This window comes from Pinus tabuliformis, chromosome 1_2 (genome assembly GCF_031772625.1).
Source record: "Pinus tabuliformis cultivar Carrire ecotype Pingquan chromosome 1_2, CPIR1, whole genome shotgun sequence".
NCBI lineage: Eukaryota > Viridiplantae > Streptophyta > Pinopsida > Pinales > Pinaceae > Pinus > Pinus tabuliformis.
In genome coordinates this window covers 174,670,794-174,742,882 of record NC_142298.1, presented here as the reverse complement: position 1 = coordinate 174,742,882, position 72,089 = coordinate 174,670,794, and positions in this window count along the sequence as shown.

Here is a 72,089-nt window from a genome sequence, read left to right as displayed (position 1 = left end):
CTCATCCACATATTATAGCCATGTTGCTTGGTTCCCGTCATACAATTCCCTCATACATGTCTTTAGTGGTCCCATTGTGTAGGCTCAAACATTGTACGATGCCCTCGCACAACTTTGCCCATCATATAAACCATCCATCACACAAATTTGGTTTTTTTCCACTTGGGTTCGCCTTCATGCCTATTCAAGCCCAAAGACATTGCAATATGGAATCTCTTGGGGAGGGTTAATATATCTATATAACATTCCATCGATCCCATCCATGGATTGATTAAGCTCATTGTTAGTCAAATATTTATTCCCCCTCATATGTATGTACCATTATTTGGGGATATTCTATCATTCATGCATATTCATAAGCCATAGGTATAGAAAGATTCTAAAATGGTTTGTCAAGTGGAAGTAGAGTACGACACTTGTGCATGCAAATAATAGTGAGATACATGGATGCATTCCTTCCATCTTAGGATGAGACAGAGGAAAGCGTGTGAAAAGATTTGCTTGAATGAGTCATATTGAAGTGGTAATCAATCTTGTCTTGGAGAAGGGAGACCGCCTTATTTATTATACATTCATAGTTATTTATACTACATATCCCTTCAATTGTACTCTTCAACAGATATGAGAAAACACCCACAATAATTCTATTTCCATAATCAAACCATAGACAAGGAATTGAAGGGATATCCATTGATAAATTGAAATACACCCATACAATAGAGTTAGATTGATAGGAAGTTATATCATCTTCAACTCATGGGAGAGGGAAGGAAAATGAGTGAGTGGTTATTCATATCAAATATCCTTCCTTGTCACAATCTTCCCTCTAAATAAATAGGAAGAAATATCATAGACCAATTCATCCTCATACTTATATTGGTCTTGGTCTTATTCAATAAAGGGTTATCACTTACCTGGTTGAGGGGCCAAAAAAAAGCTAATAAAATCATTGAAATAGTAATAGATGAGTCACTTATGTTATGTGAAAAGTTATTCCTTTTCCTTTTCCCTTTCCCATTCTTTCATATTGTTATATGATGTAGTAGGAGTACGTCAAACATAATTGTTTTGACTTTTCAAGTCTATTCTTTCCTATGCCACTATGGCTATGTTTCTTATCTTTTTGGAACTATCTCTTGTATTTCTTAACTTTTTATGTATATTTGGCCCAATTTTTCTTTTCAACAAATTTAGTGGCATCTCATTAGGGTATTTTTGAGGTTTAAAATGGGCCTCCTAAGAAAAACAATAAAATAATAGTTAAATTAATAATAGAATAGTTATGGATTTTTAAAGGAAAAAATAAAAACTACATTTTTTATTTTATTTTTAGCTTACCTCCTTACAGGTTTACTCAAATGACAAGTGTAGACACTCTTTGGATGCAAAATAAAATTCTACATTTTCCAAGCACCCACTTTGCATACTTCTAAGTAGATCTACATTAGAAAAAAAATGAAAATACATGAAAAAAACATGTTGAACACAATTTTTCACGCATTTTCAATTTTTTTGGATGTGTATCTACTTATGAGTATGTCAAGTGGATAATTATTGGATGTGGAATTTAATTTCACAACAAACAGGTGTCTACACTTGACATTTGAGTAAACCTATAAGGATATAAACCAAAAATACAATTAAAAAAAGTGGTTTTCTTCTTTTCCCTACAAAATATTATCACCTCAGGATGACATCATCATATTGAATCCTATTGGTTGTTTTAAAGTTATTTTTGTTAGTACATTTTTTGTTTTGAAGCCCATTTCTTGCCTCGAAATTTCTCTAATGTGTCTACCTGCTAGGGGTGGGGCATGGTAATAGTTGAGAATAAAGTGGCGAATGGGTGCATGGATAAATCGATGACAGAGGGAGGAGATGATAGCTTAACCATCATTTAAATTTAACACAATTGGATGAAACCTATTGAATGAACATATCTATCTTTTCCTTTATAGTATTAAGATTTTTCCTTTTTTCCTCTCAGGCCCATTTTAAGTGCATGTGAGTGCCTTGGTAGTTGATCTCTCTGGTTATAAAGAGTATTAGGTTAAGCTTTCCTTCAAATTTAGTATATTATTTACCCATAAGGGATGGGAGCTTCTTTTTCCCACCATTTTATTTGGTCGTTACCCGACTTAGGTGGGCGTGATAAATAGGAAATATCCTCTAGATCCATATTAATTCTAGATAGCATGAGATTTTTTTATAATGACTCAACCTACCCTAATATTGACTCTTCCAAACTAATGTATTTTTTCTCTTAAAGAAACTATTTAAAAATCTAGTTGCTCATTTCCAACCAAGCATTAGGTACATTATTTTACTTTAGAAAAATCCTCCACTCTGTGAAAATTCTAGATGGACCACCTAGTACCTTCAACCATCTAGATATGGATATGTTGAGATGAACCTATTTATAAACTCATCATGACCCAGATATCAAAGGAATCATTAATGAATAACAATACTGAGTAGAATTACCAACTATTCTACCAATCTACATGTTGAAGTATTTTATCATCCTACAAATGGAGTTGTATCTTCTTTCTAATGAACTTAGATAATTGGTTGGTTATTGAAATCATACATGTAATTAATTCAATCAATTTTATACTTCATAAATTCAAAGTTATTTTGAAAATTCTTTCTTGCCTGGGTTATCCCTATGCCTATTATTATTATTTGCTCAATAGCATTGGTAGTTTGAGTGGATCCTCCCCTTCCTTGTCTGGACCCACCAAAAAGAACAAGGAGTTGGCCTATAAATCATCAAGGTGGTAAATTTTAGAGTGAAAAGGTGCATATGAAGGGCAAGGAGATGATTCCATATATTATTTCTTGATTTTATATACGTAATAAGACACTTTTATTATTTCTATCTAGTTATAGAAAGTGCTTGATTTATTCCTTTCAAAGAGAGGTAGATACATGTGTAAGTGAGAACCTAACACCTTAGCAAGCAAGCAAATAAATGTGTGATAACCTTGAGCTACAAGGGAGGGAGGTTGGTTCATAGAATGTGATATCATCTCTATATTTGTCTTTTAATATTATGTGGAAATTCATTGCTTTATTGGATTAGGGCATTCATAGGATCATATCATGGAAAGGGAAGGTCTAATAGGAAGTTAATAAGGAAATCCCTTGGTTGGAATAAACTAGGCATTGATGATAACCCAAGTAGTTCATGAGGCAAGCCCCTTTATTAGGACATCAACCCACAATATTGTAAACACAAGTTGGCACCCACCATTAGTTGTTCATGAGGGGTAGGTAACAAAAGGTTTATAAGCCTTATTACATAAGGGAATAGGGGGGGATACCATTCATTATTCTCATGTTATTACACTATATGGATATTGGTTAAAACCTCTGCAATAGAAGAATGTAATGTTTTGTGCTTTACCATGTTAGGTTGGTGATCTAGTTTGAAAGACTCTCTATTGTAGTGCATTGTGCACTTTCTAGTAATGAATTAATGGAAAATGAATGGATTTCCCCATATAGTTTCTCATGAATGTGTGTATTGTTTTATTGTTACTCTCATTTGAATCTAGAAAATATTAACATAGAATTCTATAATGACTTGCGCAACATGGGAGGCTGGCATGATTGTTGTGTTCCTATTGTGTTACTATCATGGACATCAAATAACAATTCAAGAAGTTAGAACATAGTTCTGTAAAACCTTGTGTGGAATAGGAGTTTAGCATGTTTGTTATACTTCTATTTTGTTATATAACGTGAATTATGCATAAGTATTTAATTAGAAAAACATAGCACTAGAAATTATCCAACTAGCTAACCACCTATGAACTGGAGAAGTTAGGCCTTGTTATCATTCCTCAATGATTCCTCTATCATCATGCCTCTAACACTTGTCTAATTTATCCAATCTCCACATCGGTTTAACAACCCTTACATTTTCTGACATCCTTCCCCAACTATCTCACTCTCTCAAACTAACAATTGGTCCTAGATCGGAATAGCTTCTAACGGTATTTCCTCCACTCCACCAAATTTCCTCCTCCTGCAAATATATCCCATGGACATCATCATGACGATCCTTCCCACCTTCTCCATATGCCTTCATATCTTAATTGCCAAAATCTACCTTGCACACATCCTTGCCTAGTTAGCACTGTGTTAAATTGCACGTAGTGCTTTTGTGTGCTACATCTTCTTGTCTTGCGCCATCCTCTCTATTGCACATTAGTTACCCCACTTCCACATCATTCTCCTTTATGAACACCCTCTCATACTACTACAAAATTTCAAAAAAAATCCCTTAAACATGCCCCCAACCAAAAATTGTTGCTCGTCCTGAGCCACTTAGTCCTTCTCTTATCTCCATTGGTTTCGGAATATTATGTTCAATGAGGTTAAGTTAATCTTAGTTATAGAACATATTTTAGAGGTGGAAAAATTTTCAAGTTTTCTTTGAATTCCATCTCCACGTAAAAGAGGGTGTCACGCTCCTCTTCTTACTACTCCTCACAAGGGGCAGAGAGTGTGGTACTCCACTACTGCTCCAAACTGGAGTTGTTCTGCTGCCTCTCCCCTATGATTTTTTTGTGTTGCTCCTTTTTCTCTTTCCTTGGTAGTATTTCCAATAGATTGTAATATGCCTTGAATTGATATGTATCCAATTGATACCTAGAGGGTGTGTACATGGTCATTTAGCTAGACATACATCGCTCAATACTCCATTTATTTAGGGGGTCTCAGTATATGTCAATTCCTATATAGCTACCAAGGTAGGGGCCTTCGTTAGGTCCTTTCATGCCACCCCTCAGATGCATGAGAACCAATCATCGATTTGTTGTTGCAACCCCCATTACAAGGGTTCCCCATAGACTAGCATGTTGGATATGTGCATAGTGTCCTCCCATAAACAGTGCTAGGTTAAATCAACTGGTGCAACTATGACTTGAAATTTAAAACATCTCTATGGGTGGTTGGGGCCTTCCCCCCTTAAATCCAACTGATGAGATAGAAGCACTATCCATACATTGGATGCTCTATCTTTTGTTCTCCATCTCTTCATGTTGTGATGTTGTCTAAACTTCCATCAATGCTTGGTGTTGTATTGACCTAGGATGCAGTCTCTTCGATGTGTTTCCTCATGTTCCCTGGATTTCTTACCCTCACTTTTCTAGGCATGACAACAATACATTCAAGTATAGTCACAAGATAGAATGGTGCACCCCCTCCAACTCTCTCAACTTAATTTTTGACCTTCAAAAACCTAGCAATAAGACCCACTAGGAATTGAGGCCTAGCCTTTGAGATTCACGAGACAAACTTCTTTCCCTCAGCTAACTTTCCACGATCCTCAATCTGAGATAAAAATAGTTGACCTTACCTTTGAATTTAGGATTTGAACAGGGAACCTTTTTTCTTGACATGTTTGTCACAATTTACCTTCTTTTAGGATCAACTTTTTGAAACCATGATGGTTGATTCCTTCATGTAAGGAACAAACTCCTTGGTTCTTGCAACTTGAGAATTAGTCGCCATCTCCATCAACCATGCCTAAAATATTCATGACAAGGGGTATAGATGCTCGACTATAATACAAACTCTATAAGAGCCCCACAAATGAGAAGAAGCCTATGAAAACATAGAAGAAACCACTAGACCAATGGGGAGTCAATCGCCATTAAGAGTCTAACCATAATACTTTTTGTTAACCACTAGGAACCTAACAAATTTATAGACAATAAGTTAATGATTTTGCATTCTTCCTGAAGCTACGGGTCTACCAGACCCACACCCTTTGTCTGACCACAAGTTCTTCCACATGGGCTTCTCTCCACCATGGCTACCACCCAACTAGAGAGGTGGAAAAGCCATTTCCCGACTGGTGAAATTGTTAGAAAATTCTTTGGCTAAGAGAGACAAAAAAATAAAAAACAAAAACCACAGAATATAACCTAGAAAAAATAAAATATATATATATATATATATATATATATATATATATATATATATATATATATATATATATATATATATATATATATATATATATATATATAGATATATATATATAGATATATATATATCTATATATGTATATATATATCTATATATGTATATATATATAAACACACACACACACACAAAACTACTACAACTTGAAAAATTGTTAACAGGAATCTTGATTCTCTTTCAATAACATAAACACAATTACATAATATCCTGGCCTTCCCTACCATGGCAGTAGGGAGGCAACGTTGCCTCCAAAACTCTTCTCAGGCACTAAAACCTTCATATGAAAAACTTCAAAAATATACAAACTCAAATGCCCCCCACCAGGAAACCTGAAGCCAAAATTAATAATAATAAATGAGAGGACGTGGGAATATTTTAAAATAAATCCCCACCCACTTTTCCCTCCATTACAAATTCACCTCATTTACATATCATTTAAATTTCATTTTCTTTACATGTTCATTTAACTATAGTTTACACTTAATATTCTAACTAAACCCAAGTACACCCACATGCACCTCAAGTCCCACTCAAGTCCCAATGGTCCCCTGACATAAATCGTTGGCTCATCCCTTAGTCATGTATAGTCAAATGTCCATGCTCACATATGCATCCACTACACAATCCAAATCTACCTCTGAATGTTAAACTGTATGTTTCTCCCTAATATCTACTCTAATTTTTTCTCCCTCCTAGTGAAACTCCTCCTTTTTCTATGGGTGTCCCACCCTCTTTCTTGTAAGACCCCATATATCCTCTTCTCCCATGGGAATCCCAACCTCTGCTCACAAGACCCCACAACTTCTTGTCAATTCGCCATTAACTAATGCAACCCACATTCAACTTTTCATTATTCTCCCTTCTTCCACTTCCTATGTTTTTTGTACCTACTTAGATTCTTTGCTTTCTATCACCTACTGGTGCTACTAGACTTATTTGTTTCTGTGGGGTTGGAGTCTTTGACTGAAAAACTTTTCCTCTCCCTTTTCACCTTTTGCTACTTTGGGACATATGAGATGTGGTGCACTAACTAGTTTGTGAAAAACTAGCTACAGACAGCTATGGGGGTCTTAAGGAAGACTTCCCCTATGTTTTACCCCACATTTCATTTATGATCTACATGTGTTCTTTATGATCTTACTTGTGTTACAATAGAAAAATATAAAAATAAAAATAAAACAACATTAACATAGGTGGTTGCAACCTAGTTGCACTAATGGTCCTACCATTTCAAAGCTTAGCCCTGCATTGGTATGTTTTGGGGTTGTCGCCAACTCCTCTACTTTTGGAAATGCAACTTCCTCCTGTGGATCTTCTACCTCGACCCTCCACCGGAAGAGAGGTCACTTTTTCTATGGTCTCTGCTCTCCTAGTGATCATCTATCCTTCCCCATTATTATGTAGTAGTCGCCCTTAGTTCCAACACCCCAAGCCCCATTATATCTACTTACTTGATTGCGTTCTCTGGTTCACAACCTTCCTTCAATTCGTGGTTCATATAAATCCCCAAATGTGTAGATGGGATTCATGCAAGTGGATTCCTACTCTTAAGCCTATCCTCATAATTACTCCATTTCCAACCATAATTTCAGCGTAGCGACACAATCCCAGGGAATCCAACACTTACCTTTTTATCCTTGCATCATGGGTGAACTATAAGAGCATGAATCCCAATTGCAATTATGCCCTAAATATGACAGTTTCCTTGACAATTAATTCCCCTCCTTGGTAATGGAATATTTTTCTTATCACTCAATGTTGGTACTCATTCTCTTGAACTATCTACTGGAAATTGTTGTCAATTTGTTTGTAGTTTTCTTTAAATATAGTTAGGATTTCTCATAATTTGTTTACAACCTCATTTATTTATGATTTGAATATCAACATGATACAGGATATTCATATGAACCTTCTGAATGAATAGAGTTTTGATTCCCTCTTAAATGAAGAACATTAATTTTTGTAATTGATTTATGACAAGTCTTTACATGGTTATAAGGGTTAAAAATGTTTAGAACCATGATTATGTTGAAGTAGTTAAATTGAATATATTTGCAAAGATTATACCTTGCATATGTAGTGCATTGAACTTCACAATTTTTCCAACCCGGATTGAAGCAATTGTCAATTTGTCCAAGTACATACAATTTGTTTAACAAAGCATCTTGTTCCAATCATTTACTTTCAAAAATTTACTTTTGGGAAATTGTCTTTGAATAATTTATTTCCAAGATTTTCTTTCAATAAATCATCTTCACTTGGAATATTTAATTTTGGAAAGTATTTGATATTTGGCACTAGTTTATTTCTGCTCCATCTTGTCAATTATTCAATATCTCTACTTGTGGATGGTTATTGCTATTATGATGCTTTGAATTTATTGGATGCAATTTATATATAATTGAGTTTGGATGTATATTTGATCATTAAATTAAAAAAAAAAAAAAAAAATTATTAATTAGATGTAGTTGTTTAGTGAAAAACAAAACCAAAAAGTATCAATTTTTTTAAACTCCAAAAGGCGTCAAATTTCTGATACATAATGGCCAGATTCCCCCCATCAAATGCACAATTGTGCCATTAGATATGGTTTCCCCCCATTCTATTTACAATGAAATTTATTCAAAAGTCTATTGTTGGATTTTCTACGTCTATTGAATCACCAACATCCCAATCGTCAAAGAGGTATTGTTGAAATTTAGTGCTCTCTCACAGATTGTCAACGACCTATTTATACAAATGTTAGATGGAATATTGTTAGCATGAACATTGGTTATCTTACACTTATCCCATCACATTGCATTGTGTATTCCATCAGCGATCTGACATCAATTCCATTCCATAACAACAATACGGTATTGAATATCCCACAAATTAATTGTTTCCTATCTATTAGTTATCTGACATCTATGGTGTCGAAAATTTGACCAAAGATTCATCCGATGTCCATCAATTAGCCAATGGACATGTTTACTTGTTAGATTGTTCAATTGAATATCACCGATGAACCTAGAAAGCAAGGTCCATCGGAGTTATGATAGAAGTTCATCTAATAATCGATGAAAGGCCATCAAATATTAGTGCACTATCTAGTAGCATGTGGTCTTCTGCATCAATAGGAAATGACTCACATGTTCTCTCCAACACATACCAAACATATGAGTGGTTTATTTTCATTCAAAAATCCACCTGAAATCAGTCCATCTTCCTTCAAAGATTCCTCCTTTCTTTTATCCTTCGTCTTCTTCTCACCTTTCTTTCACACTTCTAACTTTCCTACATGGTAATCTATAATCTTTTTTGTAGAAACAATGGATTCTCAAGAGTCTAAACCTTCTTCCTATTTACTTCAACCTATGCCCACATTCGTAACCCAGTCGCAAAGTTAAACAACCAGTCTCTCTCAGCCACATCAAGAAGTTCCAACATCAAATTTGAATAGTCTTGAAGTATGCTTGTATGTTTCTTTCCTTCTTGATGACATTCACCTTAGTCCTTGCACTCCAAGGTCTAAAGTTAGCTATAAAGGATTCCTTCGTCTTCTCCCATGTGGTGATTTCATTTACAATGTTTCCCATGGAAATCTACTCTACACATCTTCTCCACCTCATTTTCACATCATAATTCAAGAATGGCACAATAGTCCTTATCTTTTCTTAATTACAAGTCACCACCAATCGATCAAAGTACCGATCCACGTCCCCAACAAAGTTTCCAAGTATATTTGTGTTCGTTGCATAATTATACGATTATGGTTCTTTAATTTTCATATGGACTTTATTTCCAAATGAACACTTCCCAATTGCATTTTTAAAACTACAATGTCATTTGGAAAGGAGAATAGGTCCTTCACAGCCTCCTCCAACCTGCCCATTCATTCATACACATCCTCTTTGATTTGGTCCTGCCTGACCACATCAACAATGCTCTCAAACTCTCCTATTCGCTTCGTGTATACTTTACTCATTTTCCTAAAATTTTACTGAATTCATTCATCATCATTAGAAAGCACTTGAATGACCTCCTTTAAGTAAATGACCTGGTACTCAAAGTATTCCAACTTCCTTCTATCATGTCTTTGTGACCAACCTCCATAACTTCTTCAACATCTTCTATTACAAGCTTCTAGAATAGCCCTGATATGCTCTGGTAATCTCTTATACCATTTGTCATTCCCCCATGGCACACATATGACCGTGAGCTTCCCATGGCTATTGAAGTGTGTGGAAATGGTGGGTTTTATTCCTAATTTCTTGACCAAATTTAGACATACTATCACCTAAACTATGCCTCTAACCTATGCACCATGTATCTGAACTTGATAACTTACTTGTAGCATTAATACTTTATCTAAGTTCAGTATAGTATCCCTTCACAAATCCTTCAATACTTAGCTTCATAAAATTTTACTTGATTCGCCATAATTATTAATTAATATTTCTTCAACAATAACATTCACTCCAATAATAAATTTCACAATGTAACAAGAACATGAACATAAACAAAATGTACAAGTGCAACAATAAGATATAAATGGAAGTGTAACTCCCAAAAAAATCTTCCCCTTACTTCAATTAACTTCCAAGACTTTAGTTACATAGGAACTTTTAATTTACAAAGTTGTCTGGTCAAACCCCCAAAATTTCATTTCCTCGACACATACAGGATTCACACTTCATTCATGTATCCCCGTGGATCACACTCCCAATCGAATTAAAGAAAGAACTCTGTGAAAGGTTGTGCAACCTTTCGGCTCACCTACTTAACCAAAACCTAGAAACCAAATGGAATGTCCTTGAATCCTCCAAGTGAGCCACATATACATAGTTTGTCCTCTTTCTTCTACAACTCCCTCGCTCATTCCATTCTTTTGTAACTCTTTCTTGTGTGGTTCTTCGACTTTCTTTCTCCCCAATTCAGCTTGGTCAATATACATCTGACCAAACTCTTGAATGCCTGTGTCTACCTACTCAGGTTGACCTAGACTTGGGTGTGGTGCACCTCAACTCTTTAAATCGTCTATTCAATCCACATCACGTTCTCCATGTGACTTTCACGATACCTATCACACGTCATCTCATTCAGTGTACTTCATTCCACCATAGGCTTTTTCTCATCATATGACACCCACTACACCATCACACTATGCCTCTCATTCACACCTCATCCACATATTATAGCCATGTTGCTTGGTTCCCATCATACAATTCCCTCATACATGTCTCTAGTGGTCCCATCGTGTAGGCTCAAACATTGTACGATGCCCTCGCACAACTTTGCCCATCATATAAACCATCCATCACACAAATTTGGTTTTTTTCCACTTGGGTTCGCCTTCATGCCTATTCAAGCCCAAAGACATTGCAATATGGAATCTCTTGGGGAGGGTTAATATATCTATATAACATTCCATCGATCCCATCCATGGATTGATTAAGCTCATTGTTAGTCAAATATTTATTCCCCCTCATATGTATGTACCATTATTTGGGGATATTCTATCATTCATGCATATTCATAAGCCATAGGTATAGAAAGATTCTAAAATGGTTTGTCAAGTGGAAGTAGAGTACGACACTTGTGCATGAAAATAATAGTGAGATACATGGATGCATTCCTTCCATCTTAGGATGAGACAGAGGAAAGCGTGTGAAAAGATTTTCTTGAATGAGTCATATTGAAGAGGTAATCGATCTTGTCTTGGAGAAGGGAGACCGCCTTATTTATTATACATTCATAGTTATTTATACTACATATCCCTTCAATTGTACTCTTCAACGGATATGAGAAATCACCCACAATAATTCTATTTCCATAATCAAACCATAGACAAGGAATTGAAGGGATATCCATTGATAAATTGAAATACACCCATACAATAGAGTTAGATCGATAGGAAGTTATATCATCTTCAACTCATGGGAGAGGGAAGGAAAATGAGTGAGTGGTTATTCATATAAAATATCCTTCCTTGTCACAATCTTCCCTCTGAATAAATAGGAAGAAATATCATAGACCAATTCATCCTCATACTTATATTGGTCTTGGTCTTATTCAATAAAGGGTTATCACTTACCTGGTTGAGGGGCCAAAACAAAGCTAATAAAATCATTGAAATAGTAATAGATGAGTCACTTATGTTATGTGAAAAGTTATTCCTTTTCCTTTTCCCTTTCCCATTCTTTCATATTGTTATATGATGTAGTAGGAGTATGTCAAACATAATTGTTTTGACTTTTCAAGTCTATTCTTTCCTATGCCACTATGGCTATGTTTCTTATCTTTTTGGAACTATCTATTGTATTTCTTAACTTTTTATGTATATTTGGCCCAATTTTTCTTTTCAACAAATTTAGTGGCATCTCATTAGGGTATTTTTGAGGTTTAAAATGGGCCTCCTAAGAAAAAAAATAAAATAATAGTTAAATTAATAATAGAATAGTTATGGATTTTTAAAGGAAAAAATAAAAACTACATTTTTTATTTTATTTTTAGCTTACATCCTTACAGGTTTACTCAAATGACATGTGTAGACACTCTTTGGATGCAAAATAAAATTCCACATTTTCCAAGCACCCACTTTGCATACTTCTAAGTAGATCTACATTAGAAAAAAAATGAAAATACATGAAAAAAACATGTTGAACACAATTTTTCACGCATTTTCAATTTTTTTGGATGTGTATCTCCTTATAAGTATGTCAAGTGGATAATTATTGGATGTGGAATTTAATTTCACAACAAACAGGTGTCTACACTTGACATTTGAGTAAACCTATAAGGAGATAAACCAAAAATACAATTAAAAAAAGTGGTTTTCTTCTTTTCCCTACAAAATATTATCACCTCAGGATGACATCATCATATTGAATCCTATTGGTTGTTTTAAAGTTATTTTTGTTAGTACATTTTTTGTTTTGAAGCCCATTTTTTACCTCGAAATTTCTCTAATGTGTCTACCTGCTAGGGGTGGGGCATGGTAATAGTTGAGAATAAAGTGGCAAATGGGTGCATGGATAAATCGATGACAGAGGGAGGAGATGATAACTTAACCATCATTTAAATTTAACACAATTAGATGAAACCTATTAAATGAACATATCTATCTTTTCCTTTATAGTATTAAGATTTTTCCTTTTTGCCTCTGAGGCCCATTTTAAGTGCATGTGAGTGCCTTGGTAGTTGGTCTCTCTGGTTATAAAGAGTATTAGGTTAAGCTTTCCTTCAAATTTAGTATATTATTTACCCATAAGGGATGGGAGCTTCCTTTTCCCACCATTTTATTTGGTCGTTACCTGACTTAGGTGGGCGTGATAAATAGGAAATATCCTCTAGATCCATATTAATTCTAGATAGCATGAGATTTTTTTATAATGACTCGACCTACCCTAATATTGACTCTTCCAAACTAATGTATTTTTTCTCTTAAAGAAACTATTTAAAAATCTAGTTGCTCATTTCCAACCAAGCATTAGGTACATTATTTTACTTTAGAAAAATCCTCCACTCTGTGAAAATTCTAGATGGACCACCTAGTACCTTCAACCATCTAGATATGGATATGTTGAGATGAACCTATTTATAAACTCATCATGACCCAGATATCAAAGGAATCATTAATGAATAGCAATACTGAGTAGAATTACCAACTATTCTACCAATCTACATGTTGAAGTATTTTATCATCCTACAAATGGAGTTGTGTCTTCTTTCTAATGAACTTAGATAATTGGTTGGTTATTGAAATCATACATGTAATTAATTCAATCAATTTTATACTTCATAAATTCAAAGTTATTTTGAAAATTCTTTCTTGCCTGGGTTATCCCTATGCCTATTATTATTATTTGCTCAATAGCATTGGTAGTTTGAGTGGATCCTCCCCTTCCTTGTCTGGACCCACCAAAAAGAATAAGGAGTTGGCCTATAAATCATCAAGGTGGTAAATTTTAGAGTGAAAAGGTGCATATGAAGGGCAAGGAGATGATTCCATATATTATTTCTTGATTTTATATACGTAATAAGACACTTTTATTATTTCTATCTAGTTATAGAAAGTGCTTGATTTATTCCTTTCAAAGAGAGGTAGATACATGTGTAAGTGAGAACCTAACACCTTAGCAAGCAAGCAAATAAATGTGTGATAACTTTGAGCTACAAGGGAGGGAGGTTGGTTCATAGAATGTGATATCATCTCTATATTTGTCTTTTAATATTATGTGGAAATTCATTTCTTTATTGGATTAGGGCATTCATAGGATCATATCATGGAAAGGGAAGGTCTAATAGGAAGTTAATAAGGAAATCCCTTGGTTGGAATAAACTAGGCATTGATGATAACCCAAGTAGTTCATGAGGCAAGCCCCTTTATTAGGACATCAACCCACAATATTGTAAACACAAGTTGGCACCCACCATTAGTTGTTGATGAGGGGTAGGTAACAAAAGGTTTATAAGCCTTATTACATAAGGGAATAGAGGGGGATACCATTCATTATTCTCATGTTATTACACTATATGGATATTGGTTAAAACCATACAATAAATCACTTACAAAAATTGATCTAATTGTTATTCTCTATAGAGTTCATTTCTCTCTTTCCTTGGTTACTAAAATTTAGTGAGAGGCGCCCTAGTTATATTATTTCCTTATATCCATTTCTTTCATTCATGGATCCACTTGGCCGAACAACCCTTCATTTTTGGACTCAATCAGGTGTTGCAAAATGCTATGTTTCCCTTCATTGCTAGATAGGGATATTTTGATTATGGTCGTAGTTACTTTTCCTTGTAAAGTGTCAGGGCACTCTTTCTAGGATGAAATGGAGATAATCCCTCCATTGGGGCTGAGGTGGAGTACACTTTGTGAAAGAGGCTTTCTGAAATGAAAAACAAAATGTGTAACTCACATAGGTGTGAGCCGCCTTAACACTTAAATTCATTAATTAGGCACAAGACTTTTTCGTTGAAAGATAAGTGCTCCCTAGTATCACCAATACCTATAAATAAAATCAATCATGAAGTGGAAAAGTTGTCCTATGTAGCTAACAACCAATATTTCTCTTCTTCCATTTACCCACAACTTGTCTTTAACAAGCCATGTTTATAACTCAATACTTTCAAAACTATTTATGATACTAGCTCAAAACCTATATTTCTTCCTCGGGTTTTATCTTCCCTTACCTCCTCTTGCATGCTCTTTGTTTCCACTCTCCTCTTGACAAATATATATTCTTGCTAGTCATTATCTCTCTATTTATTCTTTGCAAATTGTCTAACTATGAAACTCTAGCTCGCTAGACACCTCTATCTCTACCATCCTCAACATTCATTTTTATCTACAACGTTATTCTATTACCACTCTCCTTCTTTACCACTACCTAGACATATATTTTTTTAACAACTTATCGCTGGTCCATTGGTGGAGTAATATTAGTTCTCGTATCATACCAAATTTCCTATCCCACAATCAAAGGTAGGGAACTAAAGAATAACTTATAGTTTTTACAGTTGGATGGCAATGCTCAGGCTATATAGGACAAATCAACTTGGTAAGAAGAAAATCCTTGCTAACCACTACTTCTATGGGGCTAGCCACTAACTCTATTTATTAGGCTTCTAACTCTTCCTCTTATATCTTTCTTAACTCCTTCTAATATTTTCATATACTCTACGATGGATGTATTTTAAGGCAAGCCACCTTCTAACTATTAAATTTACCACTTTTACCAATTTGATAATCCTCTATTTTCTATTACTTCCTTATGATTTTTCCCATTGTACGTGGGAATAGATATAATAGCAACAAAATAGAGTCTCCATATCCTCACATGCTTACTCACCCTCTCCCTCGCCCATATGATGGATGAGTGTAAAAACCCAACCATGAGATGTGTAAGTGACTACATTCCTCTATTTCCGGGCCCTACCCCTTCATAGAGTGTGCATCCCTACACTCCTCACCCTCACCTTTTCATCATGTAAGTGGATAAGAGATAAATCCCTCGACCTCCTCTATCTATCAAGTGATAAATTCCTCACCCATGTGATGAATGAGTGTTAAATCACTTTGGTCAAGTGAATTCTTTAGTTCCCTACTATCATTGGTTGAACATGCTTGTGCCTTTTTTCATTCCTTGACATCGTAGGAGAAATTATTCCTTGCCCCATTATATATTGGTTGAGAAAACAATAAAATCATCTTCCTTGAGCGATTTTTTCATTGTTTGGATGGTTATATTGATGCCATTTTAAAATAGAGAGGCCCCCAAATGAAGAAATTATGAGGAGTATGGTGTGGTTCCCTTTAGAATGATGCAACTTCAATGATCTATTCATCTTCTTTTAGATGATTCTACTAGAATTCCTATCAAATTAATGTTTTATAACCCTCTCTATTTATAAATGATAGGGATGGATGAGTTAGTATCTCAATCATTAAACTAGGGAGAGAGTTGTTGGTGACACCCCTAAAGTCATTTCCAAATGTTATTCCCTTTGGTATTCAATCTAGTTGGTTCCATTAGAGATGTGCCAGGTGGGAATTGAATGGAATATGAAAAGATTTTTTTTATTTCTTCTTTCTTAAGGAATTTAAAGGGGAATAATCATGTGTGATCTGGGCTAGAAACTATTATTATTTTGAGCATGTTTTCCCTCAAATACAATCGTTTAGCTGGAATTTCCTCTCAATCTATAATTGATGAAAATGGATTAGAATTCCCCCTCACTCATGCAATAGATTTCATGAGACTAAAAATCTCATCATTCACCTCTACTATTATAATACAGGGTATCAATTTCTTGCTTTCATAACAATGATTAACACCTTTGATGCTTCCACATACTAATAGGGATACTCACACGCTCACTCACACTCACTATGGGAACTAATATTCTAGATCATAAGCCCCAATCAACAACTTAAGAATGATAGAGTATCCACACTCACTTATGTGGGAGGCTTAGTAGCATATATACAACTTCTGCTTAGCTAGATTTGTTATGGTTTTCAAATGGATGGAAATCTCCCTCATCCTGAAATTCCATCATAGGTTGCCATAAGGATTGGATGGATATGCAGGTTGGATTCCTATCTCTATATTACCTCTGACTTCACTATATCTTGGTTTTCCCATATGAACCCCATTTATTGATCGATCCAATATTCATAAGAGTAGGGGTGTCATGCTACCTTGAAATCATATAACGCTATGTTTAATAATTGTTGGTGTTAAGATGGTTTGATTTTATGTTCATCTTTTGTTCCCCACTATTATTAAATGGCCTATTATTATTATTATAATTTATTTAAGTGATGGGATATAGATCAATCCAACCTTTCTGCCATTCTCACTTTTCTATCATCGTAATGGTGTAGAGAACCCCCAAAATTGATCTATAAAAAGGGGATAGGTGGATAGAGGTATTTATACATTTAGAGCTTAGGAGAGATCTTCTCCAATTTATTATTATTATTTAAGCTCACTGGTTTCATAATTTATCATGTCCTCAATCACTTTACTCCTTTCATGTTTGGACTCAGAAGCATCAACCAATGAGTTAGAAATACTGAAATAATGCAGAGTTAATAAGCTAAACATCTTGGTGATGGGGATGGAAGAGAGAGAATGTTATTAGTAAGTATTCCCTAGCTCTATGAAAATTTCACCTTCCATCTCTAATGATCTTATACCAATGCAAACCCATCTAAGAAATCCTTCATGTTATTTAACAAGGGCTTGAAACGAACAAGAAAAGGATATTTTTCTTTGGCACAAGATCAAATGAGCACAACACCAAGCCTATATAAAAAAGGGGAATTCATTTGATAGCAAAGTGAATACATACAAACCCAAAGAATGTGTGATTATTACAAGGTACTATACCAAACTAGATAACCGAGATCAAACTATTTTACGTGAATAAATAATAAGGTTTTGAGTCCCCTACTATTATTAATTGCTCATTTCCGCACTATTGAATGAAAGGAAGCCCCACACCCCCCGCATATGAGATGTATTGTAATGATTGATAACTTCCAGATTGACCAATCCTGGTTTTTGTTCTTTTAGTGAGCCATATATATATATATATATATATATATATATATATATATATATATGGAAATTATTTGATAATACAACCCCAAATAATGTGTAATCATTACAAGGTACTATACCAAACTAGATAACCAAGATCAAACTATTTTACTTAAATAAATAGTGAGGCTTTGAGTCCCCTACTATTATTAATTGTTCATTTCTGCATTGCTGAATGAAAGGAAGCCCCCCCCTCATATGAGATGTATTGTAATGACTGATAACTTCCAGATTGACCAATCCTAGTTTTTATTCTTTTAGTGAGCTATATATATATATATATATATATATATATATATATATATATATATATATATATATATATATATATATATATATATATATATATATATATATATATATATATATATATATATAGTTAGTTAGTTAGTTAGTTAGTTAGTTAGTATATACAATGTTTATCTATCCTATCCCCCTAATAAGAATAGTAGGGTTGTGCACTCCCTTTTAAAATCCACTTGTTCTTGATCAATCATTACACAATGTTAGAAGTGGCAAATGTTAAATTAAGCCCTCTCCTACTTATAATTATCAATGAGGGCTTGGAAAAAGAAAACAAACATTTCAAACATGGTATTTTATATAAGAGAAACTTCCCATACTTAGATAATCTAGAGCTCTACTATTATGAATTTCCTCTACTATTCCAATTTCAAAGGAAATGCTACTTCCATGGCTAATACATAATAGATCAATTTCCCAATGCATCAATTTGTTCATTAAGAAATAGAAGAATTCCTTGCCTGAGGAAGGAACATAGTTGCTTGATATTCCTAGAGAAGGACAAGTAGCCTCACACCATATTTTCTAATACTTATTACTATTATTGTTGATAAGGAAAACAAATAAAAGTAGAATGACTAGCTACTCTTATTATAATAATAGGGTAATTCTTGCCCATATAGCATCATTCCCTTCCTCCCTGAAATAATAATAAATACTAGGGAAGCCAATATTCTCGATTTAAGGCCCTATTATGATTATTATGCCAACTTCACCTTGATCCCCTCCCAATTTCAGTGAGATCCAAGTTTTACCCCTCTCTAAGGTTGTTTCATTAGTTTTGTTGCCTATACAACACTGGAAACTATTAGGAAATGTAGAAAGGTTGGCTCGATTCTATATTAATTCCTAAGTTGGAGGGGGATTGATTGGGGTTCTAATGGAGGAGTTTTTAGAAAGGTCCTTACTAGAATATCTCATTCTCGTATCCATGCTTCTTTCTTTTGAGTAACTTAATCCCAAATGATTCACAATTATTAAGGAATTTCTCTCCCTTAATTTTATCATGAGGAACCTAATTTTATTATGCATATACTAAGTAACTAATTGATTTTTTTTGCATACAACTACTTTTGGCCATGAAGACAATGCAAAGGTAAGGTTTAATCATTTTATTATCTAGTCTAGTTGCAGAAGGATTCCCTTGCATCAATCAAAATACATAGCTTGGATGGACACTACATGAGGAAATTATATACCATCATTAAGTAAGAAAGTAGGCTAGAAAGAACAAGAGGGGAGTATTCTCCATTGATTTTCCTTCATAAGGAAGGACCTCCTGCCAATCAAGAAAGCAAGGAAAGCATAAATGGGGGATGGATGTAGTAGGTAAGCCTCTCCCTAGATGAACTTACTGCCTTTAGTTGAGTGAGTGGGAAAAAGCATAGGCCACCAAGGAAATGAAATGGGTGATTATCCTTTTGAATAAGACAAGTAGAATCAATGAAAGAAAGATAAAGAGTAGAGACAAAATGATGTTTTATTTCTTTCCACATTTGTGTGTGTAGGAAACTATCACATAATGTTTTCTAGCCATGAAGAAATGTATATCAATTTCCTGACTTGTTATAGACATTTTTGGGCACTGCAACCCCAATCAAACATGTCCATAAACCAAGGGCTCCTAAGTCCCTAAAAGTTTTGTTCCATACCCTAAAAGAACAAGGTCAGTTGATTACATCATCTCCCAGAAGTTCTCCATGAAAAACTGCTCAGAACTGGTCAAAAATGGACCATCTCACCTGCTCCATGGTCAAAGTGCGATGCATCCCACCTAATGCACACGGGAGCTGCAATGCATACTGAAAATCCCTTCTATGGGGTGCGATGGGCGAGAGTGGACAAATGGCAGAGGCAATTTGCGAGGTGGATGATCATGGAATCTTCCAGAAACTTCTCCTGTGGCACTTGCCTCTCTGAATTCACCCAGGGATGAGTAAGAGATCATCAATCTCCAAGTGGAATCAAGAACTATTAGAGAGAGGACACTAATCAGAATCCTAGAAGCTGACTCACCCCCCTGCAATCATCTATATATGGATCCCTCATCCCAGAGATCCAGAGGCTGGAATTTGGTATCTTGTAAGGAAGTGCTATTGGTTTCTTGTTGGAATATCATAGTGTTGGGTGATCTAAGCTTTTCATGAGGTGAAAGAAGGGCTTTCATGCTAGAGGATGACGTTGGGTCAGAACAATTGGTTGTAATCCTCTTTCCTATTCTTAATTATTAATAAATCTATTCAATTTTTCCTCTACATTCTTGTATGTTTGATGATATATGAATTTGTGTGGTCAATATATATCTGGTCCTATATTGTTTATGATTGTAGATCTCTGTTCTTCGATAGTATTATGCTGCTTTGATCCCACAGGTGCTCTTTGAAGCTGGGTAGACGAAGGAGAAGCGGCAAGGATCTGTCAGAAAGGAGAGGAATCAAGCAAGGAACCAAGCGCAAGACTGAGGTTGGTGTCCTTCATTCCACTCTTATCTACTTCTCATAAAGGAAAACAAAAATTGTTTTAGTTTGTTTGTTTCTAAGATAGCTACCAGTCTTAGTGGGACTAGCAACTCCAAGTGGACACTAGATTTCCCGATAACAAAATGGCGACTCCGCTGGGGAGTGAATAGATTGTTTATTTGTCTATATTTGTTTGTTTTATAAACTTATAGACGGAGCCTGAAATCAAGCCAGCTAGCCTTCGAACTGCATTTGCTATGCAAGTGAAAAGTATATCAATGTTGCTTCAGTCTATCTCTGGGTTTTGTTTATAAACTGAACAATTGATTTACAAACTTTCCAATCGCCCTAGTGGTGGCTCTAGTAACCTCATTAGATCAGCCCCTATGATTTCTATTTACTGTACATCATTTGCTCGGCCTAAATCCCTGAACTGAGCTACAAACTATGACCAAGAGCCAAGTAAAGTCTCGTCCTGGTACCATCGCACCCTCTCTTCAAGGAAATCTGGATGCATCGCACTTCCCGTGTGTAGTAGGTGGGATGCATCCATGTTTCCCTATGTTATAGGTGCGATGATTAGAAAAGGCTAATTTTGCCTCCAAGTCTTGGTTTTTCTTCACTCTTTTCAGCTCTATTCTGGAGTTTTGTTGTTTGTGATCAGTATACCACTGTGGAAACCCCCTTCCTTTTCATCATTCCGTCTCCATTGTGCAAAGAACTGTGAATGTTTTTATGTATTTTCCTCCATTTTCAGTTCTCTTTTACAAAGTAGTAGCATAGTCGAACTGTCGTCTTTTGATTTGAAAGTGTCGCAAGTGTCGTTTTCAGTCAAAGAAAGGAATTCTATTGTTCTTGATGGTCGATTATACAGTTACTCTTGTATTTGATTTGAATTAGTAGTTTTTCAAGTGTCAAAAGCAGTTTTCAATTCAAAATAGTAAAGTGTCGTCATTATCTTCCTTTCGTTTTTGAAGAGAAATTTGTTAGTACTGTCACTTTGAAAAATAATTCAGAGTTGTACTTAGCATTCTTCTTGTCATTCACACATTAAGAAAGCTGAAAACAATTACATGCATGTGCATTTGCATTTAGACTACTTGTTGGTTTGATTTAGGACAGTGCATCTAGTGTTTGCTCTCTGCTCTATGTTGAAATAATATCGTCTCTCTTTCTTTAGTAGCTAGGATTTTCATTGCAAAAAGAAGATTAAATGATTGTTTATCATCTTAGATTGCATTTTAGGAATTGTACCTCTACATCACGCGGTGAACCTGAAAGGAAATTTTTTTAAGAAAGATCAACTGTAAAATAAATTTAATGAACCTAAAAACACTTTGGAACCTAACGCACAACATCTAGAGTCTAGGCTAGAGACGTATTCCGGCGTCATAAAGCCTGGTAACGATCGCTTTCACTGCTGGTTGGGTGATTCCTCCTCTTTGAGACAACAAGTGCCAGTACAGACTTGTGCTCCCACGTACCGTCGAGTATATATTGGGAGACCACAATAGGCTATATCCTTTATCCATAGGAATCCGTGTCTGCGCCCTATCGATCGCAATGCACTGAACACAACATTCGGGAAGATTGACTGTCGTACCGTAAAAAGTATTCTACAGTTTTGCAATTGGTTTGGTAATCCCTCTGTCTAGATTTCCAGAGTAGTCTCTTTCATTCCTTTTCAGACTCCTTAAAGGAAAAGGTCCATCTGAGCACTTGTCACTTCAGGCTCATTAAAAATTGAAGGCGACTAGAGTCATCTTTTGTTTTTTCTCGACTCTTAAAAATTGAAAAAACAAGTTGTGTCAAAGCGTCTAAAATTTATTTTAATCAGAATAATATCACCATTCCCATGTTGGTCTTAGGTTGAGGAAAATGGAGTCCACCAACCAAGGAATTCCCCTTGGAGGAAATCCTAGTCCTTTCTCCTCTTGGGGAGATGTTGGTGCACCCCATATGGCCACATTGTCATTTCCAGGATTGATAATTGGCTTGTCCGTATGGCTCTTCTCGACCTCCGTCGTTCAGAATACCACGATTCCTGAACAATCGAGTCAGCAACTAGATGATACTAAAGTTACCCCCCAACCTTCTACTTCATCCAATTCTCCCTCTCCTCCTTCCTCTTCGCTTGATAAAGCCGGTAAGGCCCAAAACCAAGTAACTAAGAAGAAGAAGGAGAAGAAGAAGAAAGAGAAGAAGAAGAAGGAGCCAAAGACAAAAGGGGGCAACCATGCATCATCTAGCGAAAATCCACACACTGCACCGTCCAAGCCTAAATCGCCATGTGTCATTTTCAAAGGAGACCACTACCACCGAGATTGTCCCTGCATCCCTCGGATCTTAAGGGACTGGTCTCCTCGTTTGCACAACCCGGTGTCATCAACCTCTGAGGACCATGTTGAAAGTACACCATCAACTAGTGAAAGCAAAGCACCTAGACAAAAAGGAAAATGTAAATTTCCTTGTAGATTGTGTGAAGGCAATCATGCCCTCCACTGTTGTCACTTCCTGGACAAAGCTAAAAGAGTTTTGGATGACCGTCTAGTTTCACCGTTACGGCTTCCTCCTGGATATAAGAAACTCTTGCCAAGTCCATCACTGGTTGAAAATCTGACTGACATGCCATTGTGTTCAGTCGAAGCATCTATCATTGAAGATAAACCCGCCGAACCCACACCAGACGAAAGTCAAAAGGTTGAGGTGGCAGTCGACCCGGTCTTGTCTTCGGAAGGTCCATCTTCAGATGACACAATCACCGAAGAGAATGAGAACGACACCGTCCAAATTCTTTTCGTAAACACAGACTCCAATGAACATGAGGGAAGTCTACCCATTCCTTTACTATAGGAAGGAAGTTCATCAAAGTCATATCCAACTGTCTATTCGGTCCCACCTCCAAGCAACCTAGTTGTTTCCTTCAATTGGAACCTACTAGGCAGACCCCGTTTATCGGCTAGTGTACCATTCCGAATGATTACAAAAATATACAGAATGGTCATGGCCAGTACCATCGTAGATGAAGGGGTTTCTGTGAGTATCCTTTCCTCAACTTCTTGGAAAGCGCTTGGTTCGCCATCGCTTCTGCCTGAGATGAGAAATCTGACAGGCTTTGACAAAGGAACCAGTCAATCGTTAGGGATCCTTCCCAATGTGCTGATAACATTAAGAAGGAAAACCGTTCACATGAACGTAATGGTAGTCCAAGGACCTATGGATTATAATCTATTCCTTGGGCATGACTATATTTATTGCATAGGAGCCATTGTCTCCTCACTCTTTAGAGTAATGTGTTTTTCGCATGAAGGTAGAGTGGTCAAGCTCGTAGACCAGCTGTCGTTTCCCAGCTCACACATAGCAAATAGTCAAATACCATCCCTAAATGGTATTTTCACACAAGGAATGTCTCATCAATCTCCAATCCATCCACCTAATGAGCACGAGTGATTCAGGAGGACGTGACTAAAACCCAGGGGGCATGCACCCTAGTCTGTTTTGGCAGGAAAACCTTGGGTATAGGGTAGGTTTCCGCGGAGGATATATGACTAGTCTAACACACCCGTCCGTTTAAGAAAATGGGATTAGACTGGAATAAGATTCCCTCGTCAAAGTTATGTGAGTGCAGGCGACTGCGCCACTCGCCTTTGTCTATTTCGGTAGACATCTCCAAGGAAGCATTTTGTCTGCAACCCAGATGGAGAGCTTTCATATGGTAACCTGGAAATTTTTCGTTATACCTAGGGGCATGCAAACCTCTTGTGAGCAAGCGAGAAACGAACAACTAACGTTAACTCTATGATTTCGCTGACTTCAACCGCCTAGGTTGGGTGAATCGACCATTCATCTTCGCAAGGGCCACCATGGCACCAGCAAATTAAAGGAAAAAGTTTCCTACTTAACCTTAGTAGTGATCTTGGTAGTTAAGTAGGGGGGGTGTAGTTGGTCGTTTCTAGCTTGCATGCGAGAGGCACCAGGGCAAAGCTTTGAAAGGTGCAAGCTCCATAAAAAATGGCATCTTAGATGAGATATCCTTATTATACGATTGGCACGAGTAGTTTCTACGTGGAGTTCAAGCTCATTAAAAAATAAACATAAACAATGAGCAAACGTTCCCCCTGAGTTTAAGCTCATTAAAAAATGAACCAATTTCCGGTAAATAACCATTGCGAATGCATTATCATCAGCTTTTGAGCCTTGGTCATGTTCTCATGATCACCTCCACTCTATTTTAGCCAATCATTCACCTCCATTTGATTGTTTACCCCTTTTGAGGAACAGCTACGAAGAGTGATCCTGTTAGCCATCCTTGTGACACTGCCGTGACTAGAAAATTCCAAACCTTACCTGGAATCAGATGCTACCTGAAGTTATTACTCGTTCCTCAAAAAACGAGTCTCCTTTAAGCTCTTTTCACCTGACTCGAAAAACATGAAAAGATTGCCCAACGATTGGCCTCTCCAGCTCGTTAAAGTGACTCGAAGTGTTATCCCTCCTCTAAATTTTAATCTTTTTGGACCTGAGGGATTATTACACAAAAAGATCGAGCGCTTGTTTTGTTTGGCTCGTTAAAATTACTGAAAATTCATCCCTTTCGTATTATTTTATACTTTTTCGGACTTAAGGGATTACATGACGAAAAAGGATTATTGGAGTTTCCTTTACGTCCCTTTTCAGACTCTCTAAAATTGAAAAGGACCGAGTTATCTTTGTCATTAAACTCGTTAAAACCGAATAGCGACAAACTTGTCCATACATACAAGAATTAGTTTCATTGTTGCTAGGCTCGTTAAAATATAGCGACGGGTTTGCCTGAAGGGAAAATTATAGAACAAGCATATGTTATCCTCCTCAAGCTTGACAAAAATAAAAAGGTACTGGTCAGCAATGACTGGGGAAAAATTGGGAAGAAAACTTGAAGAAACTTTATTGGTAGCAAGTCGCTCTTGAACATGACACTTTCACTCCACATCCGAGTCGGGTTGGGTTGTTCCGTTCACTGGTCATATAACCATTGGTCCATCACACCATCCACATTTTGGGTTAACGCTACCAATCCATCATGGCAATGTCACCAATATGTTCAAGAGAAGTCGCTCAGAGAATTCACCTGTGTCTCATCCACTGCAACACATTCAAGCTCCATTCTTTCATGAACGCCACCTTGAACCCTGTATCATCAGATCGTTTTCACCTCCAAAATCATTTACTCCGTTCCGTGTCATAGATGTGGGATTCATTAAGGCCCTCATATGGCAGGTCGCTTCTTGTCGACATCAGCTCATTATCCAAGAAGTCGACTTAGGAACAACCCTTTCAGTACTTTGAAGCTTGCATGCCTCAATGGCAAGTTTCTCACTTCTGGCGACAGGTTTACATCAATGGCCTTCGACCGAAAGATTTTGCGTGGTGTTCAACGCCAAGTCCCTTATTCACACCACGTGAATTGTACTGTAGTACCTTGAGGGTCATCATCATTATCGGTGATTCCTCTCACGCCTGTTAAACAGCTTGCATCATTGGCTGGTAATCATGCGATGTCTTTCCATGTTCGACTACAGAACATCTTTCACATGGATCGACTTGTACTATGAGTGAAGATTGAACGAGTTTGAAGACCTCGGATCTAGTTTCATCCATCTGGGCTGCGATATATCCAGGAAAATAAAGACATCAAATGTACATTGTTGCTACACAGATGATCATCTGAATCAAAGGATGATGGCTCTATCAGAATCATCAGTCTCCTACTCAGACGGTTGTTTGTCATATGTACATGAAAATGAATTTATAAAGCTGAGCATGGGAATGCCCGACTCAACTAAATCATGAAAAATATTATGAAGATAATGTATTGTATTGTATCTTATTACAGGTCACCTTCCAGCTCAAAAAAACTTCAGATCCTCATGATAAAGCATTTCACCCGACATCAAAAGATTAATGATCTCATGCTTTAGGGGGCAACTGTTATAGACATTTTTGGGCACCGCAACCCCAATCAAACATGTCCATAAACCAAGGGCTCCTAAGTCCCTAAAATTGTTGTTCCATACCCTAAAAGAACAAGGTCAGCTGATTACATCATCTCCCAGAAGTTCTCCATGAAAAATTGCTCAGAACTGGTCAAAACTAGACCATCTCACCTGCTCCATGGTCAAAGTGCGATGCATCCTGAAAAGCCCTTCTATGGGGTGCGATGGGCGAGAGTGGACAAATGGCAGAGGCAGTTTGTGAGGTGGATGATCATGGAATCTTCCAGAAACTTCTCCTGTGACACTTGCCTCTCTGAATTCGCCCAGGATGAGTAAGAGATCATCAATCTCCAAGTGGAATCAAGAACTATCAGAGAGAGGACACTAATCAGAATCCCAGAAGCTGACTCACCCCTTGCAATCATCTATATATGGATCCCTCATCCCAGAGATCCAGAGGCTGGAATTTTGTATCTTGTAAGGAAGTGTTGTTGGTTTCTTGTTGGAATATCATAGTGTTGGGTGATCTAAGCTTTTCATGAGGTGAAAGAATGGCTTTCATGCTGGAGGATGACGCTGGGTCAGAACAATTGGTTGTAATCCTCTTTGCTATTCTTGATTATTAATAAAGCTATTCAAGTTTTCCTCCACATTCTTGTATGTTTGATGATATATGCATTTGTGTGGTCAATATATATCTGGTCCTATATTGTTTATGATTGTAGATCTCTGTTCTTCGATAGTATTATGCTGCTTTGATCCCACAAGTGCTCTTTGAAGCTGGGTAGACGAAGGAGAAGCAGAAAGGATCTGTCAGAAAGGAGAGGAATCAAGCAAGGAACCAAGCGCAAGACTGAGGTTGGTGTCCTTCATTCCACTCTTATCTACTTCTCATAAAGGAAAACGAAAGTGGTTTTAGTTTGTTTGTTTCTAAGATAGCTACTAGTCTTAGTGGGACTAGCAGCTCCGAGTGGACACTAGATTTCCCAATAACATGACTTCCCAACCCATTGTTACTCCTTATATTATATAAGTTATTTCCTTTCTGAGTTCATGGTTCTTTTTCATCCTATCACTTATTTTGTTTTGTTTATGGTATTTTTTACGCCCCTCTTCCTTTATCATTGTTCTTCTTACAACTTCTATGTCAACATATATGCCTTACTTTCTTTAGCACAGTAGAAAGGCTTAAAAGGAATCAAGGCATCATCAGCAGAAAAATCCCTATGGATTATTAGGTTACTACTCTCTTTTCCACTCTGGGGTGTGTATTTGAGAATTTAGTATCTACGGATAAATACTAATTCCCTAGATAAGTAGATGTATCTCGAACAGCAGTTTAAAGTGTTTTAGACTTTTTCTATAAGCAATAGATGAGATGAGAAAATAGAAGGCCTACTTGTAGTTCCTCTTTCCTCTCGTCTCCCTTGTATCGATTCCATCGCTCCTTCCTGTACTTAATCTTCTTGAGAAGTACCCTGTAAACACAACAGAAGACAAAAACCAATCAAAGCATACGATCTATTGAATATAAGTGAAAGGAATCAGATACAATTCACACACATAAGCTTTATAAAACAATACAAACATATGGGAAAAAGTTTCAAACACTCTATTAGATAGAAGAAGGAATTACAACCATTGGTGTCTGATTCAAAGCCATTCCTCCAGCTTGGATCCCATCCACATCACATCAAAAGCATGAAAAACTTGTAGCATCACAATACTTGCTTCAAAGCCAAATCTCATACCAACATTATCTCCTTATAATTCAACATAGTCCAACCCCTGATCACTCAGATGAGTGGTCAATTTATAGGAATATGAAGGAGATTTTGTCATTAATGGTGGCATTGAATGGCCTTCCATACTTATAATTAGTTCCATGGAGGAAGGGATGAGAGGATAGGATTCACCTTAACTCATTCCTCATCCATTTTCAAGCTCATAGGAGTTGATAAGTGAGGGAAACTTCTAGATGGCTCCAAAAGATAAGAATATTCCCCAAAGCTTATTTGAATTTTGCTCATTCTCGCCCAATGCAGGTGAAAGGAAGCCTAAGTGCTCTATAAAGCACCCTGGCAGTGGACTTACTTCTCTGCAGCGCACCTTCATAAGGGCTTACCTGTGTTGGTCCCTCTAGAGGCTATTTCTGGATGTCTTCAAGTCATGAAACTGTCTGGGAAGGAGGCATTCAAATGGGTGACTTGTTTAGGGCATGAAGCAACTGAAATTAGGGTTTGATGAGCCCTAAAACACTGATCTAAACGTTGGGATTTGATGTGCCCAAATGGATCTGTAACAGTTGCCCCCTAAAGCATGAAGTCGGAAAAATGCCAATGTCGAATGAAATGCTTTAAGATGTGATGATGAGGTATCAAAGTGGAATGTGACCTACATCAATTACAATAAATATATCATGATATTTGATTTTACATGAATTGCTGAGGGAAGGCATACCCATGCTCAGCTTATAAACTTTCATTACATGTACATAAACAATCATCTATAGATACAGACCCATGATCAGAATAACCATCAATGTAAAGCCATGGTACATATGATTTATTAGTCCTGAAATCACAGCCTAGATGGATGAAACTAGATCTTGGGTCTTCAATCTCATTCAACCATTTGCTCAAGTATGAGTCTAACCATGTGAACATGTGATCTGAAGTCGAACATGGGAAGACACCATATGATTACCAACCAATGATGTAAGTTGTTAACAAATGCGAGAAAAATCACCGATAATGATAATGATCCTCAAGGTACTATAGTACATTCTGCATGGTCTGAATAGATGATTTGATGTCGTACACCATACAAATTCTTTCGGCCAAAGGCCATTGATGTATGCCTATCGTCGGAAGCGAGAAACCTGCCATTGATGCATGCAAGCTTCAAGGTACTGAATTGGTGTTTCTAAGTCAACTTCTTGGATAATGTGCTGATGTCGACAAGAAGCGACTTGTCATAGGAGGGCCTTGATGTATCCCACATCAACGACATGAAACAAGTGTAGTGATTTTGGAGATGGAATTTGAATGAAAACACAAGATTTATGAATGGCGGTCATGAAAATGAAGGTTTATGGTATCACAAAGGATGAATTTTGACTAAATGACTTCTCTTGAACATGTCGGTGACATTGAAATGAATTGGTAGCCTTACCCAAAACAAAGTGATCGATGGTATGATAGACCAATGGTGTGATAACCATCAAGCTAATAACCCAACCCAGATAGTCATGGTGATGGAGTGAAAGTGTCATGTTCAATAGTGACCTGCTACCATAAAGTGGTTTTCCTCGTTTCCCATTTTCCCCAGTCATTACTAATTGGTACCTATTTATTTTTATCAATCTTGAGGAGGATAACATATTCTTGTTATATAATTTCACCCTTCGAGCGAATCCATCGCTATTTGATGTTTTAACGAGTCTAGCGAAGGTGAAACTCGGTCTTGTCTAGATGGACAAGTTTGTCACTATTTGATGTTTTAACGAGTTTAACGACAAAGATAACTCAGTCCTTTTCATGTTTAGAGAGTTTGAAAAGGGACAAAAAGAAAACTCCACAAGTTATTTTTCATAAATTAATCTCTCAAGCCCAAAAAAGCGTAAAATAATACAAGAGAGATATCATTTCCAATCTGTTAACGAGCTGGAAAGGACAAGCGCTCGGCAATATTTTCATATTTAGAGAGTCTGAAAAGAGCTTAAAGAGGACTCCAGGGGGGTTCCTTTTTCATTTTTAACAGAGCTCAAAAAAGAGATAAAAGTGTGCTCTGTGGTCAAAGGTACAACTTACAATCGAGCACGTTGAATTCTGTAAATCAGTTGCAAAACCTGCTCAAGGCATCACCAAATGGATTAAAAATATATGTTTCATAGGAAAAAATAGGTAAGTACTAATGTTTAATCGATTAATGAACATGAAATAAACATAAAACAAGTTTTTACTATGACATTTTTACCATTTGGAACTTACCATTCAGTTTTGTGCTCTGAGCTTAGTTTTTACCTCGATCTTCACCAACTGATTGCAAAAGATTCTGTGGACCATTTCTCGATCCGTCCGGACCAGGTAGCAGCTAAACCTCTCTACTTTCTTTTCAAATCATTCTTTTGTCTTTTCATGCAATTTTTAGGGTTTTTTGGGGCCCCTAGGGTTTCATTTGTTTGCCCTCGGATCAGTGCAGGCTTTCACATCGAAAAATGTGCAGAAGAGCACCCAGATAAAAGGTTGCATGCTTTGTAGTGCACTGTCTCTGTATCTAGGCTACGCTAGGCGCATTTCCCAAGTTTGTTTTAGCTCTTTGCTCCAAAATTTGTCCTATTTTTTGCATGGAAAGGATACTAATTTATCCTATGATTGTGTTTTAGGCTTTCATCAGATCAAAATGTCAATTACATGGTGAGAAAGAGAGCGTGAAGAATAAGAAATGGTTGCCCTAAACAATCTAGGTACAATTGAGGCCCTCATAAATTTTGGGTTACTCAAATACTTTAAGTTGTCCGGAATGAGGCAACAAGTAGAACTACTGCATTTCCTTGTTCATGCATGGGATCCGACCAATCAGACTTTTCACATTAGGGACAAGATGGTCCCAATTACTATTGAGGATATCTACTTTCTTACCAAACTGTCGAGGCAAGGTGCCCCCATCTCACTTTCTGGATTTTCCCATGGAGGTGAATCAGTGAGAGATTATATCAAACAATTTTGTCGACTAGGTACACAACCTAGGAAGGATGGGAAAATAAATAACAGTGATGTAGGTCATTTGCCTTTAAGAATGATCCTATTCACAATCGCAAAATTGGCTACAGTGTGACACTCCATCTAGCGAACAGATATTATATGCAGTATGCATTGGAGTGTCTAGAACCAAGAGCTTTTAACTGGTGCGAGGTTGTGCTTTCTTTGATAAATGAACAACTGACTAAGGTGAAAAGCAGTAAGATGAAGAATTTCTGCTATGGTTTGATCTTAATTGCTTTTGCCTTAGAAAGAATCCCATTGATGCAACCACAACTTGTTTCACTAGGTGTGGCTAGTCCTAGAGATCCACATATGCAGACGTGGGTTGAATTGATGGCTCGACATGTGGGTCAATCAAAAATCATTTTCTCCCCTACATTTTTCTGTAGGCTTGAGCGAGAACATCTTGTTATCGAGAAGCATCCATATTCAGGAATGGATTTCCGTGGAGATCCAGATTTGATTTTACCAGTTGGAACAAAATGTGGTGCTATGGGTAAGCTATTTGACCAAAGTTTTTTTTTATTTTTTTCAAGTTTCTACATGTTTTTTGTGTTTTTAATGTTTCCAAGACTAGACTAAAATTACTCTTATGCATGCAGATGTGGGTATTGTTCGACCTGCGGACACCAACAGGTTGCAGGTGGGCCAGTGCAAAGAAACATCGGGAGAGCAGTTCTCTAGGACTTAGATTTGGCAGAAACCTTAGCAGAGTTGCAAGATCACATAGAGGGATTAACCCTTGGTATTCTAGATATCCGGATCGAGGAGTTACCTATGAGGCTACGCGCCACACTATTGGTGTTCCTAACCATTGGGCTAGGCTTTTGCGCATGATAGCATAGATTGTGACCTGTTACCATGAGCACCACTAGATCTGCTTAGGATGTTTTGTATGCATTTTTGAGTTTTTGGGTCAGATGACCAAATGTGTCTTGGGCAAACATTTTTTAAAAACTTTTAAAACACCTATCTATTTTACTTTCAGAGTTTTCTATGGTAATATGCAATCCTATTCAACTGATGATGTGAATTGAAAATATTACTTTTACATGTGTCGTAAATGTCTATTTAACACATAATTCGCTAGAGAATCAGTTAATGTGTTAAGATTTCTGGAAATATGTTGATATGGAATGTGATGAAAATGTCTTTCCAAAATATGAACTCTAAGGAACATACGAAAAATTGTTGGATTTCGGATAGTATAAATGTTTTGTTAGTTGTAGTACAATGAGTTGTGAGTCCAGCCTAATGATGATTCTGCAAATGCCAAGTGAAATGGCATCATAGGGTAGTTCAATAACCGTGCTATACTCAGTGATATTGTTTGTCGATTGACCGATACAAATCCCTTGGAAACTCACTAACTCGCCACTTGGAGCGAAAATAGACCATGCCGCAGAAGACAAATTCTACGTACTACGACTAGCACCATCGGCGTAACCAACAAAAGGTTCCGAAGACTCCGACATCTACAACAAATTCAAAGCACATTACTAACCAGATAAAAATCTCTAAAAGAAACACACACACACATGCAATGAAAGCATATATACAGTGAGTTTTACTACACTTAATCAAGCATAGTAACGTTTAAGGTACAGCCTGTTTCGGGGCTGTGACAATGGAATCCCATCATAATCTACTAACTCGTAGACACCATTCACATTGGTTCGAATTTTTCTACTCCATGTTTATCATCTTCCTGATCGTAAATCAAGACCAGGTCTCCTTCTAAGAAGATAGGAGGCTTGACATTTCTATCATATTGTGCCTTAATAAGTTTCTTATGCGCTTCGTTAGCCAATGCTGCATCACGATGAGTTTGATCCAGATGGATTAATTCCAAGAAACGTGCTTCTTCTTCAAAAGTGTCAGGTAATAGGTCAATCCCGAGTTTGAGTCGGTAAGATTGCTTCCAAACCATACACCAACTAAAAGGGTGTGAATCCAGTTGCATTTTTTACTGAGGTTCGATATGCCCACAAGGCATATTACAGGATTAAGTGCCAGTTTCTTTTATGAACCCCTATCATCATTTGCAACACCCACTTTAGGACCTTTTTGATGGCCTCAACTTGTCCATTCGCTTGCGGGTAATACGGGGTAGAACTATCATGTGACAGTCCTAACTTAGCAGTCAATTCAGCCATCATGTGATTGTGAAAATGTGACCCATGATCTGTAAATATGGCTTGTTGTACACCAAACCATGCAACCACATGGTTAAAAAATAAAAGACCAGTCGTTTTGCCACTGTCGTTCAATGTTGGCATAGCCTCGACCCATTTGGTAAAATAGTCAATAGCGACTATAATATACCCATGCCCCTCGACCGAGGTGGGGTTACATGTCATAAAGTCAATGCCCCATTTGGCGAATGGGCCAACCACAATGACTAGATGCAGTGGTGCAGGTGGTAATCTGGTTTTTCGGTCAGATATCTAGCATGCATGATAGCTTCTGACAACAATAATACAATCTTTAAATATAGTTGACCAGAAGTAACCAGCACGGATAATTCTCTGTGCGGTCGCATAGCCTGATAAGTGTCCACCACAGGCACCATAATGGAAATCATTCAATTCTTTCTTGGCTTCCTCATGCAAGAGGCACCTCCATAAAACCATATCAATATGACAACGGTAAAGTGTGTCACCAATGATTAGATAATCTTTGGCTTGGTAACGAATACGTTGTTGTTGCGAGTGAGAGGTAACTTACTGAAAAGTTTGAGTCTGGAGATAGATCAGTATATCTCCATACCATGCATCAAATGATGAAATTAGAAACAGAGACTCATCCAATATTTATGGTTCAGATGTTGAATCAATTGAGGTCGAGGGAAGGTCACATAGTAACTTAGCGAAAACTAGAGATTTCTTTGATTTGGACTTGATGAATTCCAAATCAAACTCCTATAAAATAACTATCCATTTTGAGTATTTTCCCCCCAGCAATTGACATGACAAAATGTATGTCATAGGGTTGCAATCTAAAATAACAGTTGTTTTCCGTAACAGGATATAATGGTGAAATATTTGAATATCTTGCACAAATTCCAAAGCTAGTTTTTTGACATAAGAGTACTTACTTTCTGTCTCGTTGAGATTACAGCTTAGGTAATAAATCAGATGTTCAATCCCATTTTATTCTTGGACTAAAACCATGCCAATGGTTGTATCTGTAGTGGCGAGATATAGGGAATAGTCATTTTGGTAATTTGGAGAATACATTAATGAAGCTTTAATCAAGGTATTTTTAAGAGTGTCAAAGGAAGCTTGTGCGACCTGATCCAATGAAAGGGTATCTCCTTTTTCAAAAGACGTGTAATACCTTTAGCCATCTCAGCATAAATAGGAATGAACCTCCTCTGAAAGTTTGCTTTCCCTTAGAGTCTCTGTAACTGTAAAAGATTTGAAGGTGGAGACAAATCTAGATTGCCCGAACCTTTAATGGATTGAGTCGAATCCCCTCTCTAGACACTACAAATCCAAGAAATCGACCAGAACCAACACAAAACATACATTTGTGCAGATTGAGTAGTGTCTTGTAGTGTCGGCACCATAAAAATATTACTCTCAAATGTTGCGGGTGATCAGTTATGGAAGGCATAATTCATTGCCCTATGAAAAGTGGCTCCAACATTCTTCAAACCGAATGGGAGTTTTCTATAGGTGAATGTGCCCCATGGAAAAATAAAAGTTGTTTTTGATTGGTCATGTGGGTGTATATTGATTTGATTATAGCTGGAAAAACCATCCATAAACGAAAATATTTCGCATCGGCACATTCGTCAATAATTTGGTCGATAAAGGGATTAGGATAACTGTCTTTTGTACATTCCTGATTGACATCCCTATAATCAACACACACTCGTATTGTTCCTTGTTTCTTCATGATAGGAACAATATTGGAAACCCAGTTAGTAAGAGGAACAAGGTAAATAAAACCAGCCCGCAAAAGTTTTTCAACTTCCACTTTAATTACAGCGGCTTTCTTTGGATGAACAGGTCGAAGCCACTGTCGAACTGGCTTGACATTAGGGTACATTTTGATTTCGTGTTAAAAAATACTTGATTCAATGCTTGGCATCTCCTCGTAAGACCATGCAAAGATATCTCTAAATTCACAAAAGAGACTATGGTAATTATCAAGTTTTGATGGAGAACAAGATTTGCCGACATGAATATTCTCCACAATATTAGGCTTGGTCGAAATATTAATAGAAATCGTTTCTTCAATATTTGACAGATTTCGCTCAGATTCTATTGTATCTATGAACACTGAATTTGATAGGAAATCAACGACTGATGGGTGGTTTAGTTCATTTGAATAATCTTCGATGTCATCTGGAAGATGGGAACGATTATGATAATCTTCCCATGGTTCTTCTCCTATCATCGTTGATTGGATGATTCCTTCATCTGTAGAATGTATACGTGAAAAAGGATCCGAAGAAGTACCATATTCTAACAAACGATCTACCCATACAATTGTTGAATGCGGATTTGGGTTTACTGCACAAGCCCGAAAAATTGGTTGCTATGATGATTCAATGGGGCTTAACGACATCAACTCAATATTACTATCAACTTCAACCTTGTTGGTAATCCTCCTTAAATCAGATGAGGTAGAGTAAATCATATTACAAGTCTCTACTCTTGCCACTTCCGCCAAATCAGATGGTGACGGTAGGTTAAAAGTACCCATTAGGGAAGGATCTTTAAAGAGACCTACTCCAACACTTTGAAGTGACAGCGGGGGTCTGTTCACCAATGGAATGCTTCGCGTAACCTGAAAACTATTGGCAAAGAAGTCTAGCTGATCAATGACTGTGATTCAACCCTTAAAAGGGAATTCGATAGTACGAAAGTACGTGGAAACCACAACATCCATAGCATACACCCATGGTATTCCCAGTACTATGTTGTAATCGAGGGGTTCGTCAACTACCTCAACTTCAACAGTAACTGTTTTGCCCCGTAGTTCGATTTCCAGGTTACTCAAAATCCCACAAGAAGTATATGTTCTTCCATCAAAAGCTTTCAATGTGGTTGGTGATCGTGACAATGGCGGTGAACCAAGTGTTTTCCAGCAGCTCATTGACATAATGCAAGTAGATGCCCCCTCATCAATAATAGTTCGGTGAACATTCTTATTGAGAGCTTTTACTTGAATTAGGAAGGCTAACTGCGTCAGTAACTGTGGTGTATATCCCACATGGTTAAAAACCACAAGATTAGAATCTGTAGGATCTACTCTGCCTATTGCTAATAGTAAAGCCTGCTTCTAGGAGGGACAATTTTGTAACACCTCGAGTGTCGACATAGCAGAAGGTGATTGAGCAAGATCTTCCACTATGTTATAATTTGAGTTGCTCAAGACCGAGGGTTAAATGTCGATTTGTGCACAACTCCCTTTGGTGGTTTTATTGTCAATTTTGGTACAATAGGTGGAATATTTTTTAGATGAAGTCAAAGTCGAAGGATGAGGTTGATTAGTGGCCTGATTATTCGACGATGACGATGGATTTCCATAATATTTATTTCTCGCTGACACCAAAACTTCGTTTTGTGGCTTTGTGATGGATAACATGAGTACTTGGGATGTGGAAGCATGGTCTATTGCAACCAAATTTTTCTCCAGGTATGGAAATGGATCAGTCAACACTGTCGATGTGTTTGAAGTCTTTAAAAGTTTAGAGACCTTGAAGCAGCGTGGACAATCTCTTGTAAAATGCTTGTCATTATAGAATAGACATGGATAATTAGGTTTCTATGCCGAAGCAGAGGAATTAGATGATTTATCTAGAGGGGAATTATCTTGTTTCTTCTTGTTTTTCCCCTTTTTCTTGCTTCCTGGTCTCTTTGGATTTTTGCCTTTGTCAAATGACACAGCATTAATTTTTCAAGAAAGAGTATTTTTTGATGCATTGGTAGTTTGATTGGTAATGGAAAGGGTTTGACCAAATGGTCTTCTCGCCATTTTCATGCTCAAAGAACCGATCACACCATCGTCTACATGAGAGTCCTTACTCGATTGTGGAGGAGGAGGAACAGAGAAAGATGGTCTAGGTGCATTGGGAATTTTATCATAAAGCATGCTAGATTGTGTGTAAATCAAATCCAAGTATTAGGCATGAGAAATTACTTGCTCTTCTATGGCAACACCACATTTTTCCACATCCTCGGTGATTGATGGCAACAAGGATTTTATGAACCACTCAGCGAAAAGCTGATCGGGAACATATGTCTTAACCATCCAACGACGACGTCACCGCTCATGAATATGATCTGATATGGGTAGCAGTCGTCTGTTTAAAGTTGTTTAGGAGTTTCGTTCCAGTCTCGTATCTAATGGGTAACTGGAAGTGGGTCAAAAATGTAGTGGCTAAAGTGGTGAAATTGTCAAAAGAAGCTCTTGGTAACTCAATGTACCATTTAGCAGCCGGAGCAATAAGTGTTCTTTAGAAAAGACAAAGTCTAACCGAATCATCATTTAAGGAGTTTGATGAACACCACAAATGAAAGGTCATGACATGATTTAATGGGTCTTCTCTAGGATTTCCGTTAAATTTCAAAATGTCAGATGGTAACTTATGTGGAATTATCGACCACCATGGTGCATATAAGATTGGATCATTAGTGAGCCGATTTAAATTTGGTAATTCTAAAGTTTCTACAAATGAAAACTGTCGATTCAAGTCAGGTTGAGCATACCCAGGATATGATGGAATTTCCTGAGCAATAGGTCTTTGCATACCAACATAGGTCATCTACACTTGGTAACCTTGGTATGGTTGTTGTTGAACAAAACCTGTATAAGGTGGTTGTTGATAACTAGGTTGAATGTGTGGTTGTCCATAACCTGCAAAGCCTTGCTGACCAGAACCTTGGTAAGCTTGATATTGACCAAACCCAGGTTGAGCTTGTTGGGCAAGTCCAAATTGGGGTTGGATTTGCTGGAATTGGGGTTGTTGAAATTGAGGCTGCCACAGTTGTTGAATCAACTGTTGTTGTTTTTGATACAATGGTTGTTTTTGCCCACCAATGAAAGGTTGGCCAAGTTGTGAAATAAACTATACCATTGTAAGATTGGTTCAATCCAGATAAGGGTATACTAACATGAGGTTGCTGCTAAATCTCATAAACAAGTGGTTGTTGTACAACAACTTGAGGAATTTGAACTTCTTGACCTGAAACTTGTGGTTGCAAGGTAGAAGGATCAATTTGTACCAGTTGAGATACAACAGTTTGATCTTGTGACTATGGTACAGTAGTAACAACAGGTGTAGTAGGAATACCTTACACAGTTTGCATTGGTTGTGTTGGATACACAAACCTTGGTTGAACTGACATTGTTGGTTTCCATTTACAAACTCTAACTCTAGATTGACATGAATATTGTGGGATATTACCATATGATGGTCCTCCAGAATAAGGAGGATATGGTGAATAAGCATATTTCTCTCCATATGGTGGCAATCTAGTATTTAATGGATACATAGGTCTTTGTTGACCAGATTTCCAAACTTGATATTGATATGCAGGATCAAACTGTTGAGTTCCCGTTAGAGAAGAACCAGGTAAAATTCTAGTTGAGGACATGGGTGATGACCATGGTGTAGAAGCAACCCCTGAGTGGGTTCCAGATAAAGATTGGTAACCAACCGGGATGGATGGTTCACCATACAGGTGTGACTCAAGTGTGGTGGAAAACATCAAGGAGGTTGCAACAGAAAATTCTGCCACGGCTACATGAGATGATACAGTCTAAGATGTTGACGGTTGTTCAACCATATTTAACTGACCCAAAATTTGTCCTAAAGAATCGACAGGTACTTGAAAATAAGCAGGATCAAACGAAGCAGTAAAATGAGGAGTATGAGGGTAAAGATAAAGCCTAGCTCCAAAGTGGAAAGGGGTTCCTGGTGTAGAATCTTCTTCCAATTCTTCCTCTATAGCAATTAGACCTGGTGGAAGAACTTCACCATCAGGTCCGTAAAAGATTTCTGGTGTTGATAAAGTTGAAGTTTCAGTAGTTACTGATGTTTGAGGGGTAACCGGTTGATTGTCCTCCGATAAAGTAACAACTTCTGAATGTTCAATTTCGAAGTCCAAATGTTCAAGTAAATAAACAATAGTTTCAATAAAAGGTTCCTGAACAACTTCAGGTTCAGATGTAACTTCCATTTGAACTAGGATAGGTTCTGGATTAACTTTTGGTTGAACTGATTCAAGTTCAGAAGTACTTTCTTGTTGAGAAACTTCAAGTTGAGAATCAACTTGTTGTTGAACAACATCAGTTATTGTTTCACTAGGATCAGTACTAATGTCCTCATGTAATTGTGAAACTTCTTCTTCAGGAACAGATGTACGAGAAATAGTTGGAGTAACTGGAGTCTTAGTACTTACCGAAATAGATGATTCAGGTAATTCAGATGAAGAACTAGGAGTTCTTGATGTACTGGACTCAGTTAAGCAAGACTGCTTTGTCTAAATAGGTGTCTCTTCGGGTGGCAAAGGTGGTTTGCTTGATGTTCTCCACGAATGACGGGGTAAGGGTTGATGTTCCTCCACGATTGTTGATTAATTTTATTATCAAAAAAGAAATAAACAAAAAGGGTTATACTAGTCAAAAGGTTTACCAAGCAACTGTGAACTACAGAATACCTCCTAGCGAACCAAGAAGTATGGGCAGGCAATCTCCTCGAACGTTGTGTTCGGTGTATCATAGTTTACAAGCTGGCTAACTCGGTTACTTAAGGATGGATAGAAACCTAGACTTTTCCTCCCATATATACCCGAAGGTACGTGGAGTCCTAGTCCGTATAAGCATTGTCTAATGCAAAACCGCACAATGAGAGCATTCCCATATACTTTATGTAATGTAACATCGCCCTATATACCTGAAGGTACGTGGATGAGCTATGATATACTCACGTACATGGAATGAGGTATCACACTCGGGATGTATTGCAGACAAGTTAGTGACAACTGCTTTGTTTTACGACGTTGGAACACGTCTCTAGCCTAGAACCACTAAATGTTCTCATTAATGACAATGCTCCATTAGGTAAATTGATGTTAATTTTAAGTTGATCTTGCTTAGGAATTTTCCTTTCAAGTTCACCACGTGATGTATTCTAAAATTCCTAGGAATGCAACTATCATGATAAGAATTCTTTCCATTCAATTTAATGATGAAAATCCTAGCTACTTAGGGATAGAGCAATCAGATTTCTTTTGATCAAAGAGCAAAGAGCACAATCTAAATGCAATTTCCTTACACTATTCCTATGAGAACACACAAACTTTTTCAATGCATCATGCATGTATTTCTTTTCAATTTCCTTAATGTGAATATGAACAAAAGGAAATATGCACATCCAATCAATCAATCTTTCATAAGAATGAATACTTTTACGACAATTCTAATTCGAAGGAAGAGAAGACTTTATGAAACTTTCTATCGAATAAAGATTAATCAATTATATCCTAACTTTGACTATTGATTGATAATGACAAAGAAAAAATGAAGAAACATTAATCAATCCAATCAAAGTTGGGCTAGACCAGGAGATAACAACTCATTTTCTGAGACATAGCATTCATTGATCAATCAGCAAACAATCAAACAGAGAAAATTTGGCAAAAAACTCTTTCCAAAGGTGGGAAACTGATCCTAGGAGGATCAGCGCAGCCCAGAGTGGGAGACAGTGTGCTTCAAAGCACTGTCCCTAAGCCAGGGGTGCTCTGCAGCGCATTGTGTCCCTCACAAGCCTGTGCTGGTGACAGTAAGCCATTTCAAGAGGCAACTTGACACAGTTTTGACCAATTTTTCAATGTAAATAGCTAAATTACAATCTATGAACACAAATGAGGTCTACAAGGATGTCTTAGGAGGTGGATAAGCTACTATGAAAGAGGATTCTTCCCCATTATGGTTGCCAATTTTTTTGGAGAATTCAGTATCTACGGATAAATACTAATTCCCTAGATAAGTAGTTGTATCTAGAACAAAAATTTAAAGTGTTTTAGACTTTTCCTATAAGCAATAGATAAGATGACAAGATAGAAGGCCTACCTTTAATTTTTCTTTCCTCTCGTCTCCCTTGTATTGATTCGTCACACCTTCCCGTACTTAATCCACTTGAGAAGTACCCTATAAACACAACAGAAGACAAAAACCGATCAAATCATACGATCTATTGAATATAAGTGAAAGGAATCAGATACAATTCACACACATAAGCATTATAAAACAATACAAACATATGGGAAAAAGGTTCAGACACTTTATTAGATAGAAGAAGGAATTACAACCATTGGTGTCTGATTCAAAGCCATTCCTCTAGCTTGGATCCCATCCACATCACATCAAAAGCATGACAAACTTGTAGCATCACAATACTTGCTTCAAAGTCAAATCTCATAGCAGCATTATCTCCTTATAATTCAACATAGTCCAGCCCCTGATCACTTAGATGAGTGATCAATTTATAGGAATATGAAGTAGTTTTTGTCATTAATGGTGGCATTGAATGGCCTTCCATACTTAGAATTAGTTCCATGGAGGAAGGGATGAGAGGATAGGATGCACCTTAAATCATTACTCATCCATTTTCAAGCTCATAGGAGTTGATAAGTGAGGGAAACTTCTAGATGACCCCAAAAGATAAGAATATTCCCCAAACCCTATGTGAATTTCACTCATTCTCGCCCAGCGCAGGTGAAAGGAAGCCTAAGTGCTCTGCAGAGCACCCTGGTAGTGGACTTAACTGCTCTGCAACACACCTTCATAAGGGCTTACCTACGTTGGTCCCTCTAGAGGCTATTTCTGGATGTCTTCAAGTCATGAAACTGTCTGGGAAGGAGGCATTCAAAGGGGTGACTTGTTTAGGGCATGAAGCAACTGAAATTAGGGTTTGATGAGCCCTAAAACATTGATCTGAACATTAGGATTTGATGTGCCCAAATGGATCTGTAACAGGGTGACTCACCTATTTTATTCATTCTTTGATGGATGCCTCAAATTGATTGGAAATATGCATGTTCATTATTATAGCATAGCAACAAAGTGAAACTATCGATGATTGACCAACTCACTCATCCTGGTGAGAAACATACATAATACAAATGGAAAGAAACATGAGTTTTCATGGTAGGAAGGAAATTTCATAGTGCCGATATTATGAGTAAAAGGAAAGTTATGGAATAAGAGTAATCATATCATTATATTATGTTGAAAAATGTAGCAAGAAATTCTCAATTTGATTTTGCCTTGATTAAATTGAGAAAAATTGAATTTCCACATCGGCAAACGACTTGGATGATGTTAACTTGTGACATGGCTTGTGTCACCCAGTTTACTCAATAAATTCGAGTTTGAGGAGTTAGAGTTCAATTCTACATGTTTGATTACTAATTCGTAGCAATCAAGGTCAGTTATCTCAAGTTGTTTTCAGTTAAACATGTTCCAACTTTTGGAGGAACTAGTGGAAGGTTAGTTAAGCAGTGGGACTTCAGTCAAACTCAGTGATCATCTAGTTAAATAATCAATTAGCCCAAAATAGCTAGTGCATGTAGAGAATTTAAGTTACCGAGTTGAGGTGGAGATTCCAAGGTACTGTAAGATCAATTGTAGACTAGTCTTGAGTGTATAGGTGTTGCCTGCAGTCAAATGATCAGCCTAAAGGAATTGCACAATTCAATTGAGGGAATTTCCTAAATAATAGGGGTTAATTCCTCAAGGAATAATGCAAGGAAATAAGAGCTCAAGTCGAGGGAAATTTTGACTAAGTCTTGGTTAGAGGCCTTTAATGAGAAGATAGATAGGTTGTGCACTTGCAGGGTGAGCTCAGTTGAGAAAAGAAATTGTAATAAATATTTATTTCATTTGATTAAAGCAAGAGGCATTGGGGTTTTTAGCAGAATCCTTTCCCATGATAAAAATACTTGTTGTGTTTGTGTTATTCCTTCTTGCATGTCTGAATTTTTGTTCTAAATTGTGAAACAATGTCCGCGGAGACGTAGTGTAGATCTATGTCTTGTGATTTTGATTAAAACTTCATGAGCATTTGGAAATTTACAACCTAATTTCTACATATTCCCCTATTTAAGTTTCTCAAAACACAGCATTCATGTATACTCTAGAGCTCTTGTAAGAGGAGGATCAAATATAATAAAATTTCTACTTCTTTAAATGTGTGTAGAATGTTCACATTGTTAGAGAAAATGAATTCTTATTTAATTCCAACCATTCTCTATAAATTCCTCTTTTTAGTACAAGAATTCCAATGCTATCAGCCACATTTGAAGTTAAACCAAAATACCAATATGACAGATCTACACATCCATTCCATACATGTTCTAGGAGTACATAACTAAAAGGTCGTCTATTATATAATTGATAAATATATGCATTTTACAACATACATAATACAAATGGAATACAACATACATGGTTTTTGTGTAATTGATTAATACATATTTATCTAAAGTAGAGAATTATAGTTGGTCAACTTGATGTTTACATAATATGAAAGTCTTCAAAAGTGTCCTTACGTAGTAGAAAAATCATGATAGATGTTTAAGAGTGTTCATTGTGTTTCTTGTATTGACTAGGATAAATCCCCCTTACCTCCTAGTTGATTGTACATTTGATGTATGAGCAAAATAATATTGTTGAACTTTGAGGAATCTTTATGGTAATGTATTGGATGACTCTCCCTATCTTACCTTATTATTATTTACTATATCTATTGTTTGAGTGACGATTGTTATTGTTTAGTAGGCCTTAAAACCAATCCGTTAATTTTCAACAATGACAAAATTGTTAAACTTATAGTTATAATCATAAATCATCATCCTCATCTCACCCATAATATATTTAAATGTCACTTTTTCCCATAATAGGTATAGTATTAAGCCTTCTAAGTTCATCCTAATTCTAACCTAAGAAGTCCAATTTGAATCTCCTTTACCATGTTTTAAATTTTGTAATTAAAACTAATAAAGAGATTTTAAATTTCATAATGAATAGAAGATAAGATTATATTTGTGTAAGATTATATTATTGATCTTTTAGAATAATAACATCTCATTGTAATAATTGTGTAATGTAATAAATTGATTACAACAAGGTTTTATCATTTATTATATGATAACTAACATTATTAATATTATCATCCTCTCTAAAAACACATTTCATTTAAATGTATTATTTTAACCATTTCATCATATATCTTAGTTTATATATATATAGTTTATTAACTATAAAATCTTTAAAATAACATAATATACCCTAACCCTAACATTGTTCAAAATGTCTATTAAACATACTATCCATTGAAATAACTTCACCTAATTACAATTAAAATTTCTTCAAACATGAAAAGTTTGTTAGAGAAAATATTTATTCAACTTTAATAAAAAATAATTAATTTACTTTAATTTTCCATTTTCAAATAAAATGGTGCATGCTTTTATTGAACATTATTTTTAAAAGAAACCTATAAACCCTTACTCTAATTTGATCATTTAAATAAATTTTTCATTTTAACTTTTTTACAAGCCATTTTATCTTTTAAATTATTATTTTTATAATATGTATTTAATTCTTAAAAAGTTAAATTTACTTTTTATAATCGATTTCAAACTTTGTACAATTCTTTCTTATAGTATTTAAAAATATTTTGTCATTTAATGCACTATAATATGGATAATTCTTGTAGTATTTAAAAATCTGTTGTGGTTTAATATATTATAGTATAGATATCTTTTGTGGTTTAATATATTATAGTATAGATATTAATGTGATAATTATGGTATAATTATATTTTATTATAATAATCATGGTATAATTAAATTTTATTGAAATAAAATGTGTTATTATTTTATTAACTTATAATATAATTTATTAAAATAAAATTAATTATAATCTAATAAATATAATTAATGTTTTTCTATAGTTTAAATTTAGGGAAGTAAAGTAAGTAATATTGGGTAATTTTTTTTTATTTTGATGAAATGTTTGTTTTTTAAAAATACACCACTTATCAAGCATGGTGAAGAGAGTCAGGAGGGATCAAATAAAATGGTGAGAGGGAGAAAGGTAAAGACAAATAAGTAGGGTAGGAGGGAGGGGTAAAAAGAGAGAGAAAGGGAGGGAGGTAGAGAGCAGGTTGGGAGAGAGGGGGAGTGATAGAAAAAAAAACCTCATCACCTTTACGCTAATTGTCTTCCTTGGCACCATATTTTTTCACTATCCCTTCTACCCAAGGGCCTTATTTCTTCACTATCCCCTCCACCCTAGGGTTTTATTTGTTCACTATCTTATATGCTAGAGGGCTTTATTCCTACCCATAGGCACCTTCAACCTATTTACCACTAGGTTTTGACCCCCTTTATCCTAGGTCCCACATGCACTTGTCCTATAACCTTACTCACTTGCCCCAAACCACAACAATTGTCTTTCAAACCCTAGACTTTAGGAAGGTATTGGGCAAAGATGTCCAACCCATGGACTTTCCTATAAGATAAAACTTTTTAACCAACATGAATGTGAATGCATTCTTATTGTGATTTTTTACCCAATAAAAATATGCATGTGTTCTTGTTGGGCATTTTAATCCAGTAGGTACATGCACTTGTTCTTATTGGTTATTTTTACCCAACAAGACAAGCATGTGTTTTTGTCTCTAAAAAATAAATTTGGTTTTGAGCAGATTAGTTACGAATTATTTGTTTCAAATAAGAATGTCTTTGTTCTTTAGATGCAGGCCATTATTCCTTAGTACGGAGCCATGATTATATATTTCAATGATTTGCTAAGCAAAGCTATATTTAGACCATAGACTTGAAGGAGTTGATTTAGCACGGTTTCTTGACAGTAGAGTCAACTCTGGTAACAATGCCATACAGATGGTTCTGTTTTTCCTTTTTTGAATTGTCATCATTCCTACGTTGTCATCTTTTTTTTTCTTATGTTTGAGTCTTATTTTATTTTATATATGGGCCACTTTTTTTTTCCAGCCTCTTCTTTTCTTCATTTGGCTCATGCTCCTTATTTAATTCTTCATTAGCTCATTGCCAAGGAAGGCAAATTCCTTTGTTCAATGTCAGACTGAAGTTTTTAATTTCAAAGTATTTGGATTTATTTTGGGGAGATTAGAGCTCCTTCTAAGAGAATATCTAATTTTTTGCATTGTATTTTTTAGTGGAACCAGTCCCCAGGGTTAGTTTAGTTGGTCAAAATCAGTGTCTTACTATCTGGAGGTCACAGGATCCATTCTCCCCGAAGCCCTTGGGGTCAGGGCTTGCTAGTGGGCTGCGGGGCTAAATTCCCTTCAGGATCAATCAGCCCAGACTTTTCCGTAGACGTAGCCCCACCCATTGACCAAGGTGTTAGTAAACCACAACATAAAAAAAAAATCTTTCAACAAAACCTAAAATTTGAATAGTAATATTCAGTACTTTAATGGTTGTTAAAATTTATACCGGGTCTTTATGGCTTTTTGAAATTTCGAATAGAAATGTTCTGATGGATTTTTGAAATTTCAAATGTAAATGTTCGGGTGGATTTTGTGATAATAAAAACAAAGTATATTAAAAAAATAAAAATAAAAATCATCAAAATTCAAATATGAATGTGTGGCTAACACGCCAGTAATTATTTCAAATAACGCGATTTGATCCCATGAACGAATATTCAGTTCAAATTGGTCAATTTTTTTCTAAAAATGGAAAAATTAGCCAAATGCCCAAAAAAAATTCCGAGACTTCGAAACGGCCAAGAAAGGAAATTGGATTACCACTAGATTTGTGTGTATAAATGCAGAGTCTATTATTCACTCACGTAATTTAGTATTTTCTCTAATATTTAGTATTTAGTATATATAATATCATCTTGTTTTTTTCCTCTGAAAAAAAAAAAAAAATTAGTATTTTCTCTGTATCTTCAGGAAATTAGCGTCATTTAGTATTTATTTTACATATTACGCCAAAAAAAAATATAACTAGCATACTCTCACTGCACACATGCGAACACTAAAAAGTAAGAGGTTAAATTTTGATTGTGGTTAAAGTTTGATTATATGTAAATGTATTAAATGTAAAATTAACAATTTATTTAAAAAGGTATTGCAAAGCAATTTAATGTTTACCACTTTAAAATTATGTTGTAGAAAATATCACATAAAACATTATAACTTGCACAAGTTAATGGTAAATTAACAATGATTAATAACAAAAACTAATCTTGATGATGAACTACACTAGTTGGTTCCAAATATGTGATTTCTATCAAAAAGAGTCTTCTTAATGTAATATGGATCACAAAAGCTCCAATAGTCTTGCTTTGGTAGGAACTAATAAATAAGATATCTACACATTTACAATTTTACTCTTACAAAAGTAATAGTGGAATTAACTCCTAGCAAGTATATTTATTTACATCTGATTCCAATCCTTTTTATGCAAAGACTTCTAAAATTATGGTTGGAAGTAACTAATGGTAAATATGTTATTTCACTAACTATGAACTATTTTTAAAGATTTTAATTTTGGATGGTTTTCTTGCAAAGTTTAAGAATAAAAAATCACTACACAAAAGTTCAAAAATCTGGCAACAATATCAGAAATTATGGGATAAAATATGTAACACAATTATTCAATGGTATTACATTGTGCAAAGACTGCAATAAGACCTTCAAGTTAAGGTCCAATTAAGTATTTGAAAAATTGCTTTTTTTAATAATATTTAAAAATATTTATTTTTGAAAGCCAAACATTATAAATTGCATTGGCCAATGTTAAACTAATAATGACGATGGAAAGATAAATCCAATGTCAGTGATGTGATAAAATGCATGGAATTAGGATATGGACAGATATCAGAAAAAAATATAATTACTTGTGTAAACTCTAAATCAAACATTTTTTTTCTTAAAGCATTGATAAATAGTTTAAACTTTATAGTCCACTACTAAGGTAATATATTTATGACATCAAATGTATTGCAAACATGTTTACCTACTAAATGTATTCAGAGCAATTTGTTTACCATGTTGAACTTTAAATTTTTTTCATTTTGTATTTTAACTTTTTAAATAAAAATGATTAAAATCAAATTAACTATACATATTCATTCCATAAATCATAAAATTAAGTCAATTATTACGATAAGGCATGTCTATTTTGGAATAGGTTTCCATAATTTAAATTTAATTATCAATAAGTCATAGATGGATGATACATATTGTACTAACCATGAATGTTGGATGGTTCCAAACGCTTTCTGATGGTGTGAAGTTTTCTTATTTTTCATAATATGGATCACAAAAGCCTAAATTCAAGTATTTAAAGTATTTATCATTTATAAAATATCCACAAAATACTTATGTGGTTGTAAGTATTTAACTTATTTAGCATTTATAAAAAGAATAATCTAACTTATAGAAGAAATAGGTTTTTCCATGGCAAAACAATTCAATAAAGAAAGTATTTTTTGTTATTTAAAATGCTAAAAGTATGTCATATAAACAAGTGTCATATGAAATGAGTTATGGTTATTTAGGCATATGGTATTGCTAAGTCATGGTGTTGGCCCATGAAATTATAACAAAGCATATTTGCAGATTAAGAATCACCATGATAAGGTGGGGTGAATCTCCTTGTTTAAGAATTTGGTTACATGTTTTTTCAAAATTTTATGTGTTCAAATTAGATGTTAATTATTTTTATTAGAGTGTTAGCTCAATTCGTTGAGTGCCCATATTGGTCACAGATCTTCAAGTCCTTGAACCACAAAAAAATTATTTCTATTAATAATTATTATTATTGTTATTTTAAATAAAGTTATAATTTAGTAAATGTTGTGTTGTCAACCATTTAATTTAGATGACTGCAGTAGTTTTAGTAGTATTTGAGATATAGGGTTGAAATTTATTTAAAATTTGTTATGCCATTTTTTTTCAATGTAATGTAATGTAAACATTTTACTCCGTCAAAATAAAATAAAATAACCCTATGTTAAAATAAAAATGCTACGTTATTACTATTTTTTTTATTAATTTGTGCTGAGTGGTTAAGGTAAACTTGACTTGGTCAAGTTACCATGGCTTTTGAGCTACAAGTTTATGAGAATCCATGGTATTACCCATGGTATTCATGTGGAATATAGCCTATTTAAAGGGGAGAATTAAACTAGCCTAGCTCCATCTTAACTCCCATCAAACACATCAAATCTATTGAGATAGAAATATCTTAAGATGCAAAGAGATTTAAACACAGAGTTAAATGGATCTAAGTTGGTTTGAAAAATATTATAAAATTAAATAAAATAGATTGTGTATAAATATTTTGGTGTGAAATGAATTATGGATTTTGGGCATGTGATATTGATAAGCCATGATATTGGCCCATAGTATTATAACAAAGTTTATTTATAGTTTAAGCATATCCATGATAAAATGAGGGTGGATACCCATGGTAAAAAAATTCTTGTATGTTTTTCTTAATGTATTAATTTATATATTAATTCTTTTATACTTATTATTAATAATAATTTAAATGAAGTTATGATTTACTTATTTTGATGTTTTTTTTTCCTTTGAAAATTTCGCAATGTGACATGTATTATGAGGTAAATGTTTTGATATCTATCAGCATTTGCCAATTATATGTAATAGCCCAAGGTACTAGATACATTTTACAGTTATTTTTATTGTATAACATGGCAAATAATGGACTTCGTGGGAAACATGATGAAACTATGATTTTTTAATTTTGTTATTATTTAATTTACTTCCATTAAATGAGATAGTCTTGGAATTCACGGAGAAGGACCCTAGATGAGATTGTAAAGATGATATTGTCAGGTAAGTTAGAGACAATTCACTTTCTCCCTAGAGATAAAAGAAAATCTTAGTGGGAAAAACGGGGGCAAAAAGCAAAAGAGGAGAAGGTTGAAGACACCCTAGAGATATAGAGGAAAGAAACATGAAGGTTATAGGTAGAACGCTACTAGGGAGACACTCTTGAGCTAGACTGTGAGCCAGTGGAGTTCTGAAGTGATTATCAAAATTCTTAGTTGGACCTGAAAGATTTTGATGCCAGAATAAGACCCTAGTGGTCAATGTCAATCTATTGTTTTGGAGGCTGAAAGTTTTGGGGGAGAAAAAATGTCATTTTTATTCTCATGGTTGGGAGGAGAGGTCCTTCTCTCATTGAATTCCTGGGTTGTCTGTAAAATCATATAACTATGCTTAAAACTATTGTGTGGATTAAAGAGTTAAATTTTCTTATTTTTATGGTCTCTTGCCTCTAGATAATAACAATAGTGTTATGCGATTAATGAAACTTTAGAATTATGCTTTGATCATATTAATAGAATGAAAGAAGTGTATTGGTTTAGACGTAATTCTCTACTATGTTTTTCTTCTATTTTTGTCATGTACATCTATTACAAGGTACAGGGAATGACAACAAAAAGATATTGGTATATAACACTAAAGCAGTTTGGATAGAAACCACGTACGTAGTTACTATAAATAAATCGAGTGACTATGCATGTTGAGGCAAGTCGATTGGGATAGTTAAGACAAACTGCATGCAAGGGGTCGAAAGAATAAAAGACCCATAACTTGATATATATGTATAGTTTTGGAGAAATACAAAACAGTTTGAATAGTTATAACCGAATGAACTTCAAATACTGCAAAACGAAATAAAAATCAACAAGATAATGTGTTGATCGGAACTATGGGACGACCATTTAGTCTCTGCGTTGAACCATCCAAAAGATAGTAACCCAGGACCATGGTCAGCCCCCCTTAAAAGAACCAATGAAAGTTTTTCATCATTAATGAATCTTATTTCTATGATCTAACGGTCGTGCTTACAGTGCATAGACAAAATACCACCATATTCCAAAATAAAAAGAAGCAATCCTGCTAGGTAATTAAATAACAATTATACAACACCATCTATACATACATAAATGATGGACAAATGCTCATTTATACAATAATCTTTCTGAAACATAATATTAAGGCTGCAATTTTCCGAAAACAAAGAATTTGTTCATTCATCCTATCTAAGAGCCGATAGGGTGGATGGAATGTTTAACTCTTAAAGAAGAAAAAAATAGTTACAAATATAGTTTAAATATTCCAAAAACCTAGAACTAAATTGGGTTTCTTCATGGTGAAGGAAACCCTCATTCTGACCCTACGGGTCCTTCCTTTAAAACCAAAGAAAAAATGTAAAACATGCGGAAAATCTCTACTTAAAGTTGTCTTGAAAGATAACCTGGAAAGCACAAGAATACCTTGTTTATTCAAGGAATGGGTAGCAAACCCTCTGAATACAAGATGTGTAGTAGCAACAAAAAAATCACCAACCTATAGCCTGCAATGAAATGCAATTGTAGTAAGAAACATAGAATCATTGCATAAAGGAGAAAATGTACAAATAAATTGAAATTGTAAATTGGCATGCCTTACCTGGGGAGGGACGCATGTGAGTTGCGGAGCTATCATGTTGCCAACTGCATCAAACAAGGGATTAAACAGGGGAAGATAGGTGATCATTCCTCAAACCTAACATATTTTACTCCAAACTGTCATATAGCACAAGAAAAGAAATGACCACTTGAGGTAAACAACCTTTCTTACCTAGAACCCACAAGACAACCAAACCTGGAGAGAAAATCCTCCACCAACAAGATGGTCTCCTGCAAATAACAGTAGAGGGTTTCAAAAGTTACAAGCCACATCGAAAATAAAAGACCATAAACATCAGGAAAATAAACTTAGAGCTGCTTAGACAAGTTAGAGATATTATTAGGGTGTTGGTGCCAAGAAACCCTCCCCACTTTCCATACCCTAGGTAGAGCACTTTTTCCTTCGGGGAAACAAGAGAATGAGAAGAAAGTTAGCGGGGAAAATTGGGTAGCTACCCGTATGCCAGGGGAGAAGATCTAGGTCATCATATCCAACCCTAACAAATCAAAAAACTCTAACTCACCATCTATCAAGTCACATGGATCAAGAGGGTTCGGCGATATGTGGAGGTCGTTGGATGAGGCCAACACTGCCAAAATTATCATATTTTCCTAGGTGTAATTACACTTTGTCCAAATTACAAACAAGTATAACACTAGGTACTTTGTCATGTAAGTTACTTTATGTGTAGCATGTTGGGTAGAAAACAAAGTTTAATTTGGAGCAATGATTGAATCAAATGTAATAACATTTTAATATGGTGAAATTGATACCAAGTTTACTCATATTGGAACCATGGTATTTACAATTAAGGCATAGGACATAAGTGATTATATATATATATATATATATATATATATATATATATATATATATATATATATATATATATATATATATATAGGCTTGTTTGTTAAGATAGGTGTTACAGGTGATATCAGAGCCTAGTTTCAACACTATGGCCTGTAAGGGCGACCATAAATAACAAAATGTTTAATGCTACATAAACTGTAGATAAGATAAGGAGAGGAGTGGGATTCACACAACTGACAATGGGAGCTAGACCTGTACCTTTGACGGAAGGTAACCCAAAAATGTGGGTTCAGTTGGGGGAGGAATCTCGTAATAGCAATGAAATGTTATTAAAGACCATGCAACAGTTGCAAACAGAAATGGAAAATTTACGAGCTGACAATGAAAGGTTGTGGGTAGAACAAGAGAAGATTTTTAAAATCCTCTCAAATAGACAAAATATAAGGAACCCCAACCCCAACCCTAATAATGGGGATGGAGGGGAGGCAAACCGACATCAGGAAGAGAATATGGAATATGAAAGGGGTCAAAACACTCATGAGGAAGGATCACATAACATTTCTAGCGAAAAAGGAACAAAAACACAAAGTATTGAACTACAAGAGGAATTTAAAAATATTAAACCCCTGGTGTTCGATGGAGAAATGGAGGAAAACATAGAAGCCTAGCTAATTAACATGAATAAATATTTCCATATTTGTGAGTATGGAAACAATTTGAAGTCAATGCTAGAAATTATTCAATTACAAGGCAAGGCCACCTTGTGGTGGGAAGAAATTAAGATTGCCTGGGAAATCGACGAACAAGAGGTGACATGGGAAATCTTTCAAAATCATTTCAAGGATAAATGCTTGACAAAGTGATTCTATGATGAGAAAGCTAATGAGTTCATGATTTGCGACTAGGGAAAATGTCTATGGATGAATTTGTAACTAAATTTACCTCCTTGGTAGAATATGTTCCCTATATACAAGAAGAGAAAGCTAAGGTACATACATTCATCCTGAAAATACCCTTTTGCTACCAACCTCACTTTATACCTTTCGATACTTCCATCAACATTTTTCTTCAATTTGAACACCCATTTTCATCCGAAAACACTTCTCCCTTCGAGAATTTGTACAAGATCCTAGGCTTTTTTCTTGGCTAAAGAATCGATTTATTCGTCCATAGCCTTTTTCCTCTTTTATCTATCTCCATCATCCACTGCTTCCTGATAACAAGAAGGATCCCCATCTTCAGTAATCAATGCAATAGATGAAGAAAAATCTTCATACTTTTTGGGTGTTCTTCTTTCTCTTGTATATCTCGCTAGAGTGACTAGTTGTTGGACCAATTCCTGAACTTCTACAGTTTCCTTTGCATCTTCTTACCTTTTTCTTCAAAAGTATCTTCTTACTTTTTACTTTCCGGAAAAGGTTTAGTCTCCAACTGAATTTGCTGATTTGGCAATAATTGTTCTTGTTCAACTTTTCCAACATCAGATTTTAGAATAGAAGATTCATCAAATTTTATACCTCTACTACGACTATCTTACATGAATAAGGATCCCACAACCTGTATCCTTTCACTGCATAGTCATACCCAACAAAGACATAACATTTTTCTTTTGGGTCTAACTTAGAATGTTGATTCTTCGGAATAAGAGCATAGAAATTACAACAAAAAATTCTTAAATGTGAATAATCACAAGATTGACCTGACCAAACTTCTTCAGGAATTTCACAATTAATGGCAACTAAAGGTGATATGTTTACCAAATAACGAGTAGTAGATACTACTTTTGCCCACAACTCCTTTTGAAGGTTAGAATTGTTGATCATGCTTCTGACTCTCTCCATAAGAGTTTGATTCACACGTTGAGCAACACCATTTTTCTTAGGAGTATAGACAACAATGTTATGTCTAACAATCCCTTCATCCTTACAATATTGTTCAAATTCTAAGGAAGTAAATTCACCGCCATTATCAATTGTTAAACATTTAATTTATTTTCTTGTTTTCTTTTCCACCATAGCTTTAAATTGTTTAAAAACATTAAATATCAACATATAGACCTAGACTTTCCTAGAGTAATCATCAATAAATGTTAAAAAAATATAATTCACCTCCATAAGATACAGTAGGAGATAGTCCCCAAAGATCAAAATGAATATAGTCCAAAGTTCCTTTACTATTATGACTTCTAGTTTTAAACTTTTGTTTACATTGTTTTCCATATACACAATGTTTACAAAAATCCAACCTCAAGGATTTCAAATTAGGAAGGAATTTGTGATTCATTAGTACCTGAAGGCCCTTCTCACTCATGTGACCCAATCGCTGATGCCATAGGCGAATATCTTCTTCTACCTTCTCAGATACAGTCATTACCTCACTGACATGATTACTTCCTTTGAGTCTGTAAAGATATTTGATCTTCTCTACCTTCATAATAACTAGAGCGTCGTTTGAAAATTTCAGCACTCCATTTTGACCTGTAAACTTATAACCTTCTGAGTCCATTACTCTTGTACATGTCTAACATTAGTCAATGTTCTAACTGTATCATCATACATTTTAATCCTAACATTTCCCATCCCAACGGTCTGACAAGATACATTATTACCCATAAACACAGTACTACAATTCACAACTTGATATGAAGTGAACCAATTTCTGTGCTGAATCATGTGATGAGAAGCACCAGAATCTAACAACCAATTTTCATAATTCTGAGAGGCATTTCCAACAGTTAAATATTCATCTACCATATCTAATTAAGTAGATAAAACTTCATCAATCATACATTCTTCAACTTGATTTGCTTCCTTCTTTGATTTTTCAACAGACTCCTTTCGTTTCCAATATTTTTTCTTAAGATGCCCTATTTTGTTGCAATACCAACATTTTTCTTTACACTTTTTCCTTTTGATTTTGATCTGGAAGAATTTCTTGCTTTCTCCCCTCTTTCCTTGGACTAGCCACTGGCCACCATGGCTTTTGGTGCAGAAGTTCCAATGCTAGACTACCTTCGTACTTCTTTAGATAACAAAACTCCCACAACATAATCAAATTCCCAAGATTCGATTGAGCTCAAACTGAGGAAGTCACAAAGTGATCCCAAGACTCAAGCAAGGAACAAAACAAGGTAATGCATTTATCTTCTTCTTGAAATTTAACATCCATATCTGACAATTGGAAAATAAGTGTATTAAAAATATTTAAGTGTTCTGCAATTTTAGTACCCTCCTTCATCCGAAGGCTAAACAATTGCCTCTTCAAATCAATTACGTTGGTTAAAGATTTGGTCATATACAAAGTTTCCAATTTTACCCACAAACCTGTTGTTGAGGGTTCTTCAACAATGTTGAAGAGAACTTGATATGATAGGAACAAATGGATGTTACTAAGAGCTCGGGCATACAAGTCCTCCCAAACCAAATCTATCATGCTAGCATGCTTCTTTTTAACCCCATCTAATGCTTTGTGAAACCCTTGTTGCACTAGCAAATCCCTTTCTTTTAGCTTCCACGATGCACAAATATTTTTACTAGTGAACTTCTCCACCTCAAAAATTAACATTAGTCATTTTTCTCATTTCTTCCTACACGAGCTCTTAAAAAAAATCGCTATTAATGACTATGTTCTTTCAAAAAATCCTGCTAGAGTTTCCTTTCTACTTTCAACTAGGTTTTATATTTTCTTGTCTGTTTGAATTAGGGTTTCTTTTTCGAAAGATTTTGATTCCTCTTTTTTTTTAGAATAACCATAAAACTTTTGGCAGAAAGAAACCAAAAAAAATCCAAACCGTCTTCTGAAAAATTCATAAAAACCCCAAAAACTCTTTTTCAACAATTCTTCTGAGAATTTTTTTCTTTCCCACAAAAAACCCTACTTCAAACTTATTGTCAAAAAACTGTCTCCAAAAAAAATCTTCATAAAACCCAGAAAATAATTTTCCACCTCTTTCTTCCACAGTCAAAATTTTTTTTTTTGTAGATCACTGAGGAAAATTTAAAAATAAATTTAAAAAATACCTTCTTTTTTTTATCTGCCCGATAAAAGTCTAGGTTTCAACCTCAATCTTCATGTATATTCAGAACTGCTTCTTTTTAAAAATAAATGACTATATTGTTGGGAATAATACTAAGATGGGGTGGGTGAATCAATATTTACAAACCAGTAACTTTTTCATTTCATAATCATATTTACATACGCTACTTCAGTGAAGGGAACTTGGGTGGGCACGCAACTGTTCTTAAGGCAACTAGCGTATATCTAGTGAACTTATGATTCAGTTAATTCATCATATGTTGATCTTTTAGTCAGTGCATCAGTACTTTATTAAACATTAAACAATAACCATGTGCAGTAATAACAAAATAAACCATCACACATAAGCAACACACATGAACACCAAGATTTAAGGTGGAAACCCAATGCGGGAGAAAAACCACCTGTTGTTGTCGTCTCTGTCTTCTTTTAATATAAGAAAAAATTGTTTACAATTTTGTATTGGTGCAGACTCATACCAGTACGCAGGCACCCACCTGCAGAAGGCTACAACCTTCTCTCGTTCTCTAGCTTCTACTGGAAGGGAGCTACAACCCCCTAGCTCTTGTACTAGCCGATATGTTTACCAGTACGTAGGCCCCAACCTCTAGAAGGCTACGACCTTCTCTCTTCCTCGAGGGACCACATTTCATAAATTTTCACACTGGGTACTCCTGGTACACAACAATTGAATATGAAGACCACGTTTCATCAAATTTTCACACTAGACCCATCAGTAACATTGAAGCTCAAAATCAATCACCATTGCAATATATCCAGCAAATACATCTGCATCAACCAATAACTGAAACCCAATCATCAAGCTCTGATATAATTAAAACCCAATCATCAACCTCTGAATCAACCATAACTGAATCAATCACTGAAACCTCTGACACACTGAATCAAACAATCACTGAACCTCTCACACAACTGAATCAAACGTTCATTCAAAACTTAATCAAAATTCAACCAATAAACTAAAACAGACAGATCACTGTAACCGGTACACAGATCTAAACCCAGAACAATGCATCAACATCCAGAACCAACTATAACCTCAAAAATCATGTGTCACAATGTATATGCTACTTCAGTGAAGCCAACCTACATGTATACACTACTTCAATTAACGCAACCTGTGTATACCTATAAAAATACTGAATCATAAAACCTTTGAACCAAAACTGTACCAACCAATGACATTCTGAAGATCTACTGTCATATTACAGAGTTCTAAATAGATAGTAGCAAGGATCACCCTTCTTAATCAGTCAATCAATCAACCAGACTCAATCTCCTTATACATCAATTTTACTTTCAGATCTAATGAAGACATCATTTACAAACAACAATAAAACAACAGCACTGATCAGATAGATCAGTCATCCCTGAACAACAAGCTTTTCTTTTGCATATGCTACTTAGAAGTGTCGAACTAGCATGTATACGCGCCTTCACCAAGGTGAACCGGAGTATATATCTGCAAATAAAAACTTATAACTTCGCAGTTATTCCAGACTTCAAATATACCCATATCATAGCATTTAAAGGACAAAACATTTGTTAGCACTCAGATCTAGCCTATCCATTATTAGATCACATAATGATAAGTCATTATGATCCTGATCCATCATTAGATCTCATCCATCATCAAACACTCAGGTGCATGTTTAGTCCAGATCAAGCAAAGCATCATAAACCCATAACATGCATATTTGATTTTGATCTAACACTTCATAAGATATTCATTACTTGTGCACTTAGCCCTTTGATCTTCTCCTCCTTATATATTTTTAGCCTTTCTCAATATCTCGAACCAAAACAACACTTAGAACCTGTGGTATTCTTGGACGGGATCAAATAACCATTACTCCACTCAATATTGTGGATTGATACCATGGTATTGACCCTTGGTACTCTTTCACCTTAATTTCATTAGTTTTCCATCCCATATGCGCTTTTCCTCTTATGAAAGTGAGTGCATACGTATATGCTATTTTTATACTATGAACCCGCTTGTATACACTCTTTTTGTACATTGAACCCATGTATACAACTTAACATACTTGAAAACATTCTTTTTCCTCAATTGCATGATTCTAATCTGAAGTCATTTGTTCCATCATCTTGTTCTTCTGTACCATTACTCTGTTACCTCTTAATAGACCTATTATAATGTGATTTTCCATTCTATATTACTTCTAAACTGATTCCTTTGAGCTTCCCTGCATTTTGTCACATCCGTAAACACAACTGCCATACATTCTGTCACATCATGTTTATACTTTTATCAATTAGTTCATTCATCAAAGTACAACTTTTATCAAGGACAACACACTAACAATCTCCCTGTATCAAATCTTTGACCATTATTTCCATCATTTTATTACCTCTGATCTATCATGTAGATTCATCTAGTTACCATATACTTGTTCTACTACAAGTGGGTTACCATCAAGTAAAACACATGCATCATAATGCCAACAATCTCCCCCTTTTGACTTTATGGAAACTACTTTGGTGTTTGGTCACCACAACCTATAGATAACATCAAGACAAGCACCAAGTTGTTCTAAACATCAAGCTACTCTCCAAACACCAAGCTACTCTACCCCTTTGACATCAAGGGCAAAGGGCTTACGAAAAATGTTAAATGAAGACTTTCATATCTCAACTTTTGAATATGAACATTGATCGTGCTCCCCTTAGGCACATGATGAATTCTCTGATCAAACTCCCCCTTAGTACATGTTGAAATGCACTAAACCATCCATGCTCCCCCTGAGCATATGTAGAGTCTACAAAAATATTTTGAAATAATAACATGACTCTATAACTCAACTATGTGAGTATGACCTTCCTATCACCAATGACTCATACATACATCAATCACCTAGCCAAGTGGGGATACACCAAATTTGACTCATCCACCCAACCAAGTGGGTTTACATATTTGACATGATTTTAAAAGTCCATACATGACTGAATATGACAATTATCATAGGTCTTTACATGACTTTTACATCAAATGACATTTATAGCAAATACCAAAGATCTAAACAAGACCATGATAGTCATCAGTAACTATCATACACCATATATGATCTGCACCATAAGCATTTGTCAACGGCATCCAGACCAGCAACCTGTATATGTCCATCATCAGTTTGCAAGATAATCCATTATACCTTTAATATCATCAACTTGTGACAAAATATGCCACATATAGATATCAACTCATCCTCTTGATATCATCAAGATCAACTTGCTCTGTTTCCTTAGTAGAACATAGTCTTCCATGAATCAACTAAGCATATGTCATATCTCCAAGCAGTAACACAAAACCATTCACAACATATCATATGCATGTGAAAACACCATAGTCATCATCCATGACTATAATATCATCATAAGAACTGCATGATATTTCCACAAGAACCTGCAATATATCAACCATGTATCATCATTGAGGAGTTTTCTAACATCCCATATCTGATGATAATCAACATATGTGAGTATCAAACTATCATCATAAGGTAAGAATTCATCATCATTATGTGACTAAGTATCCAGCCATGTCTTCAAATAGATACGTCTTCATGAAACCTGCAATAACACCATTCTCTTGGCCAACCAACATTATTCGTGTAATTTAAGTAATCATCCATGTATCAACATAATGTTTATCCATCATCGAGATAGTAATATGTATCTAGCAAACCATTGGCTCATAGTCATTTTTCAAGCTTTCTTGATACCATCAACAGCAGCAATCCTCAAACATGTGAGAGCCAAGAACTTTAGGAATACTCATCCATCACTGCACCATGTGGAGTTTATACATATTTGAAGGCATGATGACAGCAACACGAAAAGAAATGACACTTATCAAATAATGAAGTTCTGTACTCAAGCTTTGTACTTCTCCTTGTCCTTATGAAGATCACCATGTAAGAAACATACCATATGCATCATCAAAAGAGTCATCCACAATCATCCATAAATCTGATCTGAATAACAACTATGTGGCTCAAGAAATATAAGTATCATCTGAGACTTTATCATAGGCAACCCATGACTGTAGCATAGCATGATGTATCATTTAAACACTTTAACAACATAAGCATCATCACCATCGATAAGAACCTTTATGTACCAAAGACTTCTAAACATAATGCCAACAATGCATTATTAGAAGCATAGCATATTCTCCCCCTAAACTTGTGCCAATTATTCATTATTAGATCTGATCATTGCATATATCAGTAAGAATCATCAAGGCATCATCATCAACTAGTTATACATCAAGTCATCAACAACTTATGAGGGTCAAAATCACTTCTAAGTAACATCCACAGACTGTAGTCATCAATCATCTAGATAGAAAAGATAATTGATAATTGTTTGAACCATATCAGACCCTTTTTCTCTGAGTTTGTCCCACTGCATCTTCATCAAACCAACATATACGTGATTGTGCAGCTTCTAACTTGCATATATACGTGACTTGTATTCATGATAACTGCGTATGAGAATTAGAACACTGAAATTTCATACTTTCAGTTCCTCCTAAGTCTGTTATGTCTGTATACTGAGTTATGCCACATTTTTCTGACTGTAATTCCTTCTTCTTCCATACCTTGGAGTGTGATGATGTTTTCTCCTTTTGGTATGTTGGCCAAAATTTGCTCCTGCATTCTTTTTCTATATGCCCAAACTTGTTACAAGCATAACATCTTATATGTTTCATATTCCTTCTAAAGCAATCAATGGCTTTGTGACCAAACATATTGCAAGAAAAACAATATCCCTTAAAGTACCTGGAAGTTGATGATCTTTCTGTGTGATGATTACTAGCTTGAACCATTCTACTTCTACATCTTGATGTAACATGTCCAAAATTATGACATATAAAACATTCAACATTATTCATCAAAGGAAAGAATTGATTAACACTTCCGTGGTTAGGAGTAAATGATTTTCTTTGAAGACTTCCTTTCTTGGTTTTTGATGGGGTTGACCTCCTATCTCCTTGTTGAGCATTTCAAATTTTGCATTACAGTTCCTTGCTTTAGTCTGTGAGCTATATTCACCTTTAACAGTTTCATGAAAACCAAGAGTGGATTTGATGGCAGGAGACCTTTGACTACTAAGAATATCATCCAAAATCTTAGTACTATCTTGAAATCGTAAAATTTTATCCTTTTTTTTTCTAATTTACCTTTTAGGATATTTACCTCAATCTAATATTGCTCTTCCTTTTCAAGATACTGCTTCTTCATGATTTCTTCAACTTTTCTTCCTTCTTCCACTTGTTCCCTTAATTCGAGAACTTCTTTTTCTTGTTCTTAAAATGCTTGAAGTAGTTTTTCATTCTGCTTATTTGAATTTTTAAGATATTCTTTTAGAAAAATGACCACAACTTCAAGACCTTCACAGTAACTAGTTCTTTCTATAAGTTCCTTGGTTGTTATGTCCTTTTCATTCACTTCATTTCTCAATGATGTCACTTCATCCTCCAGCCTTTTACTTTGATCTTCCTTTTCTTTGTACTGATTCTTTATTTTGTTTCCTTCCTCCAACTGAGCTTTTAACCTGGTAACTTCTTCTTTGTAGGCACAATCTCTTTTATCAATTAGATCTTTTTGATCTTTTTCTTCTTTCCCATTGTTACTACGGATATCCTTCAAGTGATCAAGATTCTGCCAAAGGACCTGCTCTAATTCCAATTGTTGGGAATAATACTAAGGGGGGGGGGGGGGGGGGGGGGGGGGGGTGGGGGGGTGTTGGGGGCTTGAATCAGTATTTACAAACCAATAATTTTTTCATTTCATAATCATTTTTATATGTGCTACTTCAGTGAATAGAACTCGCATGTGCACGCAACTGTTCCTAAGGCAACCAATGTATATCCAGTGAACTTATGATTAAGTTAATTCATCATATGTTGAGTTTTAGTCAGTGCATCAATACTTTGTTAACCATTAAATAGTAACCATGTGCAATAATAACAGAATAAACCATCACACATAAGAAACACACATGAACACCAAGATTTAAGGTGGAAACCTAATGTGGGAGAAAAACCACCTGTTGTTTTCGTCTCTGTCTTCTTTTAATATAAGAAAAATATGCTTACAATCTTGTACTAGTGTAGGCTCATACCAGTATGCAGGCACCCACCTGCAGAAGGCTACAACCTTCTCTTGTTCTCCAGCTTCTACTGGAAGGAAGCTACAACCCCCTAGCTCTTGTACTAGAGGATATGTTTACCAGTATGTAGGCCCCAGCCTACAGAAGTCTATGGCCTTCTCTCTTCCTCCAGGGACCACGTTTCCTAAATTTTTAGATTGGGTACTCTTGGTACACAACAACACAATATGAAGGCCATGTTTCATCAAATTTTCACACTGGACCCATCAGTATTGAAGCTCAAAATCAATCACCATTGCAATACATCTAGCAAATACATCTGCATCAACCAATCACTGAAACCCAATCTTGAAGCTTTGATATAACTGAAACTCAATCATCAATCTCTGAGTCAACCATAACTGAATCAATCACTGAAACCTCTGACACACTGAATCAAACAATCACTGAACCTCTCACACAACTAAATCAACCATTCATTCAAAACTTAATCAAAATTCAACCAATCAACTGCAACAGATAGATCACTGTAACCAGAACATAGATCTGAACCCAGAACACTACATCAACAACCAAAGCCAACTGTAACCTCAAAAATCATGTGTCAGAATGTATACGATACTTCAGTGAAGCCAACCTGCGTGTATATGCTACTTCAATTAACCCAACCTATGTATACCTCTAACAATACTGAATCATAAAACCTTTGAACCAAAACTATACCAACCAATGACATTTTGAAGATCTATTGTCATATTACAGAGTTCTAAATAGATAGGAGCAAGGATCACCCTTCTTACTCTGTCAATCAATTAACCAGACTCAATCTCCTTATAAAGTCAATTTTACTTTCAGATCTAATGAAAACATCATTGACAAACAGCAGTAAAACAACAACATTGATAAGATAGATCAGTCATCCCTGAACAACAAGCATTTCTTCTACATACGCTACTTGGAAGTGTCGAACCAACGTGTATACGCACCTTCACCAAGGCGAACCAGCGTATAGATCTGCAAATAAAGACTTATAACTTCACAACTATTCCATACTTTAGATATACCCATATTATAGCATTTAAAAGACAAAACACGTGTTAGCACTCAAATCTAGCCTATCCATTATCAGATCACATAATGATAAGTCATTATGATCCTGATCCATCACTAGATCTCATCCATCATCAAACACTCAGGTGCATACTTAGTCCAGATCGAGAAAAGCATCATAAACCCATAACATGCATATTTTCTTTTGATCTAACACTTCATAAGATATTCATTACTTGTGCACTTAGCCCTTTGATCTTCTCCTCCTTATAGAGTTTTAGCTTTTCTCAATACCTCGGACCAAAACAACATTTAGAACCTATGGTATTCTTGGACAGGATCAAATAACTGTTACTTCACTCAATATTGTGGGTTGATACCATGGTATTGACCCTTAGTATTCTTTCACCTTAATTTCCTTAATTTTCCATCCCATGCGCACTTTTCCTCTTGTGAAAATGCGTGCATATGTATATGCTCTTTTTATACAGTTAACCCGCGTATACAACTTAACATACCTGAAAACATTCTTTCTCCTCAATTGCATGATTCTGATCTAAAGTCCTTTGTTCCATCATCCTGTTCTTTTGTACAATTACTTTGTTACCTCTAAATAGACCTGTTATAATGTGATTTTCCATTGTATATTACTTCTAAACTGATTCCTTTGAACTGCCCTGCATTTTGTCACATATGTAAACACAACTGCCATGCATTCTGTCACATCTTGTTTATACATTTGCAATTAGTTCTTTCATCAAAGAACAATTATTATCAAGGAAAACACACACTAACAATCTCCCTATATCAAACCTTTGACCATTATTTCCATCATTTTGCTACCTCTGATATGTCCTGTAGATTCATCCAGTTACCATATACTTGTTCTGCTATAAGTGGGTTGCCATCAAGTACAACACATGCATCATAATGCCAACATATGTCTCTTCGTTGGACTCGTGGCTCCGCTCTTGGCTGCTCAATCACCTTACGTGTCATGAAAGTGCTTCAAAAAACATTAACGCACGATGATAGATGGCCATTCGAAAAATGGCTCTTCAACCAGAGGCTCGGTGTCGGATTTGACACTTTCCTTTTATACTAGTGGCGACAGACTTACATGTGACTTTTCTCAATGACGACTTTGTCACATCAACTCTTGTATGGTCTGCTTTGGTCTAAATGGGCCGGAGACTTAGGACTGCAATCAGTTTCTCATTCTCTAATCGCTTGGTAGAAAATCTCTATCTGATTGTTCAAAACAACGACCTCTCACAACTCAAGCTCTTCTAGTACTCAGCTCTAATACCACTTGTGGTATTTTGGAGCCATTAAGATTTTAATTTAAAAATAAATGCACAAAAATAGGAAACTGAATCACATAAACTAACACAAGAAATTATATAGTAAAACCCTCAGAGTGTGTGAAAGAAACTTCCATAGAGAATAAATTAAAAATCTTATTACTTCAAAGTCAAAAATCACTCTCCAAATTACATCAATCAGAAAATCACAAATTTAATATAACTCATTGCATTATGTAACTTTGTATAGTTACAAAACTAACATAACGATAAACTAGATTTAGTTAGTGAATTACATTTTTAACATTAATTGTGGTCATTCTTCAACACATACCATGGACAGCGAGCTCGGAGTAGTCCTAACCCTAAGAATTAAATTCGTAAGAAAAATGGCAGGTGAAGCAAATTTGGTTAAAATCTCGAGTATGAAACAAAGGTTTTTAAATTATTATAATTAAAGGAGAGGTATGACTACAAGCCACCCTCTACAAGAGTGATGATTGTAATCTTGATATAAAATGGAATAAAATAACAAAAGAATAATTAGATTAATAATAGAGAAATTTCATGAGCCTAAAACATTGTGAAATAATTACCCATAAACTGAGTTCTTCAACAATTTGTCGATAATTGAACATGCTATGTGAGAAGTAAATCGATATGCTTTATGAAGAAGCACAGGTAAATTGAGTATATAACAACGAAGTCGTCTACCGAGGTGAAGGAATTGTTCAGGGTCAAAAGTGGTTTGAATTTGGGCAAAAAAAACTTGTAGAGTCAGTGTTTGAATCGTGTTTTTGATTGTGGAAATAGATTCAGCACCATCAAAAACATCTAAGACACCTAAAATTTTGAAGTTTAACAACTATAACTTGGATTTACAAAAATCCTTGACCAGAATTTCCATAACTTTCTGGAAATTCCTCCGCTAGTTAGACCATAACTTTAGGGCAATTCCTCTGGCTAGTTAGACTACAGCTATAACATCGAAATCTGAAAGCTATACGATTCAATTGTACAAGGTAGCATTAATTTTTTTTATTCTGCTCAGTGTCGAGCAGCATGGATTTTCGCATTACAGCGCCGCTATAGCTCCTTAGCCTCTCAAAATATATATATATATAGATAAGGGGGAAGATTTGTTAACCCAGAAAAGTAGTAGTGGAAACAAAACAACCATTAACATTACGTAGTGGAATATATGATATTGCTTCCCGTAAAGTAATTAATAAAAGTAAATAATAGTAACATGTGATGAGATCAGGGTATATCTATAGAGAGAATCACCCGCAATGAAATCCAATGGTCAGATGGTTTATAGACCACAGTTTCTGCTCTAGAAAAATTATAAATTTTGGAAAAATGGCTCTAAGCCAATAACTCAAAGCACCGAGCAAGCCACATAAAACCCAAGTCCAGTTTGCATGGGTATGGTAACAGACAAAACTGATTAATAACGAATGTATTAGACCTATATTTTCCCATCATAGTCCTGGCAGTTGTCTAAACGAGGAGTGTAACCCCAAGGAATTGAGCCAGGAATTCTAGATCAATAACCCAGGGACTAATGCTGATCAAAGATAAGTCGTGATTTCAATAGTATTTGGAAAATAAATGGATTTGTTAAAATCAATATAGATTTCTTTTAAATATGGATCGACATGAGTTTAAAGAGATTTAATTTAATTTTTTTTATGAGTTCATATTATTTAAATGTTTTATATAGTTATTTAATATTTTTGATAAGCAAATATTATTGGAGTAGTCTAACTAGGCGGAGGAATTGCCTGGTTTCTGAGGCCACCCGAAAAAACTTTCGGCTCCGGCAATCGAGAATTCCCTCCGCCACCCTCCACCACTTTTCGCCAACTCCGCATTCATCCGCCACCCTGCCACCCTTCTGCATTAACTCCGACTGGTATCTGTCTAACAAATCCTCAAATACGAACGATTCGGGGTCATGTCGCACCGCAAGTGTCTGCATCTGGTTGCCGAAATTCAAACCGAGGCCTCAATTGTGCGTGGAGCCCCCATCGCACGCCTTCAGAACTTGCAACCAGACAAAGCCTTTTTGTTGATTCGGGGTCACGTCGCTAAATCGCTCATAGATACAACAGATACTGTATTTTTCCTACACAGGTCATTTTATTTTGTATTTAGCAGTTTATTGATATGATGAAATTAAATTTCTTTAACATTTTCAGCACCTTATGAAATACTAATTCAACTTCTTCTTGTTTGAAAGACCTGGAATTTTCCCGATAACCTATGGAAAATCATTATTGCGTGAAAATATTTTCTTTAGATTATTAAAGAATATCTGTAAAGGCATCAAGGACGATCTATTGCAAAGGTTTTGCCACTTAGCACAGTTTACATTTCGCAGAAATAATATTTTAGCAAAATTTCGAAACGCAGATCTCAAAGATAGGTTTTCGCTAATTTTATATTGTTGGATTTATGTGAACCAAAATGACCGCGAGGAATCATGCCTGTTATGGCTAGCCTGTGATGAATTGTGATATTCATGTAACAAGCCTTTGGTTTCTCTGATTAGGCCAGCAGAGTAATTAACCGTGGTTCATTTCCTGCCCTTGGTCGTGCGACCTGAGATCGATTCTCGTTGATTTTATTACTTAAACGTTACTTTTGATAAATGATGCTACGTGTAAGAAATTTTAAGATACTCTTAGGTAAAGTAGTTACTCTGTAACCTTATGGAGTGAATTTTCGTGGTTTGTTTATTTAGTTTTGACAATGTGGGATATGATTGAAAATCCCCGCACCGACCTTTCGAGTCTCGGAAGGGTGGTTCTCAAAGCATCAAATCTTTGTCATAAATTTCTTATTGTCAAATAAGATGGCAAGAAAATTTAAGATGGGTAGAAAATTGCAAAATTGGGACAACTAGTACTCAAAGTTTGACCATGAAAAAAAAACATTAACCACGAAAACACTAACGAACCTTATTCACTGAACCTAATATGAATAATATTTTTCTTATTCAATAATTAACATCCTTTGTTGAGCAGAGTTTGATTTTAATCTCATTCTTGCATGCTGCCATGCAACTGAAGGGGCAACAGGGCTTGGAAATGTTTACTGTTTACTGTGACTATGTCGTGTCGATGGTCTGTCAAGCCCTTCCTCCAACTAGTCTTGAAATAAAACCAGACAGGGGCATGCCCTTCAAACTTGATATTTGAACCTGGGCCATCATTACAGCAAGTGCTCCAACTTGTGACTAGACCACAGCCTGGTGGACATATTTTGTCAATTAATTATGAATATTTATGTGCTGGTCTGCTTTAAAAAATTAGTACTGGCAATATTTTTTCTTTACAGTGTTTCTTTTGCAAATTGTATTTCTTTAAATTGTGCTTGGGATGGGGGTGGCACAGTTGTAGGGAAGCCAAAATGCATGTGTCATCACAAATCTGTTCAGCAAGAGGGCCTTTTGTAGAATTTTTCGAGCTTTCACTTGATTTAGTAGATGTTGGAGATAGTACCAAACTTCCAAGTACTTCATCAGGTAGTTACATCCTAACACTGCTCATAGGAACAGAGAACAGGTCCAATAAGACATCATACGTTGAAGGGCCATCCAGGGTTATATCATAGGGATCACCAACCAAGTTTTATCACTGTTTTTATCAGTTTTTCCATGTAAATAAGGGTTCTCAGCAGTACTCCAGAAAAATGTGAAGAGCTTGCATATTACTAAGTTTGAAAAGGTGAAGAGCTTGTAGGTCATGAGTTTGAAAAGTTGTTCAACGTATAAACTCTATAAACCACATCCTCTTTTTACACTAAGTTCACTCTAACTTTCTAAAGCTTCATTGCTTTTAAACAACCTTGCAAAAGCTTTATAGTTGTATGTGTAGTTTCTACAAAAATTCAAAGCAAATGTAAATCTGTTACAGGTTTTTTTGTATGGCTTTATAGAAGCCTGCAACTTTATTGTCACTATTTGCAATTATATAAACTAACTGAGCATTTATGGCACTTTTGTTTTGTTTTTGAGCAATGAGTTTGGCTTGTAACCTATTTCTTATGGAAAACTTAAAGTAAGCTTGTCAATAGGGATTCTTAGTCTAATTATTGTAAAAATGGGTATAAATAGAACCTCCCTTCATTTATTTATGTCATCATCACACATTGAATTATATTCCTATCTCAGAGAGTGTGAGCTAGTATTTTTCACAACATTGGAAAAATGTGATCTTTTTTGGTGCAACTTGCACGGAGAAATTGTACTAGGATTGAAAATAAAGTAAGCTTGTCAATAGGGATTCTTAGTCTAATTATTGTAAAAATGGGTATAAATAGAACCTCCCTTCATTTATTTATGTCATCATCACACATTAATTATATTCCTATCTAAGAGAGTGTGAGCTAGTATTTTTCACTACATTGGAAAAATGTGATCTTTTTTGGTGCAACTTGCACGAAGAAATTGTACTAGGATTGAAAGAAGTGCTTTTTGTTGATAATTTTGTAAGTTTATTGTCTTATTATTGATATTTTGTATGCTTTATGTTCAAAGTAGGGCTTCAATTGTTCCATGACTAATGTTTTATCATTGCTGAAATTTTGCTTCAACATTGCATGTAAAATTGTCCCTTTTGTGGCCTATAGGGAAACTCTTAATGTGCAAACCCTATATCTAATTTCTCCCCTCATAGGAGTAATAGCTATGGTTTTAGAAGTGGATGCTTGAGCTACCCCCCTTACTCCATCAATATCCTTCCTTTGAATTTGTGCCAAAAAGACTCCATTGAACCCTACTAGGATAAGGTGCTGGTCTAGTGGTCTAAGAGTGTTTTGATGACCAAAAACTTAATTTTATCTATCTTTCTATCTCCTAGATTGCTAGGGAAACCACTAGGGTTTTTAGGGCTGATTTGTGCATAAAAGTGTACCTTGAATGTATATGGGTGGCTCATAATTTGGGAATCGCCTCTATAAATTGTCTACAAGAAAAATATAACATACGGCATGATCTAATATACCTAAATAGGGAAAAATTCACCCCCTTTTATCACTGTTTATGCATATATAACAGCTACAGAACTATTATCACTAGCCTAAACCTAACCTCTATCTGAAGGTCTTGCTCCTTTGTTGTTGAATATTATTTTTAGGCTGGCTGCAATATGACATTGAATGCCGTATTTTTGAATATCATCCAAACCCTAACTTATAGTAGCCTCTGTAGTGGTCTAGGCTAAGAGTACTTGAAGCCTAACATAGAAAATCTACGTCATCTTTGGCCTTACTAGTGCTCTATTCAACTTGAGACCTTTAAAAACTTATCACATTGAGCCCTAGTATCAGAGTATCTTCCAAGGTGATTTAAAGAATCCTCCCTCGTGGTTTATATCTCACTAAAGTGCAGGAGGAAGGTTGTTGAAGTGACAATGACAACCCTTCCTCTTTGTTGCGATAAGGTCTGGCCCCTCACCTGGCTTTGCATAGGGCTTGTTAGATTTTGCAGCAACAATACACATTGAAAAGTATCTAAATATTAATACCCAACTTAGAATCTTCAAAATAAGTCAACACAGGACACAACAGAATAAGATATATTAGGACTAAATCATTGCTTGGCATACATTCAAAGAGAGTTATAAAAATAACACTGGTAACAAGTCTGTAACATTAATCTTCATAACATGAACAAAATCATCCATGGGCTTGAAGACACTGGGAAGAAAAGTTATTGGTAGACAAAGAAAGATACAAAAACAGAGAGAAAAATAGAATGTGCAAAGGAGGTAATGAATCCGTTGGTTGGCTCCTTAAGCTGCAATTTATAGAGCGGCCTTATGGGCTCTTGAATAGTTCAACCTCTTCACTGCAAAACACTCCAAACCCTTCAAAGTACTTGATGTGGCCTTTTTATCCTTGTTTTTGTCCTAATTTCCAGCCTTCATTTGTGTAACCAAATTCTAAATTTAGAGTTAAAGATCATTGGATTTGAGGTGCCTGCAGAGAATTTGAAAGATTGGGCATCCAGTGAAATTGATTCCCAATGAAAAGGTGGTCCTGTAGGTTATACTGCTAGTTCTATTTTTTCCCATAAATTAGCAACCCTTTTATTGTCCTACATTTTCCTCATGAAATTTACAAATTAGTGGTTAAACTTTGGCCTAAATACTACCTATTATTCATTCTGTTTTTTCCGGATATAGATCCTCATCACCACAATGATAAATATACAACAATAGAGCCTTAAAAGAGCCATCTCTAATAACCTGGTATGGAGCTCTATATAAGAATCATCTTGATAAGTTTTCTCCATTCCCTAATTTGGAATAGATATAAAGCTTTTAATTTATAATCCTCTTCAATAGTTGCCACGAATGTCAAAATAAAATCTAATGAAAAAGGTGAGAATAAGCCATGACCCTTTGAGGTGGTTTGTAATGGTCTTGATTTCTCTATTGGGATGCTCATGCAGCTGACAAGACAACTATATGTTTGTCATAACCTTTGGTAAAAACCTCAATTATGTTCTTGTCCAAAGCAAGCTTATTCAATGTTAATATCCACTTTGTCACTCCAAAGTACATCCATTCAGACCATTTCTTTAATAGTTATCATTTGTTATGT